This window comes from Passer domesticus, chromosome Z, assembly GCF_036417665.1.
Source record: "Passer domesticus isolate bPasDom1 chromosome Z, bPasDom1.hap1, whole genome shotgun sequence".
In the NCBI taxonomy this organism is placed as follows: Eukaryota; Metazoa; Chordata; class Aves; order Passeriformes; family Passeridae; genus Passer; species Passer domesticus.
The window spans coordinates 51992639-52062207 of record NC_087512.1 but is presented as its reverse complement, the minus strand read 5'-3'; the positions used below and the strand labels follow the sequence as shown (position 1 = coordinate 52062207).

The 69569-nt window shown below is 48.9% G+C and overlaps 2 protein-coding genes and 3 long non-coding RNA genes across 6 annotated transcripts in view; 2 read left to right on the top strand and 3 right to left on the bottom strand.

Moving 5' to 3' along the window:
* Positions 1-1473, bottom strand: part of LOC135289901 (uncharacterized) — a 1747-nt gene extending 274 nt beyond the window's left edge. The window contains exons 1-2 of the long non-coding RNA XR_010352632.1: positions 1251-1473; positions 293-330 (exon numbers count right to left, since the gene is read on the bottom strand). This is a non-coding gene — a long non-coding RNA (uncharacterized LOC135289901). The remainder of the gene's footprint in view (positions 1-292; positions 331-1250) is intronic.
* Positions 1474-1540: 67 nt separating this feature from the next.
* LOC135289902 (uncharacterized) lies at positions 1541-3555 on the top strand. Of its 2 annotated transcripts, XR_010352634.1 has the most exons (3): positions 1546-1846; positions 2554-2751; positions 3343-3555. It is a non-coding gene; the product is annotated as an uncharacterized LOC135289902 (long non-coding RNA). The 2 variants fall into 2 exon arrangements; XR_010352633.1 differs by having other exon boundaries at positions 1541-1846; positions 2554-3555.
* A 1989-nt stretch (positions 3556-5544) lies between these two features.
* LOC135290870 (uncharacterized) lies at positions 5545-11556 on the bottom strand. Its single transcript, XR_010353694.1, has 5 exons — positions 11019-11556; positions 9669-9767; positions 9015-9211; positions 7071-7208; positions 5545-5707 (listed from the first exon to the last, which is right to left on the bottom strand). It is a non-coding gene; the product is annotated as an uncharacterized LOC135290870 (long non-coding RNA).
* A 9650-nt stretch (positions 11557-21206) lies between these two features.
* LOC135291234 (protein ALEX-like) lies at positions 21207-27357 on the bottom strand. The gene is made up of 6 exons (XM_064405265.1): positions 26367-27357; positions 25934-26121; positions 24246-24366; positions 22563-23177; positions 22089-22206; positions 21207-21736 (listed from the first exon to the last, which is right to left on the bottom strand). The coding sequence occupies exons 1-4, from the start codon at positions 27355-27357 to the stop codon at positions 23167-23169; spliced, it is 1311 nt and encodes a 436-aa protein (XP_064261335.1). The 3' UTR covers positions 21207-21736; positions 22089-22206; positions 22563-23166.
* A 19045-nt stretch (positions 27358-46402) lies between these two features.
* Positions 46403-52505, top strand: LOC135291233 (uncharacterized). The gene is made up of 6 exons (XM_064405264.1): positions 46403-47393; positions 47639-47826; positions 49385-49505; positions 50578-51191; positions 51548-51665; positions 52017-52505. The coding sequence occupies exons 1-4, from the start codon at positions 46403-46405 to the stop codon at positions 50586-50588; spliced, it is 1311 nt and encodes a 436-aa protein (XP_064261334.1). The 3' UTR covers positions 50589-51191; positions 51548-51665; positions 52017-52505.
* Positions 52506-69569: the final 17064 nt, after the last annotated feature.

Here is a 69569-nt window from a genome sequence, read left to right as displayed (position 1 = left end):
TAGTATTTGCTAATTCATCTGCATTTGAATTGCTCTGATATAAATATTCCAGTGTGTCTATTATTATGTTGCTGTATTTTGTGTGTGAAACGGGGATTTTACTTTTGAAATCTCTTAATTTGAAATGCAGCATTTTGCCTGTGATGGGTTTTTTTTGGTATTGGAATTGTGAAAATGGTTTTTTTTTGTCCTACTCAGCTGTCCCTCTACACTCTACTGCCACTGGCTAAGCTCAGCACTTGCTCTGCATTTGCTAAACACAAGGAACATGACGTGTTCCTTTCTCACTCACCTCATGATCAGCCCGTCTGTGTGAACGGATCAGATGACCTGTAGCGGGCAATGGAAAATGAACGAGATGCTTTGAGAAACCTGCCTGGTCTGGTGAATCCCACAGAACACATTCACCCAAAGAGAGAGTATTTTCCGTTTCACAGCATCCCCCTCAGAAACATATTTCATTCACACAGCCAGCAGGAGATCAGGACAATATGCTTGGTTGTGCCTACACTTTGGCATTTTTTGCCAGTAAATGAATACAAACATGATGAAGAGAATGCAAACTATTATTTGACACTTGGTGCTCCTCTTCTACCACGTACATAAAGCTGCTTTTTTTCCCCTCTCCCTCAGGTACTGTTTTTAAAAAATAAGTTGCATGCTCTAATTGTCATTAAGCTTCTGAAAACAGTTGCCCAAAATTCTTCCTCAAAATCCCCCTGAGCTGTAGCAGTTCTTTTGTTGAAACAGCACAGCAGCACCTCCAGGGTTCTGGAGCAGACACTCACTGCTTTGGAGTTTGCACTTCATTGCAAAGTGAATCAGTATTGTAGCACTCAGTAAACGGTCAAGTTAGACAGTCAAATCCCTTCATGACAAAATTTAGAAAGAAAGAAGCTTTCCCTGAATCCTGGGAACAATTGCAGAGTTTTTAGAAGGCCCTCCATGAAAGTCTTCCAGTTTAAATTTTCAAACCTATCTTGCTTGTCCCATCAAACTGAGGGAATGACAGACCCTGTTGCCACAGACTCTCCCGTGGAGGGAAGGGAATCCCTGCAGGTTTCCTTGCAATGCTGCCCCTGTGGCTACAGACACCCCCTTTTTAGCTGAACATCTTGACAAGAGCTTTACCAAACCAGCGGCATCCTAATGCTCTTTGTGTTTCTGAATCAACTCAGTCACTAAGAAAGAGCAGGAAGACATAAAAAAAGCCATTGGTTAGGTTACACCCAGGGAAAACCTCTACTTACGTGCCAGTTGACTCAGGTAATAGCCGGAATAATAAACGGTAATAGCAGCGATAACTGCAGCAGAAAGTTCCTTACTCATTGTAGCACCGCCATGCAAATTTGCAGGCTGTGCTCCAACACTAGAAAAAAACAAGGCATTTGTCAGTATAGAGCTGCCCACTGACAAATGTCTCAGCCATGAGGGTGCTCCTGCTCTGAGCAAGCCCTAGGGCTGCTCTGACACTGAGGCCTTCCGTGCACCAAGGCAACCTTCTCATGTCACCACTATGATGTGGCAACCATGCCCTGACATCACAAAGCAAACGCTCCATGTTGGTCTGTGAGTTTATGCAAAGCAATAACCAACCTTCTCTACAGCAAACACAAAATAGCCTGGGAAGTTCTTCTTGGTCACAAAGCAGCACAAATTGCCCTCCTGGGCCAAATCCTGTTGTTCAAGGGATCCAAGAGTAACTCCAAGAGTGCCCTAAGCACCTACAGCCTGTACCCCAACTGAGCACTCAGATGGGACCCAAGCAAAGGAAACCAGATCAAGAAAATAGCCCAAAGCATTGCACAGAACCAGGAGAGAAGCCAGTGTCGGCATAACAGCTGAAGTAATTCCTAACAAATCTCCCCACATATTTGCACATTTATTGGACATGCCCAGGGCTCCTGTGCATGTACATCTCTGCCTTTAGTCCCCTCTGGAAGCAGTCACACTGGCAGCATCTGCCCAGCAGCAGCAGCTGCTCCAAGCTGGGAACATGACTGCAGGTGCTGATTTCCAGAGGCTTCTGTGTGCCAGGAGAAGGCAAGGCAGGAGGGGCTGAACGGTGCTGGCGCTGCTGCTGCTCTGTGCCAGGGAGCCCCGGCTGAGCAGGGCATGGTGCCCTCTGCGCTGCGGGCTCTTCCTCCTGCCAGAGCTGGGCACACCTGGGAACAAGGCAGGACAACTTGTGGGAAACCAAGGGCTCTGTGGGGCTCCTCTGCTCTACACACACCTGAGCCACCTTGGCCCCCAAAAAGGTGAACCAGAGGAAAACAGCTGGAAAAGGTTTCATTTTGACCTTTCTTACCTGCTAACAGAAGTTGCCAAAATGAAACCAGTTGCCTGGTCCCTGCTGGCAGCTCAGGGTTAGAAAGGAGGCATGACTTTATTTTTGTACACATTGCATAGGGAATCACTTCTGTAACACATGCACACCCAGCAATCTCACTTGCTAGCTTGTATCAATGGAACTAAGACATATTCAATATTTTGCTGAAACTCACAGGCTAAACATTACCCCAAATTATCTGAGATATTTAAATTACTTTTCAGAATTTACTGACACCAGAGTAGGAGTGTCCTGTAAGCCCCTGGTGGTCGTTGCCACAGGTTCAGGAGGAGACCCATGCACCAAATAACCTAAGACACAACTGGGCCTGCAGAGCAAATAATACACACCAACCCCTGGATTACCAAAAATGCGCTGAACAGGTGAAGGAGCTGGAGCGTGGTGCTCGTTGGCAAGGGCAGGTAGGCAGTGCACTTCCAGGACATCCCCTGGATCAAAACGGTGTGCATCTCATCCTTCTCACCCCTCCACCCCAGAACCAGGCCTTGACCTCCTGCTCAGAGTGGGATTTTCCCAGTTACAGCATCAGCTCACTCACGGCTGGCGTGAGAGATGAGGCCACCATGGCTCACCATATTCCATGACTCCCTGCCAACAAGGGCTCCATTATGCATTGTTCCCCTTTCAAAGCTTGACTGCCCATCAATTGGTCAATATATTGTTTCTTTTTCAAGGGTGTCCTGGGTTGACTACATGATGCTTGTATCTCCAGTCATCTGTTCTGTGTATGCTGAATAATAAGTTTTGCACCTTTAAGACTTGTTCCAAGAGTGAAGGGGGTGAGAAGAAGCATGGAGTTTCTTTTCAGAAACTGCACTCACTCCTCCACATTCCTGCTCCTGGACTGTGCTCTCTGTGGATGGACAGATGGCATGACAGAGCTCTTCTTTGCTTTTAGTTATTTTCATCTAGCTGAGGCAAAGAGTTCCCTGGACTGTGGGCTTTTTAAAAATTTTTTTCCTTTTCTTTGGATCTGTTTGAACCTGCTCCAGACAGAACACCAGAAGAGCAGCGGCAGCTCACACATGCCACCCACTGGGCTGTGGCATTTCCAGCGACAGAGGGACTGATTAGAGACTGAGTGAGCTTAGCTACGGCCACGGAAGAGACTTTCTGAGTTTGTCTCTCTTTTGGAGCAGCAAGAGATTTTATTGATTAATATTGTTTAGGTTTTATTGTTTAATAAACAGTTTTTTACATGTTTCTCCAAGGAGGTATTTTTCCCAAACCAGCTGGGAGAGAGGCCAATTGAATCCGCTTTCTAGAGGAACCATTGGGGATTCTCTCTCAAATTTGCCCTGAACCGGGACAAAGGGTAAAGTTCCCATGTGTTAAACAATGTACTTTTCTGCATTGCCTTGTCAACCTGCTCAAACATGGATCAAATATGGCAGGGCTTTGGACACAGTTGTTTGAGAAATACTCCATTCCTCATAAAAATGTCCTTTAATAGTCAAGAGCATCCTAAAAATACTTTCTTCCCTTGAATGCGTTCCAGCTACCTTAGAAGGACCATTCTCTTCATTCTCAAGGTTACCATAGCCACTTGCACACAATAAGCACTGCAGTGGGGGAATACAGGATTCAGCACTCCCTCTTAAAGCTAAAGAAATTCACAAGATTAATCCTCATTTGTTACACTTTAACATTTTCCCCGCCTCTCCTTTCTATTCTGGGAATCAAACACAAGCATTTCATCAATAAGTCCTGCAAGTGCTCTTGCTGAGTGAAGCCACATCACATCTTTCCTTCCAACACTAATAAAGAAAACACAAATTTCCAACTGAAACCCTTCTATTCCTTTCCAAATCAGTTCACTATCAAGTACAACCCTCAGGCACATCCCCGATTCCCTCTCTCCCAGCACTCAGAGCGGAATTGCAAAGCGCTTGCTGTGCTCCAGAGAGCACAAAGCAGGCTGGCCTGGTGGCCATGGATATTTCTGCAGAACACTCTGCATTTCACACCTTTGCTGTGGCTCAGCAGAACTCCAGGCCTGCAGGCGCTTCCTGGCAGAGCTGTGGGAGGCTCTGGCTCCTGCGGATGTGAGCTGCCAAGCTGTCAGTGCCTCAGGCTGGCCTGGGTTGTCCTGGCAGAAGTGCCGTGCCTGAAGGACACTGCCCTGTGCTCCAGCCTGCCCAGCAGCCCGGCTCCCTGCGCGGTGCCCAGAGTGCTGCACACACTGCTGCCCTTTGCCAGGAGTCACAGGGCAGCCGGCAGAAGAGCAGGAATCCTCAGCCAGGCCACCGGCCCTCGGCTGCCCCTGGCCTTTCTCTGCTCCTGGGCAGACTCCAGACGGCCAATGCCTTCAGTCTGGGCTGTGCCCAGCACGGCTACGCTTCCCCTCGGGAGCAGCCAGCTGCCACCTGGGCTCTGAGAGCGGAGGATTCGCCCGCTGCCAGGAAGAGGCACCCAGGGCCCGGCTGCTGCCTCTTGCAGCTCCCAGGGCCTCCTTCCAGCCTGCCTCTGCCCAGGCTCAGGCTGCTCCGGGCTCTGCCAGGCCTCTGCTGGGGCTGCACCCCGGGCAAGGCCGGGCCCGCTCTCACCTCACACTCGCTGGCAGCTCTGCACCAGAGGAGACCTTTCAGAGCCTCCTCTCTGATCCTTCTGCTTTCTCACTTGAGCAAGGCTCTCCTCCAGCCAGAGATTGCACTTGGGGATATAAATCCAAGTGGCAGGAACCCAAATGCTCTCCAGTCATAGCTCAGTGCCTGCATCTGCACAGGATGTTTGGGCTGCCCCATTCTTCCTTTAGTTTTTCCTGAAAATGTCATTGCCCTTTCTGCCTCAAAAAGATGTACCACAGCTGAACAAAAACAGACCAGTGGGCCATATTTCAAAGGCAGAGTGGTCTGGATAGGATGAATGAAGAAGAGCCTTCCTTACTGTCACACCGTGCCAAAGACACTGTAAGGGTGACTTTCCACCTCAAATAAACAACAAACAAATCAAAAGGAAATATTGAGCTTATTCACAGAGTGAAAAGGAAGGAAATTTCAAGGCAAGTTGTGGTTTCAGAAACTTTATTCAATTCCAATCCTACTCTACACTCCTATTAGACAATCTTACCCTAACCCTCACCCTAACCCTAGTCCTAACCCTAACCCTAGTCCTAACCCAAACCCTAACTGTAACCCTAGTCCTAACCTTAACCCTAGTCCTAACCTTAACCCCAACTCTAACTCTAACCCTAGTCTTAACCCTAACCCTAGTCCTAACCTACAATCCTACTCTAAACTGGTTGAGGAGTAAATGGTCCTGATGTGATTATAACTTTCTTGTCTCCTTCCTCTTCTTCACTGAAACAATCAGTGGCACGAGGCTGGACGCAGGCTCAGCAGATGTTACAAATGGATGCTGCCCAAAGGAAAAAAGAAAATCAACAAAAATCAATGAACCATGACTTTCCAAGCTCAGTGCTTCACAGGATTCCCCTGGCTCCTAGAAAGATCCAGAAAGATGGACCATCTGAGCCTCCATCTTTATGTGCAGGACCTTGCCATCACAGGCAAACCTGGCCCAGAATCCCACTCATCCATTTATTCTGGTTGCTTCATCTTGCTGTGATTTTTGCCCTGCCAGTGCTCTAGAAATGGTACTTTCTGTCCCTGGGGTTTCCTCCTTTCAGGAAACTCCACTGACTCACATAGGTCTCTACCTCTGAAAGACAGGCACTGTGCTGATTTCCACAGGGAGACAGAGCAGTGCCTGCCTTTCCATGCCCTGCCCCTCCTGTGCTGGATGGCACCTTCCTTCCCAGCAGGGACAGCCCAGTGGCACTGGGTGCTGCACTTCCCTCTCTGCCACACACCCTGGCAGTAACCCTGGGCCAGTTCCTGTCTGCTTGAGCGTGCCAGGCAGCAGATGGGGCTGGGACAAGTCCCTCTCAGCTCTCCCTGTTTGCGTGCCAGAAACCTGTAAGGGTGGGGTGGGGGCACAAACCAGGGCCCCTCAGAGGCTCACAGTGAGCCCCCACAGCCCCTCCTGCCCACAGCCAAATCTCTGACCACTCGGCCAGGCCTGGCTTCCTTGGGTTCCTGCACCACCTTTGCATGTCTCTGTACCCTGCATTGCTCTACTTCAATTCTTTTGCCATTAGATAAAAGGGAGCACACCACCAAATTACAAAACAGGGCAACAGAAACAGTCAGTGGACAGAGCACCTCTCTTCTGAGGACAGGCTGAGAGACCTGGAGTTATTCAGCCTGGAGAAGAATAGGCCCCAGGGAGACTTCATTGCTATGTTCCAGTATTTCAAAGGGGATTCTCAGGAAGTAGAGGACACCTTTTTTAACAGTTGCAATAGGACATGAGATAATATTTACAATATATAATGGGGATTGAGTCATATTAGGTCTAAGGAAGATCTTGTTTACTTGGAGCATGATGCAACCCTGGCACAGGTTGCCCTTAGAGCTGGCAGGTGCCCCATCCCTGGGCAGGGATGGGACAAACATTCCAGGGTAGGTGGGAAGGGGCTCTGAGCAACCTGATCTCTTTAAAGATGTCCCTGCTCATTGCAGGACACTTGCACCAGATGACCTTTCCAGGGCCCTGCCAGCCCAGCTCAGTCTAGGATTCCTCACCGTTTTCATTTGAAGAGCACCAAGAGTGGAGGTGAGGAGGAAGGGGGCTCATCTGATGCCTTGGACTTGCGTGAAGGAGGAGGAGCAGCCCATCCCTCGCACCCTGTTTCACCTGCAGCCCCTTTGCATTTTACCTGCAGGAGATCCTTGGCAGACCAGCGCCGTGCCTCATCTGTCTGCAGGCAGCAGCTCAGGAAGTCACGCAGGCAAGGAGAAAACAGGTTGGGCTGCTGCAGCTTTGGTATCCCTCATATGGCTATCAGGAGTTGAGGCTGGGGAAAAAGGAAACAGGAGGCTCCACCTGCTTCTTTCCTGCTGTAACTGCTCTCCCTGAGCCCGTTCTACAGTGGCAGATTCTGCCCTGGCAGAGACCCAGAGATGCCTTTCCTTTACCAACCAAAAGCCCAAACCCCGATGCAGCCACAGCTTTTCCAACATTCAGCAGATCTTGCCTTGGCAGCTGATTTCATTGAGTGACCTACCCAGTGGGAACTACATCACCAAAACCATGTTTTGTTTCTCTGAAGATTCACACCAGCCTGACAGGATATTTGGAAGGGGAAGTTTGCTCTCTCTATACTATCTCCAAGAATTATTACATGAAAATAATCTCTGCCGTGCTTGTTGGTCCCTTAAGCACAGCTGCCATAAAACAAAAATCAGCAAGCTGGGGTTTTTTTTCTCCTCTTGAAAAAAATGCAGATGCAGAATCCATCTAAAATAGACAGCAATAACAATGGAAAGAGGCCTTGGAGTCTCCATGAAAATGCCTGCCACAATAGTAACAGCTCTGTGCTGGTGGCACTGAAACAGATGGTGACCAAAGAGACTTTCTTCTTCAACCCAGAGGAAAATTTCCTTCACTTTTCCCACACCACCAGAGGTCACAAAGAGGGTTTTATCCAGTCTCTCTGCAGCTGAGCTCAGCCACTGGACATGGTGGGGAGCTGGAGTCCTCACTGCCATTAGAACTGTGCAGCCCAGGGACGGCCCTGCTCCTGTGCTGAAGAAACACAGCACCAGCGCCGACTGCCCACGGTGGATCCCAGCTCAGGCACCTGGCTGCAAGCTCAGCAACTTGTTAAAGTAACATGAAACAGCGTACAATTCCAACTGCAGTCAGAGCAAAACACATCCTAAACTTATCCAGGCCACCCACACACATGACTGAACAATGTACAGATGATTTGAAAGCCTGAAAGTTTTGAAGACCCACAACCCACACGACTTTGAAAATATGCTACTGTATGGAGGAAAATAGATGTGCTTTGGTTAATGAAGGGAAAAGCAAGCAGAACTGCTTGGGCATTGCTTTGGGGTTTTTTTCTCCTTTTTCTTTTTCTTTTTCTTTTTCTTTTTCTTTTTCTTTTTCTTTTTCTTTTTCTTTTTCTTTTTCTTTTTCTTTTTCTTTTCTTTTTCTTTTTCTTTTTCTTTTTCTTTTTCTTTTTCTTTTTCTTTTTCTTTTTCTTTTTCTTTTTCTTTTTCTTTTTCTTTTTCTTTTCTTTTTTCCTTTTTCCTTTTCTTTTCCTTTTCTTTTCCTTTTCTTTTCCTTTTCTTTTCCTTTTTTTTCTTTTCATTTTCTCTTTCTTTTCCTCTTCCTTTCCCTTTTTCTCCTTCTTTTCCTTTTTTTCTTTTCCATTTTCTCTTCATTTTCCTCTTCCTTTTAAATTTCCTTTTTCCTTTTTCTTTTTCCATAAAAATGAAACTAGGACGATTCAATCTCCATTTTGAAGGATACGTATCACATATCCAACCATTCCACTGAAAAATTTCTTTCCTTCACAGACAGAGTTCCACCATTGTTCGAAACACAAATGAGAAATGTCAGGCATGCCTGGAGGCCAAAATGGCAGGTTTCTGAACTGTTTAGGTATCCGAACTGCTTAGGTTTCTGAACTGCCACTTCCCTTCTGATGCAACCAAATCTACAGCAGGTGCTGATGTGCTGCAGGGACATTTTTAGAAGGGCACCTTGGTGGAAGTGGTGCCAGCAGATGGCAATGGGATTTTGTCCAATGGCACACAGAACAGGGGACAGGTGAGAAAGACAGCGGGATCAGTGAGTATTTGCTCCTTACCGTGCCAGGAGTTTCATTCCAGCAAGGAACTTCTCGTTCCACCATTTCAATGCCCACGATTCCAAAAGACCATATGTCCACTTTGGGGCCATATGGTTGACCTGTCACCACTTCAGGCGCCATCCACCCAGAAGTGCCGGCCATGGAGCTCCGTCTACTCTGCTCAGGGGGGAGCTGAGCAAAGAGGCCAAAGTCAGCTGTGGAGAAAACAACAAACCATCAAAGCCAGCTCCAGTTAGGAAAGCAAGCAAAAGAATTCCCCACTCGCAGTCTAAGAATGTGCTGTTGAATCTCCTGGAGAACTGTCCACCCTTGGTTTCCTTGGGGCTTTAGCCAAGGAAGTATGGAATTGGCCACTTCCAGAAAAACCCAGGTTTTTTAACACTGCTCACAGCACTGGCCTTTATTCCCTTGAAGCTTGAGATGGAAGTTTGAGCTCCAGACTCCCTCTGGAAGGGACACACAGAGACCAACACCACTCCTGACTTCTTGTGGTTCCTTGTCATACCTCTGTGCACATTGCAACCATGTCAGCAGCTCACAGCGGGTGTCCCTGCACTGCCACCAGCACCATTTCTGGGGAGCTGGCAGTCACTCCAAGCAGCCCCACACCCACATCCCTGGAATGCTGCACCTGACCAAGAATACACTGACCCAGCTTGACAGAGCCATTGGTTCTGAGAAGGATGTTGGGCTCTTCATATCTCGGTGGATCACATGGTTTGAGTGAAGAAAATCCAGTCCTCGCAGGCACTGAGAGAGGAAACAGAAACAGGAGGGCAAAAACTAGTGCTGTGATTTCATCACACAAGAAAGGAAACAGCTCTAAAAGATTCCCTTTCCCCAGGGGAATGGGGAGTAATGGCAGAACACAGTGCCACTGAGAGGAAGAGCTTGCTCCTGCAACACTTGCAGAGCAGGACCTTTCTGAGGAAAGGCATGTCAGCTTTTGAAAGAGCAACAGCACCTGCTGTTGTAGACTGTCCCCTGCAAACCAGCCAGGATGACTGCTGCTGCAGTGGATGTGCTTTCTCCATGCAGAGGTCAAAGGAGGCTTTTTGCCAAGAAAGAAAAAGTCCCTCTCTTTGGTAAGAAGTGGATCACTTTTGGGTGGGAGGCTGCATGACAAAGGTTTATTGCTGGCCTCAGCACAGGCTTGGAAGTATCACATCAGTCACCTTCCTGAAGCAAAGGAGCATTTTGGCTGCCCTACTACCCTTTTCAGCTGAGGACTGAGAGAAATGAGTCTTTTTCCTTTGCTGATCATTTAAAGTCCTGCCACCAGCACCTTTGCTTTTACAGGCAATGAATGCAGAGCACACAGGCTCGAGGCAAACGTTTAGAGAGGCAAATAGAAATACAAGAGGCAGAGCTAGAATACAACAGCAGGAGATAAGAGTAGAGGAACTGAATAGAGTGAGTGCAGGGATCCTGGCAGGCATTTCACTTGAGATGCTTCTACTTGCCCAAAGCATAGCAGCAACACAGAAACAAAGCTTGGCACATGAAACCTCTCCTGTTCTGAGCCCCTGTTTCCCAGACAATCCTGCCCAAGCCCTCAGCAGCACAGATGGGATTGCTGACCTCCCGACTGATGGCTGCCATCAGAGACTGCAGTTTGTCCCTGTCAGCCAAGAGTCATTGACTCTGAGCAAATGAAAAGAACAGATTTACAAGGGATACAGACAGTTTGTTTCAATCCTCCATCTGAGTCACCATGTTCCACTCTAAAAACACCTCAAGAAACAGGGAGAGCAGGAACAGGCCAGCAGGAATCAGTTTGGATGACTGCTGGCCAGAAGGCCAAAGGACAAGTCCCACTGTCCAGGGCAGCAGCTGAGATTCAGCACAGCAGGAAATGTCCTTCAGAGTGACTGTGATCCACACTAGAGCAGGATGGCACTCAGAGGCACAGCCCCATTCCCTACTGCTCTGCAGTGGAAAGGCAAGAAGGGCAGAAAGCACCAGTTTGGTGACTGCAGTAGCTGTCCATCCTTCACTCACTTGCTTTTGTAGAGCCTGAGGGAGGGGATTAGCGTTCTGTCTGACGATTTTCATTTCTTCCTCCAGCCTCTTCTCCCAAGCCTTGATCTTATCTTCAGTTTTCTGCAGCTCTGCCTGCAGGCATTCCTTGATATTCTGTAAACAAGGAGGGAGAGGACGTTTCCTGAGTGGAGTGGCTGCCACTCTTTCACTCACCTGTTTTTGTTAATCGCTGCTGTGCTGATGGAGATTGTCCTCTTGAATTCTTCTCATGTCTTCCTTCTTCTTCCGCTTCACTGCCATGATGGCACTCTGAGCTTCGGGCAGCTCTGCTTGTGGCTCTGCCTTGATGTTCTGTACACACAAATGTACAGACCCACTTCTGCTTCCTACCCGCATCTGCTTCCAATGTAACTCTTCTGTCCCAGCGCTGGTCTCTGCAGATTCCAAGGCTCTGTGCTTTCAGTGCCTGTGGGACTCCTGGCCTCCTCAGGCCCAAGAGCTCTGTTTTATGCCCCTCTTCCTGCCCTTCCCTCTGTCACCTGGCCAGTCAGGCTTACCTGGCCATTCTGCTGTGGCTCTTCCACCTGCTGCCTGAGCTGCTCTTCCTGCTCTCAGGCTGGGAACAGCTCTCCCTGAGCCTGGCATGGCAACTCTGAGAAAGCCGTCTGTGCCTGCTCATTCTCTACAAGGACCTGCACAGAAAGCAAGAGAAGATGGGTTTCAACTTGCCATACAACATTTGTGGGCCAAGACTCAAAGGCTGATGGGCTCACACATTCCCAAAGCTCTGTGCTGCTGCTCTCTTGGGTCATTCTCTGCCCGAGGGGAGGCACAGATTCCAAAGTGACCCTGGCACTACAATCAGAGACCATCTGGCACTGAAGCTCCAACAGCCTGTCAGGCAGCTGACAGGGAAGGTGTGGCATTTCTCAAGGCTCTGGTGAGGGCCTCCCTCTGCTTCTGCCATGTCCTCTTTGTCTTTCAGTAGTGACTGACACCCAGCCCTGTCCCACAGCTGCATCCTGGCTCTGCAGGTGGCTTCCTGGCTGAGCTCTCTCTTGTTAGAAATCCTGGTCATTCAGGAGATAAGGATGCCTGCAAAGATCCTCTGATGGAGGTCACAGAGCCTCTATGGCCACCTCAGTATATGGAAGAGGACCAAGGTGTTTCTTCTCCCTCTTTTGTCAGCTGAGAATTCTGACCAGCAGTAACAGAGACTCTCATAAGGTCCCAATAACGAATGCACTTACACACCCCTGGGGATGCCAGTGAAGGAAAGCATGTGTCATGTAATGCATGTATGAGCAGAGTCACCAAACACCACCTAACCATGGAATTGTTCCACCTCTCTAGGACAGGAAGAAATTTAAAGAATTAACTGGGGACTTCAGGGCAGAAGAGGCTGGAGGAGGAAAACAGCTCTGAGGGGAAAAAAACCACCATGTCTGAAGGGGGAAACATCTCTGTCTGCTCAGAATCAGTTGTCAGAAGATGTCTAATCCTCTCCTGAAAGGTATGCTTTAGGTGAGCTTTGCACCTCCAACACCTTTGGAGCAGGATGGGGAAGATTCACTTAAGTAAACATTAGATGGATAGATAGATAGATAGATAGATAGATAGATAGATAGATAGATGGATAGATTAGAAAGATAGGTTGATCTCACTACTATAATCTCTCTTTACTGTTGTCTCTGTTGCTACACACATCAAAATTTGGTAGGCAGTGCCATGGTCAGCAGCAATCCTGAGGTTGCTGTTTTGTTGCTTCAATAAACCACACTCTTGGGGAATCTGGAGCCTGTAGGTCCTTATGGAAAGTGATCTGACCAGGGCATTACACTGGGAACTTCACTCGTTGTGCATCTGTGCCGGAACAAGTTCTTCTCTTGGACTTGACTGCACTGATGGTGCTAAAGTGGCTGTAATGAGAAATAAAGCCCAGCCCCTCCCAGCTCTTCTGATCTCTGAGGACCATCATAACATCACTCTAGGACATTCCACCTCTTATCCCCATATTGTCAACTTACTACCAAACCTCATGCATTTTTTTCACGTAAAAACTTCCATCTGCTCCCCCCAAAAAATTACAAATTATCCCCATCATGCCCCCATCATGTACCCATACCAGACTACTGAATCCAGGCCCCAGACTACGGAGCTGCAGGATTCCCCACTTCCATTTTAATCACTCAAAATTCCATCTTTCACTTGCTCAGACCTTTGACACTTACACATTTCCTTCATTTCACATCTGTATGGTTTAATATACAGACAATGGCAGTAACATCCAGCAAACAGTGATATTTGCATGTGATTCTCACCACACAATCAGATCTCCCTGAGGTACACGTCATGTTGTTCCATCTCTCTGCATGATCCACCATGTGCAAGCTGATCCCTGAGCAAAGACAATCCCACAAATGGTTTGTCTGTACTCAAGGCAGAACTGATCCACACTGTCTTCCCTAACAAACCTCAGACCTCTGTACCACTGGGACTTTATCTCCCTCTTTTGTATTCAGGGACAGTTGAAGAGCTTTACATTCAGCAAGTTGGCTTGATCCACCCTCTCCTTTAGTGGCCTCTGCGACCTCTGGTGTAGGGCTCCATACGGCTGCTTTCCACTTCCGATTCATTCCTACGACGCAACAGGAACCGTCAGTGAAAAGAGCATAGCGTGTTTCCTCTGCTGGCAGTTGGTTGTATGGTGCAGCTTCTTAAGGCCGTGTCACTGGTTCTTCTTCTTCATCTGTGACACCAAAATTTTCACTTTTGGGCCAATTTGTAATTACTTCCAGAATCCCAGGGCGATTCAGTTTACCAATACGGGTGCACTGTGTGATAAGAACAATCCACTTGCTCCATGTAGCACTGGTGGCATGGTGGGTGGAGGGAACCTTGCCTTTGAACATCCACTCCAGCATGGGTAGTCGGGGTGCCAGGAGGAGTTGTGCTTCTGTACCAATAACCTCTGCTCTGAGGTGGCTTGGACTCTTTCATAGGCAGCCAAGATTTCTTTCTCTGTTGGAGTGTAGTTTGCTTCAGACCCTCTGAGTCTTCAGCTCCAAAATCCCAGTGGTCGACCCCGAGTCTCCCCAGGCACCTTCTGCCAAAGGCTCCAGAACAAGCCATGGTCCCCAGCTGCAGAGTGAAGCATGTTCTTCTCATCTTGTCCTGTCCTGGGCTGAGACTGGGCCAAGGGCTACCACATGAGCGATCTCCTGCTTAATCTGGGCAAAAGCTTGCTGCTGCTCAGGGCCCCAGTGGATATCGTTCTTCTTGCAGGTGACCAGGTAAAGAGGGCTCACAATCTGACTGTACTCAGGAATATGCATTCTCCAAAAGCCCATGGCACCTAGGAAAGCTTGTGTTTCCCTCTTCTTGGTTGGTGGAGACATAGCTGCAATCTTGTTGATGACATCCGTAGGAATCTGATACTGTTCATCTGACACTTTCCAGGATCCTAGAATCCTGGATTACTTCTGGGATGTGAATCTCACAAGCTGGTCCCTTAACTTTGCTCTTTTTGATGGCAAAACCCGCTCCCAGAAGGATTTGGATGATTTTCTCTCCTTTCTCAAACACTTCCATGTGTGTTCCCCTACACAATGATGTCATCAATATACTGTAGGTGTTCTGGAGCCTCACCCTTTTCTAGTGCAGTCTGGGTCAGTCCATGGCAGATGGTAGGACTGTGCTTCCATCCCTGGGGCAGTGGGTTCCAGGTGTACTGCACTCCCCTCCACATGAAAGCAAACTGAGGCCTGCATTCTGCTGCCAGAGGAATGGAGAAAAATGCATTGGCAATATCGATAGTGGTGTACCACTTCGCTGCCTTGGGCTCAAGCTCCTACTGGAGCTCTAACATGTCTGGCACGGCAGTGTTCAGTGGTGGAGTCACTTCATTCAATGCACGGCAGTCCACCGTCAGTCTCCGTCCTCCTTCAGATTTACACACAGGCCAAATGGGGCTGGTGAAGGGTGAGTGGGTTTTGCTGACTGCCCCTTGGCTCTCCAGCTCTCAGATCTTTTTTTAGATGGGGATCACAGCATCTCGAGTGGTTCTGTACTGTCTGCAATGCACTGTTGAAGTGGCACTTGGTACCTGTTGCTCTTGTCCCTCCAGAAGTCCTATTGAAGATGGATTCTTGGACAGTCCAGGCAAGGTGTTCAATTGCTGGATGCCCTCTGTCACTACAGCTGCTATCCTGAATGCCCACCTGAGTCCTTTTGGGTCTTTGAAATACCCACTTTGGAGGTAATCTGTGCCCAAAATACATGGGGCCTCTGGGCCAGTCACAATAGGCCAGTCACAATAGGGTGTTTCTTCCACTCATTTCCAGTCAGGCTCACATCAGCTTCCACCAAAGTAAAATCCTGTGATCCCCCAGTCACACCAGCGATGGAGACAGATTCTGTCCCCACATGTCTTGATGGGATTAATGTGCACTGCGCACCAGTATCAACTAAAGCTTTATACTCTTGTCGTTCCAGTGTGCCAGGCCAATGAATCCACACAGGCCAAAACCCACGTTTTTCCCTAGCTTCTACCTGGCAAGAGGCAGGGCCCCTCTAAGCCTGGTTATCCTTCTTTCCTTGGGCACATGTCTTGGAGATTCCTTTGGGCATATCATCATCATACCTGGCAGTTTGGCTATGGGCAGCTGCAGCTGCTTTCCTTGTGGTGGTACATTCTCTCTGAGTCTTGCCTTCCTTCAATTCATGCACCCGTTGTGCCAGAGCAGCAGCAGATTTTCCGTCCCATCTCCTCATGTTGTCTCTGCAATGGCGCAGGAAGAACCACAGCTCAGCTCCTGGGGTGGACCTTCTCTCCCCGTTGGGGGAACGTCTGCATTGGATTCCAGAACCTCTGATCTGCACTGCTGAGATTTGGAGAAGATCTTCCTTAATCTCCTCCCTGAGTTTCTTATGATTCTCCTCTATGCTGTCCTCCAATTTCTGCAGACGTGTTTGCACTGCTGCGATTCTGGCACGTGTTGGGCCATGTACAGCATCTGCATATGCTCAGAGCTTCTTTGCCATATTGAGCGCAGTCCCATCCCTGTCATCCTGCTTCATTATTGCTAAAGACAAAGCGTATTTGTGTGGCCCAAGTTGTACAAGCTTTTGCCACATCACAGATGTACATGGTACCAAGTCTGGATTCCTAGTTGTTACGTCATCTGAGAAAAAATCTCTGCCACTGCCATTTCTCTCAGGCATTGCATCCCTTGTTCTATAATCCTCCACTGGGTTTGCTGCACGTAGAGATCATCTGCACACAGGTATCTTTGTGCTACACTTTCCAGAACCCAGAGGTGCCCAGAGGTGTCTTGGTTTGGAAAGACACGTGTCTGCTAAGGAAGGCAGAAGCCCCACCATCACCCCTCACCCCTCGCCCCACCACTGCCAATTGCTATAAATTTTAAATTAAGGGGCCCTCAGGCAAAACATATGGGAGCAGGAAATAACAGTTCTTTAATAGAGAAGAAAATAAAAAGATAAAATAAACAGTGCAGTAAAGCAAAACAACACTGGCAGAGTCAGAACACAACCTGACACCCTGTTGGTCAGGGTGCTGGTAGCAGTCCAATTGGAAATGTGGTTGCTGTCCTCCTGGAGTGTCAGGTGTGGTTTTGCTGGAGCAGGGATCCTGTAGAAGGGTGTAGTCTTCCTCTGATGATCCAGTGGAAGAGGCAGCTGTTCCTCTGGGAAATCCAGTGGAGAAGCCCGGCTGGTGTTCCAGAATCTCCAGATTACATCTGGGTGGAATGGTTGGCTCTCCCTCTGGGCAGAGCATCTCACAATGGGATGCTCCAGTTCTTCTCAGCCACGCAGTGACATTCAACAGCCTGTTATCAGCAGGTATCTCCCTGGAGGGAGGAGTGGTTGTGGAAAAGAGGAGGAAAACTGCCCACTTAACAGAAGACAACTGCCCTACAGATGGCAAAGAGAATTCAATTTACTTGACAATCCAGGACAAGAGGTTGTGAGGGTTAGACCCCCTCATCATTCCTTGGTCAATGACAGGATCCTGTAACAGGGATCCCAAATGCCTTGCTTCAGTGCCATCCAGAATTGCAGCCTCGCCTGCAGCATCCCAAAGATGGACTAACCAGCTAATTATGGATTCATCAGATAGTCGGGTGTAATCCTTCCTTAGGCCACAAAGGTCCTTCAGGGAGAAGGACTCAACATTGGCTTCTGATCTTGCGCCTGTTGCTTTGACTCCTGATTTTATGTCAGGAAGCGCTGAGGGTCTTTCTCCTGCATCATCATCATCATCATCATCATCATCATCTACTGGTCGATCGGTCTTGTCTGTGCACTTTCTGCTTCTAGTGCTAGTAGCAACAGCCATTGGTTGAGGCTTATTGTCTGGTTTAGCTGCTGGCTTAGGCTGGCTCTCTGGTTTAACTGCTGGCTTCGAGCCTGGGGTGTTGGCTGCAGCCTGAGTGACTGGGATAGCTGCTGATTTATCTCCCTGCCCCCTTTCTTCTGTCTGCTGCCCTAGAGTATCTAGCAGTGTGCGACAAGCATACACCAGCCCAGCTCACTGCAGTGATCCTTTTCTCCTTAGGATCACCATGGTACTTCTCTTTCAGGTATTTCCCCACCTCAGCCGGGTTCTGAATTTGTTCATGGGGAAAGTCCCAGACTACAGGGTCAGAGAATTCCTTCAGGATTTGGCCCATATCCTCCCACTTCCCACACCACTCAGGACTTTCCATGCCTGGGTCTACTCCTGGGTCAGGGGTCTCATCAGCCCCTCTAGAAAGCTCAGCCCTCATTCTAAAGCTGTAGACTGTATAGAGGAAGCTTACCAGATTAAATACCAGAAAGATGGTCTCTCCAACATGCAGGGGAAAGTGAACATTCTCTAACAGGGATGTAACAGATTCAGAGGAGAAGAAGGAAAGCAAAGGCTGAAAAGCCTCATCCCCTGCTCGTCCTCTAACAAACTGGGTGCATAACCATAACTGTGAATCATACATACCTGGAACAGACTTTAGCACCTTTATAAACTTCCTACAAGTCATTACCCCAAGCCCAGCCCAACAGCTATTCTAGTCAGTGCCCCTCTACTGCAAAAAAACCCTAGGTATTAGGGACAATAGTGGAGCTATTTCCGGATAAGGGAATAAACTTAGGGACCATAGAGGTATTAAGACCTCAAAAAAACCTAGGGACCAGCAAGACATGCAAGCTTCCACCCCAGGAGACATTATGCATTCAAACTAACTGCTTTATCCCAGTAGAGAGTAATTGCAACCAAAATGCAATCAGAACAGGGTTTTTTCTACTCTCTCAAGCCACCCATTGGGTGCCAATCATTTCTCTTGGTTCAGGGAAAATTTGGGAGACAACTTCTAAAAGGGGCCCCTCCAGAAAGCAAACCCACAACCAGTTCAGGAAGGATTTCCTAGGAGAGAAGTGAAAAGAACCTGTTTATTTAACAGGCAAAAGCAGTCCCCAGCACACAAAATTAACAATACCAGATGATAAAACTCATTTGCTGCTCTGAAGAGATGACAAATTCAGAAAGTCTCTCTGGTGGGTGGTCGCTCTGTTTTCAGTCCCTCCGGCACTGGGAAAGGGTGCAGAGTGGGCCGTGGCAGGCTGCAAAGTGTGAGCTCTCGGTGGTTCCCTGGGTCCCGATCTGGAGCAGGTTCAAATGGTTCCAAGAAAAGGGAAAGAAAAACAGTCCAGGGAAAACTCGGACTGCCTCAGCTAGCTAAACTAACTAACTAACTAAAAAGCAAAAGGAGCACGGTGTTCTGCCCTGTCCATGCCCAGACATCAGCAGTGGAGTTCTGTGTTCCAGCAGACTGTGGGGGAGAGTGCAGCTGATAATGAAACTCTGTGCTCCTTCTTCCCCGCCGTCACTGTCCAAGCCAGTCTTGAATGCACAGAATATAACATCCAGCATAAACAGAAGAGACAACTCGGGACACAAGCATCATAAGGTCACCTCAAGACAATAGGGTAATTGGCTTATGATGTAAAATAACTCTCAGGTCATTGCTTTAAAGATTTGCTCTCTTCCCTTCCTTTAACCTTTCTGTTCCTGAGAGCCAATACGTATTTGTAAATGATAAAGAAGTTCCAAGGTATCAAATGATAAAGAAGTTCCAAGTATCAATCCAGTGGATTACTGATTTTAAACTAAAAATTAAAAGTGCACACATGCCTCGTTTCCTAGAAAAAGAAGAACAAAAGAGAAATCTCATTTTTTATTCATGGGCATTAGTCAGATTTAATGGAAATATTGCACAGAAAATAAAATCGAATTTGGTTAGATTTTAAACCAGCCCTGCAATTCTCATCCTTACTAGTTTTAGCAAAGTGTCTCCATATTATAGGTACCTTGGAAAATAATTTGAAATCAATTTCTATGGAACCGTGCTGTTGTAAAACAACTACAATTTCTTGAGTTTACCCTTTCTTCACACAGACGAGTGTTACAAACATATAAAATTACAAACATATATGTGTGCGTATCTATCTATATATGTATATAAATCTGCGAAAGGAGAGAATGCGTAGCTCTAAATGCTGAGCGCTCCCTTTTAAACACAGATGGTACTTAATGCAGAGAGAGTCCAAGAAATTAAACATCCAGTATTAGCAGTGGGCCAATTAGTTCTGAGGTCTTATAATTTTTTAATTTATGATCAGGTTGCTTCCTGCAGTGGGTGGAGCTCAAGAAGGCAAAGAGAGCCTGCAGGGCAGGTGGCTGTGCTGTGACTGCAGCAGCAGGAGGGGTCACCTCGGGGCTCAGGAGCGGCTCCGCTGTCCATCCGCGATGTGCCCGCTCCTCCTGCGTCCTGCGAGTCCTTCCCTGGCAGTGACAGCGGGAGCTGCTCCCTGCCGCCGGCCGGCTCCTCTGCCTGGAGTCCCTCCGAGCTGTGCAGTACAAGCTCCCTCTTGCCTGGAGCCAAATGCGTGCCTGCGCCTTGGGCTGGCTTTGCCAGCTCTCTTTTTCCAAGCGTGTGACTCCCAGGCTTCTGCCCCCGCCCAGGGATGTTTGTTATTTCCATCCCCAGCTAGTTTGACACGGTGAACCATTGTGGTTTTACCTAAGAGGTGAATCAGTAAGACTGTGGTGCTTTCTTGTGCACAATGTCCTGTTAGGACCAAGAAGAAGCTGCTCCTGCAGTTTGGCTTGTGGCTGTTCCTGCACCATTTGCTCCACACTGCATGACCAAACAAAGTCTATCCTTTGCTTTACTAAGTTTAGGCTACAGCTTAGTGCAAATACATGTTAAAAGAGAAGAAATGCCATAAATCCCCTTACATTTTTCCCCTCCCTAGCCAGGGTGCTGCCTGAGGGGTTTTGGAGATGGACCACATCTCTCAGACAAATACCCTCAGACGGATGTTTCACAGACAAGACAGGTCTCTTACCCACAGCTGGACACACCTGTGAGGAATTGGGTGCCACGGCCTGTCACACACTCATCAAAGTTTCAGGATCAGTGAAGAAATAGGGACAAACATTGATGTGGTCGCTCATCACGGAAATGAGAAGTGCCCCAAAGCCAATGTCAGTTGAAAAGGGAAATTCATTACAGACTGCTGCAACTGCACTGCTTAGACAGAGCGACCACTGCCTGATACAAGGTGGCTGCAGAATGGCACCACTCTGCTGCCCCTATCTCTAAACAGAGAAATATCCATTTCAGTTCCCACAATCGAGTATGTCACGGGTTACTGAGCGCTGCCTACAGCTCTCTGTGTGTGTATGTCTGTAAAGAACCAAACATGGACTGAATTATCTGCATATCCACAGAGCAGGAGCTCTGCTCCCAGTGGAGTCCCGGAGCTTTCTCAGCAGGCCTTGGCAGCCAGTGCTGAGCCAACGTGTGGCTCTGCTGCCATCCCAAATCTGCGCTTCCCTTGCCCAGCCTGAGTGCAGGTGGGGCATGTGCTGGGCGTGGCTGGGGACTTCCATGGCCCAAATCCTGCAGCATTTCCATCTGCTCATGGCTTGGGGTAGCACAAATCACAAAACCCCCATCGCAGCTGACAAATGGCATTTCTTGCAGATTGCCACACTGCTGATGGACAAACACACGATGTAGCTGCTGCTCTCTGTGAAGAGAGCTGCGGCTACAACTCACGAGAATCAATTTCCGCTGAAAAACAAAATTTATTTCAAATTGCTGCACCTGTGCTAACAATACAGAACTACACAAATCTCAATTTGGATTAAGAACAAGAATTTATTAGATTACTACCACCAGTCTATGTAAAAATATAAAAATACCAACTTCAGTTAACAAAACCTAATTTATTGCCAGCCTCTACAACTCACTAGATACAAAGATCAATTAGGACTTCAACAACTTAATTTATTACATATCACTACAAGTGTACAGCCCATATAGAAATACAAAAATATGCATTCCCTCCCCAAGGAACCTTGTACCAAGAACCTTATTGATAGAACTGTACAACTATATGACTCCATACATGTTTAAATAGTACTAAATACACACACACAGAAATATTTATATATATAAAAAATATATATTGTTATATATAAAAATACCTATATAACAATCTACATATGTAAACAGAAATGAAATATTACATAATATACACTATATATATGAACAGATATATGAACAGAAAGAAAAGGGACCCCAGCTGCCCCATCTTCAAAGCCTCTCCTACGGCCTCTTCCTCCCGGGCAGAGCAGCTCTCCTGCACAGGGACAGCAGATGGGACATCTGGGAAGCAAAGGGAACACTCAGTCAGTAGGGGCACGTTTCCCTTGGCAGCAGCTGCACTTCCATCAGGGAAGAGGAAATGTCAGAGCCTCCCCAGGAGGGTCAGAAAGAGAAAGCAGCCGAGCGGGCCGGGCTGTGGTGAGCGCAGCCGCGGCGGGACCGTCCCGCAGCCCCGGCAGCCCGGCAGAGCCGGCACAGCGCCCGGGCCCTGCCGGCACAGCTGCCTTGCCCAAGGACAGCCCCTGTGCCAGCCGGGGCAGCTGCGCTGAGCAGCCCCAGCACGGGCAGGGCCCACGGCCACAGCCCACGCCAGCCTCAGCCCCACCCTGCCTCCCCGGCCCTGGGGCCTCACCCGGGCTCTCTCCAGGCTGGCAGCAGCAGGGCCCTGCTCCCTGCTCCTGCTGCTGGCCCTTGGCTTCTCCCTGCTGGCTCCCGGCAGTCTCCGGCGGTCCTCGTGGTCTTCATTGCAGCTGTGGCAAAAGTGGAGGCTCTGGAATTGGTTCCAAGGCCTGGCAGAGCTGCAGTCCCGGAGCCCTCTGTGCTCCCTGCTGGCCCCTCCATCCCCTCAGCCCCGCCATGCTCTCGGCAAACCCCCAGCCCCCTTCAGCTTCTCCAGCCCCTCACAGTCCTCTCACCCCCCTCAGTCCCTTCTGAACCATCCCGTCCCCTTAGACCCGCCACCCCCTCAGCCTGTGCCACTTGCCTGTCACCTCAGTGCCACCATGGCCCTGGGCTGCCCCACAGCCCTCAGCCCCAGCAGCAGCTCAGGGTCACCGTCCCTTCAGCGCCACCGCCCCCTCAGCCCCCTCAGTCCCCTCAGTCTCACCGTCCTTCAGCAGCTCCTCAGGGGACAGTGCCTGGGGCCACCGGCAGCTCCAACCGCTCCAGGGACATCCGGGGCTGGAACTGCTGCTGCGCCCGGCCCGGCCGCCAGCTCGGACCCAGCCCAGGGAGAGGGGACACAGGGGACACAGGGGGAAAAGCAAGAGATGAAAAAGGCAGCCAAGGGAGGAAAGAGGTAAAAATGCAGCCTAAACCTACACCAACATCAATCTATTCACCTAAACATTCATATTCCTCTTACTATATAACTAGGCACATTTATAAATATAACTTTCTATATGTATTTTTTTTTACTCTACTCTCATATATAAATTTAACTCTGAAAAACTATAAATATAATTATATATATAGAAATATAATGATGTCACTTCTGTAATATATACTTTTCCAACTTTAACTATACAGATCTATAAATATATGCATATATAAACAGAACACTATAATGTATAAATGGAACTGTAAGCACTAATAAACAGAACCAAGGAAATCTATAAATATATCTACAAACTGAGGAATTCTACCTGCCTGGTCACAGGCTCTCCTCTGACTCCTCCTGCCATGCAGGGCCGCCCTCCTGGAGACGTTGGTCAGATGGCATCTGGAAGCAAAGGGAATGCTGAGTCAATATTGGCCTCTCTGCACCTTTCCCTTGGGCAGCAATTGTCTTTCTACCAGGGACTGGCAAAGATGGCCTGAAAGGCAGACTCTCACTTGGCAAGTTGAAGTCTGCTCTTTAAAGAGCCAGAATCCTTCCAAGTGCTCAAAAGCATCTTTCAAAACATTGAAGTATCTCAGTAAAGTCTCACTCGCAGTGCAAAGGGCACCCACGAGAGCTTGAAACACAGCCCCAGCTGCATCAAAGAAGCTCAGCCTTGCTCTTTCTCTGTGCTGACAGAGACCCGTCCCCACTGAAATGGCTGAAGCTCAGGGCTGCTGGAAGCTGAGTCATGAACCAGCTCCATTACCTGGCACCAACAAAGTGCCCTCTGCAGCGAGCAGCAGCTGCTCCAACTCGACCTCAGCTCTGGCAGGAAGAGCTGGGAGGGACAGAGCTCCCTACAAGGTCTGCAGGCTGCACCAGCTCGGCTAAGGAATGGATCCAAAGTGCTCCCTCTGTCCTCTTAGGTCTCGCTAATTCAAGCTTTTTCTTCTGTTACTGGATTTACTGTGATTTTTCAATCGGTTGGCCTCTGATGCTCTGCTCCTTGTTTTGCTTGTGGGTCAGGACTGATACCAGCAGACTGGTACTACATTTAGGCACTGATTTGGACTTCTACCATGAGTTTTTACTCCTTCTTTTTCCCCTGTTCCTTCAAGAGTCGCTCAGCCTGCCACCCCCCCATCACCCTGCAGCAAATTTATCCATGGACTTCAGCACAAAACTGGGACACCCAGCTTGGTGATGCAACACCTACAAGGTCAGGTTTATTCCCTGCTCTCTTGCCACAGCAGAGGACTCAAGTGTCAGAGCCTCTGGAGAAGCATGGAGGGCATGGAGGTCATGGAACTCAGGGAAGTTATGCCAGTGAAGGATTTGAACTAAAGGCACCAGGAAGCACCAGCCCTGCAGACAGGAGCTCAACTCTGCTCATCTCCCTTGCTGCCAGAGGCAGGCTCAGAGCAGCCATCTCACACCTCTCTAAACCAAAGTGGGCTGTGTCCTTACCAGGCTCCTCGGGCTCTGGGGAACTGTTCCTGCAGCTCTCGGTGCCAGATGAAATTTCCTCTGCTGCAGCTCTGTCCACAGGCTCCCCTCCTGAAGACTCAGGGGCGACACTAACATCATCCTGAGCAGAACCACAGAAAGAAAGGAACCCAAAGATCACTCACTATTTGGCTGCAATCACATCAGGGATACAAGAACTCTCATTCTCCACTCCCAAAGGACATGGAGCATGGGGGGGACACTGCCTACATGGTTCACATGACAAGCCTTTTAAACTCAGGATTTGGGTGACCAAGGTGAAACTGAAGCTCTTACAAAATGATCTTTGAGACAAAACATGAACACAGAAAACCAGAAGGCACCAAGTGAGGGGATGTGGGGGAGGTGCCCTCACGCTCTGACCCTGGCTTATCTCAGGAGCTGTGAGAAATCAGCCAGCAGAAAGCCAGGGGCTCTCCTGGCTGCCAGCACGGCTGTCAGCAAGGGCAGAGCTCGCTCCCAGCCCTGCCCTGTGCTGCAAACCCACACGCAAGGCACACATTTCTGCTGGGACTCTCACACCCCCACACACTGCTCACACAACCCATCACACCGTGGTGCTTTTCAGAGCCCTCTGCTGCTGCCCCATGTGGAGGATCCAGGCAAGCATTTATGCACCTAGGCTACTTCCAGGATCACATTCCTGACCAGTGGCAAAAATGTGTAAATCAGGAGGGCAGGAAAAAAACCAGCCCAAAAGACAGGAAAAGCCAGACAATCAAATACTGTTTCTATTCCACTGAGGAAGTCAATGTCCACAATGAAGCACCTGCAAATGCCCTTTGGGTAGACAGATATTCTCACTAGGACCAGTTCCAGAACATTCATCTCTTCTGCAATAGCCCGTCCATCAGAATCCTAAAGATTCTCAAGATGGTTCCGAACCTGCAATGTTTCCTTTTGTTATGGAATAAAATGCTTCTGAAAGCTGCTATGTGTGAGTTTACAGAAGACAAAAGACGTCCCACTTGAGAACATGATAGTGGGAAAACCAAAAAATCCCACTCCCCTCCTTGAGTCTGCCCTGCCTCGATCATAAATGTACTGCAGGCACTGGGTCAGCCCATGAACAGACAGAGAGACATTCTTTGGCCAACACGTAGAATAATCTGCACAAGGACAGAGAGCTGCAGCTCCAGCCCAGCCCCACACACGGCTCTGGGAGCGCCCACACGCCCGGCAGGGCTCACACAGCAGCAGCAGCAGCTGCAGCCCAGCCCTGCTTTGCCTTGGCCTTCCCACCCAAAAGAGGCACAGCCCACATCTGCTGCTGGAACAGGCACCTCTGGCATGTCCCTCCCTGCACGGGACACTTGGCCTTCAGTGGCAATTCTCCAAACACTCTTCTCTTCCTTCCCAGCAAACAAAAATCCTGCAAACCATCACCGCAAATGCCCCTGTAGGAAGGATTCTTCCCAGGAAAAGGAGCACTCAAACTTGGCCAACACAGGCTCACAACGCTCATCCTCACTAAGGGGGGGAGACTTTTTCATTTCCTCTTCTTTTACAAATCTTTCTTTACCAAGAACAATTAAATAACTAAGTAATAACAAAATAAGTTCAATTAGAGAAGCCTTTCCTTCTCAGCTATGTAACAATGATCAAAAGCTCACAGTCCAGCCCCTTTGCTACCCATCCAATGGAGTTACCTGAGCAGAGGCAGACCTTTCGGGCAGGGATCTCCTGATCTCCCGGATCATTTTCTCTATGGCAAGGCCGAGATCTGCTGGTGGCCATCCCTCTGCCCCAGGTGCGTTGTGTCCTGAGCTGGAGGCCGTCGATGCTGCACAAGCAGCACTGCCAGCTGGAGCGCTGGGTGCAGAAGTGCCCGGGGTGGCTGCAAGAATCCAAACACGTTGGTCAGGCTCCACAATGTGGCTCTGGGACACAGATCTCTACTGCTGCCTTGGATCAACCATCACAGGAAGCATGCAGGAAAAGCAGGCAGAGAATTTTTTGGCAGCCTTCGAGGTGCCGCTTCCTAATAGGCTTGACAATTTCTGACCGAGAAAGACAGAGCCTCGTGGAAAAATACTTAAGCGGTCACTTTTCCTGACCTTTTGGAAAAGCAAGGTTTCCTACCTCGTGGGTCGAAGGCCGGGGGCTGCTGCTCCCTGTGCAGCTGCTGGAAGCAGCAGGGCTGGAGCCGGAGCACCTCCCGGTCGAGAGGAGGCAGCTGCCCCCCGTACAGCTCCTGGAAGCGGCTGGGGGGTCCCTCCCGCCCGAGCGGCAGCAGCGGCTCCCCGTGGAGCCCGAGCAATTCGCAGGGCGGGATCCCCAGCACCTCCCGCTGGGCGGGCGGCGGCCGCTCCCCGTACAGCTCCTGGAAGCGGCTCGGCCCCTCCCGCCGGGCCGGCACCGGCCGGTCGCGGTGCAGCAGGTGGAAGCTGCAGGGCGGGCGCCGGGCGAGCAGCGGCCGCTCCCCGGGGCGCTGCTGGAGGCGGCCGGGCCGGGGGCTGCGCAGCTCCCGCCCGTCCGGCAGCGTCCGCTCCCGCTGCAGCAGCAGGAAGCCGCTGGGCGGGCGCCCGGGCGGCAGCGGCGGCCGCTCCCGGGGCAGCGGCTGGAAGCGGCCGCGCCCGTGCCGCCCGTCCGGCAGCGGCCGCGCCCCGGGGAGCTGCCGGGAGCCGCAGGGCGGGCGCCTGCGGCCCTCCCGGCCCGCCGCCGGCCGCCGCCTGTCGGCCGCGCTCCGGCGCCGGAGGCGGAGCAGAAGGTCGGGGCGGTCGCGGCGGAAGCAGGGGCTGCTGAAGTGCAGCCAGCCCCCGGCATCGCCCGGCGCAGCCGCGCCGAGCCAGCCCGGCACCCTGCGGAAGCCGTAGCGGTACAGCTGCCGGACGAAGCTGCTGAACTGCGTGGCCCTGAAGGGGCGCGGCACCGGCCCCGCCCCAGCGCCACCGCCCCCGGGGGCGGGGCCCGGGCCGAGCAGCTCCCGCTCGAAGAGGGAGCGGTGGACGAGCAGCCCCTGGGCGTGGCTGTCCCAGCGCACGGAGCGGACGCGGGGGCTGTTCACCAGGCGCCACAGCTTGGCGGGGAAGGCGCTGGCGCTGAGCCCGGCGGGCAGCGGCAGCTCCGCCATGGCTCCGATCGCCGCCTGTGGCCGCAACGCCCGCGGCGCAACGGCCGGAGGGGGGCGCTGCGCTCGCGCCCAGCGCGGCCCCGGCGCGGGCCGGACTTGGCGGGGACGAGCGCGGCGGAGCCGGGGCCGCGGGCACAGCGCGGGCGGGGCGGCTCCCGGCGCTGGCCGGGCTCCGCACGGCACGGCACGGACGGGCAGGGCAGGGCATGGCGCTGGAACATAAACTTGGAGGAATTTAGACATTTTAGAGGAGCTAAGATTTTACTTAGAGATAAGCTTGATTGGAGTTAAATAAAATAAATCCGGTAGGCCTTAATGAAGTTTAGAGTTAGTAGTCAACTAATAATTGATTGCTTTTCAACACAATGTTGGGTCAGCTGGGTTTATAATGAAGAATATAGAAACTGACAAATAGCTTTTAGTAACATAAGACAGTTTTGGGCCTCCTCTGTTCTGAAACCAATTGAAGACAGGGAATGGGAGTTCTGCCAAGGGTTCCTTTGCCATGTTTGCATTGAAAAGGTAGAAGGGTGGTCAGAACAAGGCAGAGTTAGTTTACTTCCTCATTTTGGGACCCCTCCACATGAAAGGGACCACTGGCCCATTTCAAGGAACAAACTACGCATGCTTAATAGCTTTTGAACTATCTAGCATATGAAGCAGCGAATGGGATGTACCAAAATTATGAATATGTATTGGTATTTTGGGTATTCAATACTTGTACAGATAAAACAGCTCTGTGATCACCTGTAAAGTGTGGTGTGTATTTGGGAGCTATCCCACACGCTGCCCAGCGTGGCAATAAACATACACTTTCTCATTTTAAACTGTTAGAGCGTCTGTGTCCGTCACAGTTGCATACCGGTACTAGATCAATATCCTTATTTTTCCAAGAAATCAGCACGACAGGCAGGGAAGGGCAGGGCAGGGCACTGGGAGCCCCCCAGAGCAAGACGCCGCTCCTGCCCAGGGCGGGCTCTGTCCCTACACTGCATCCCTGGGTCACCATCGGTGACAGAGAGGAAGGACATTGCTCTGGCTTGGCTGGGGAAAGGATGGAAAGGGGGCATTAGAAAACATCCATTTGGTCTCCTTTTCAGCAGACTGGCTCTTTTTATCTCACCGTGTCTGCCTGTCTTTGGCAGAGTTGGCACATTTCTCGTGATTTAGAGTCAGCTACAGCAGCAGGGATGGGCAGCAGGTTTGTCAGCATTGTCATCCAAGCTAAAGTGCTGGCCTATGGATGGATGCTGCTTTACCCAAGGAATTATAATGCCTGGGCAAGAAGACAATGTTGCCCCATCACCCTCCCTGGTTTGCCCCCTCCTACTTCGCTTCTTTTTGGTGGCAAGGCAATGAGGAAATGCTTGAGCTATGCTAAAAGCTGTAGCTGTGCTGAAAGAAGCATTTCCTTTGTAACAGGGGATGGGAATGAAGCGCTTTCTAGAAATCAGCACATTTAGCAGAACAAGCTGACTGCAAATGGTAACCACTTGGTGTTTGAGCAGACAATCTCGTAGACTGTGCAGAAATGAGAGGTGAGAAGTTCAAGCCCGAGGAAGCCTTCTGAGCCTTCATCCAAAACGACCAGCAGGAGAGTGATGACCACCTCGTGCAGAAACTGCAAGTGTGCCACGAGGGCTTTTAAATCATATAATTAGAAAATATGCTGCAAGATGAAGGTTAGGAAAGCTTAATGTGCCCATTAAGTAAGAAAAGTATAAAACTAGTACTGTGTGAAGAATGGGCGAGTGAGTTTGTGGTGGAGCTATCCCCCTCCCTGCTGGTGATGAACAAACCAATACCTGCCCTGTGGGCCCCACACTATGGAGCACTGTTTTAGTACCTACTTTTTGGGCACCAATTAATGGCCTAGAGTTGTGGGGGACTCATGCTGGTGTCTTCCCAGATGGTTTGCACTTTGCTTTCCTCCGGAATCGCCTCTTCTTCCCCCCATCTGGGGAGAGTTCCAATGCAAATGCCTCCTGCAGCCAGCTCTTGTCACTGTAGACTGACAAAGGAGACCTTGCAATGGAGAGAGACTCCCTAGAGCTGCTGTGGAGAGCTGAAGGGGGAAGCTTTGTCCCTCAGCCTTGAAGTCTTGTTGGGGAGCTGCCTGTGCTCTGGGGGACGCACACCAATGATGTTTATCCAAGCCCTGCAGGTTCATTCCTGAGCTTCCTGACTCGCCACAGATACTTTGGGGCTGTCACATTGGGACACAAATTTCAGTCTGGGAACGTCTTGAAATGCCCCATTGTTTTTTTTTCCCTCTTCTGCAGAAATAGTGCCATAACCTTTTGTTTCCAGAGAATCTTTTCCATGTCTTTAGGAAACTTCCCTCTGCTGGGCTCCCAGATCAGGCCATTTCCCAGGGCTTCTTCCCAAAATGCAGAGTAGCCCATGGGCTCCACTCTCCAGCTGGAACAGAAAAAAGCAGAGAGTTTGCTGTTGTGGGAGAGGACTTCTCTTTCCTGCCTGCTTTCCCTTTGGTGTGTGTTCATTTGATAAAGGCAGGTTTAAACTCTGGAGGAGTTGTGTTCCAAACTGCTCCCTCCTCGAGCCCTTATGTGCGTATCCTTGGACAAAAGGCCACTTGGTGGGAGCTCCCAGTGTCAGGTTAAGGAAGGAGGTTGACATTTCAGGGCTGTGACTGCTGAAAGCAGCTGGTTTCCAGAGGTGTCCAGAGCTGGGAGTGGCTCCTTTTCTCACCCACCTGCAGAAAAGGAAGTTGCCAAGTGGGAATTTCATTTGCAGAGATAGCCATCAGGGGTGTTTTCCAAGAGATGGGCTGGCAGAGAGGCAGGTCTGGTGCTAAACTGGCTGTGTTTGTTTTGATGGTGGGGAGGGTCAGAGATGCAGACACAGACACCAGCTGGAGGAATAGTGTCATTTACTGTAATGCAAAATGCAAGAAAGTCAGAAGAGGAGAAGCCAAGCAATGCACCCCAGCATTATTACAAAAGGTTGCCTCTAGTGATTAAGAAAGATAGATCAGCAGACACCCCAATGCTTTCCCCTTCATCCAGAGCCGCACATCAGCTGGGGGAAGCTGTCCCAGCCAAGCCCTGGAGAGCCACGGCCGGGAACTGGGAAATCCTGCGGAGCCTCCACCTTTGCCAGCCACGAGGCTTCCGACTGCGCTGTGAGAGCAGCCCGGCTTTGACAGTGCTGCACAGGCAACGTGACAGCTTCTGCTGGGGGACATCTGATTTCTTTCTCCTCTTGGTTTTCTCCCCGAGCCTGCCCAGGGCTCAAGGAGGAGCCAGGGCCAGGTGTGGCCTTGTCCATTTTCCTACTGCAGAAAGGTGCAGAGGTGTTTCCCCAGTGCATTGATCCTTTTGATAGCAAGACTTGGTTAAGGAGCAGATACACAGAACATTTGGTTGGAAAGGTCACCTAGAAGGCAGCTTTGGCTCAGGTTCTGTTGTTGAGGCTTCAGCCAGGGTCTGAAGTTTGGCCTTCAGTCCTTCAGTATTTTGTGGTGCAAATCAATGCTGTGCAGAGTTGGAAACAAACAAGTCTGTCTTTAGCACATTTGAGACAGGGAACAGGATTAGCCCTGCAAGGCCAGGCTAGGGCCAAGAGCAGAAGGCCAGCAGTCTGCATTTGCCCCCAGGGAGCCCTCCAGAGCAAGAAGCCACTCCTGGCCAGGGGCTGAGGTGCCCGAAGCTGCCTCCCCGCTGTGCAGCTCTGCAGAGCCCACGCAGCGCCGGGTCCTGGGCAGCTGGGACAGCCCGGCTGCCCTGGAGCACAAGGAGTGTCCCAGAGAGAAGCTGCTGCCCTTTGCTTTGCAACTGTTTCACAGAGTCCTGTCATTAATCCAGAGTCTGACATGTGTCACTATGATATTTTCTGAAAAATCCCTTTGCCAGGATTTTTTCTCCTGAGAAGCTGAGAAGCCTCAGAAAAGAAATGTAAACAATAATTATTGATTGCTTTGAATGTGGCCTGGAGGTTGTTTACCAACAGGTTCGTCTTTGATTGGTCCCATGCGAATTGTGTTGACTTAATGACCAATCCCAGTCCAACTGTGTCGGGACTCTGGTCTGTCACAGGTTTTTATTATTCATTCTTGTCTAGCCTTCTGATGTATTCTTTTCTCTATTCTTTTAGTATAGTTCTAGTATGTAATATAATATAATATAATATAATATAATATAATATAATATAATATAATATAATCAGCCTTCTAAGAATATGGAGTCAGATTCATCTCTTCTGTCATCACGGGACACTTGCAACCACAACAGACATGTTTTTCTTTCCTCTCACAAACTTAACACAGATTTTTGAGACAATTGACTGATGTAGCTTCTGCTGGTGGTGGTGCTTTTGTCTGCAGGTGAGGGCAGGTGATTTGAACCAAGGATGGAGACCACTGTTAACACCCCAGTTTGGCCAAGTAGAGGAAACCATTCACAATTGGGCTACTGATGCTGAGCAGTAGGATTTTTTCCTAGTTTTTGGAAAGCTATGACCTTAAGAAACCCAACAGATTTTCCTCCATGAGGATACCAGCAGTAGCATAATGCCAGTTTTCTCACCTCTTTTCTGTGTCTTTGGTGCTTTTAAGAGTTTCTCAGTGCCCAGCAGGAATGAAAGGACATGTGATAATGTGATTTGAGGGCTCTGTGTTGTTCCTTGCCACATGAGTGTTCATGAAAAGCTGGACATCCCACTTGTGGCTCTGTCGAGTTAAATTCATCCCAGTTCTGTGCAAACAGCAGCCCTGAGGTGCTGAGGAGAGCAAGGACAGTGGGTGGGTGTGCATGCACAAATCATGAACTGGTACAGGGGCTGGCACAGGGGCTGTCCTTGGGCAAGGCAGCTGTGCCGGCAGGGCCCGGGAGCTGTGCCGGCTCTGCCGGGCTGCCGGGGCTGCGGGACGGTCCCGCCGCGGCTGCGCTCACCACAGCCCGGCCCGCTCGGCTGCTTTCTCTTTCTGACCCTCCTGGGGAGGCTCTGACATTTCCTCTTCCCTGATGGAAGTGCAGCTGCTGCTAAGGGAAACGTGCCCCTACTGACTCAGTGTTCCCTTTGCTTCCCAGATGTCCCATCTGCTGTCCCTGTCCAGGAGAGCTGCTCTGCCCGGGGGGAAGAGGCCGCAGGAGAGGCTTTGAAGATGGGGCAGCTGGGGTCCCTCTGCTTGGAGTTCTCTTTAAAGATACGTGGACTTGCACGTGGACAGCGATTATTAGATAGACATGTACATATGTAGGCTGCTATTTGTAGGCTATATGTAGGCTGCATATTTCTATATGTCCCTTATATTTGTGGATGTATGCTATGTATATATACATATATGTTTCTTATTACCTAGATGTGTATATATGTATCTAAGTGTACTTGTAAGTTTTATATCTGGTTTTAGTTCTATTTCCTATGTCTACACTTTGGTTGCCATCTATGTCTATTGACGCAGTCATAGAGCTATGGCTCTTTATATAGGTGTATTGGTATTTGTATAGGTAGATATGTCTATTTTTATGGTGGTTTTTGTATATTGATCCATTTCTGTGTGTAATTATTTTTACCTATGTATCCAGATGTATAGCTGCACATTTGTATTGATGCATTTGTGTGAATATTTAGCTTGGCACAGTGATATTTGTATATTTATAAATAGGTTTGTGTTATATACCTGTTCATATATATAGTGTATATTATGTGTTATTTCATTTCTGTTGATATCTGTAGATTGTTAGATATGTATTTTATATATATATTTCTCTGTGTGTGTTTAGTTCTATTTAAACATGTATGGAGTCATATAGTTGTACAGTTCTATCAATAAGGTTCTTGGTACAAGGTTCCTTGGGGAGGGAATGCATGTTTTTGTATTTCTATATGGGCTGTACACTTGTAGTAATATGTGATAAATTAGGTTGCTAAAGTCCTAATTGATCTTTGTATCTAGTGAGTTGTAGAGGCTGGCAATAAATTAGGTTTTCTTAACTGAAGTTGGTATTTTTATATTTTTACATAGACTGGTTGTAGTAATCTAATAAATTCTTGTTCTTAATCCAAATTGAGATTTGTGTAGTTCTGTATTGTCAGCACGGGTGCAGCAATTTGAAATAAATTATGTTTTTCAACGGAAATTGATTCTCGTGAGTTGTAGCCGCAGCTCTCTTCACAGAGAGCAGCAGCTACATCGTGTGTTTGTCCATCAGCAGTGTGGCTGTGGCAATCTGCAAGAAATGCCATTTGTCAGCTGCGATGGGGGTTTTGTGATTTGTGCTACCCCAAGCCATGAGCAGATGGAAATGCTGCAGGATTTGGGCCATGGAAATCTCCGGCCACGCCCAGCACATGCCCCACCTGCACTCAGGCTGGGCACAGGAAGCGCAGATTTGGGATGGCAGCAGAGCCACACGTTGGCTCAGCACTGGCTGCCAAGGCCTGCTGAGAAAGCTCCGGGACTCCACTGGGAGCAGAGCTCCTGCTCTGTGGATATGCAGATAATTCAGTCCATGTTTGGTTCTTTACAGACATACACACACAGAGAGCTGTAGGCAGCGCTCAGTAACCCGTGACATACTCGATTGTGGGAACTGAAATGGATATTCTCTGTTTAGAGATAGGGGCAGCAGAGTGGTGCCATTCTGCAGCCACCTTGTATCAGGCAGTGGTCGCTCTGTCTAAGCAGTGCAGTTGCAGCAGTCTGTAATGAATTTCCCTTTTCAACTGACATTGGCTTTGGGGCACTTCTCATTTCCGTGATGAGCGACCACATCAATGTTAGTCCCTATTTCTTCACTGATCCTGAAGCTTTGACGAGTGTGTGACAGGCCGTGGCACCCAATTCCTCACAGGTGTGTCCAGCTGTGGGTAAGAGACCTGTCTTGTCTGTGAAACATCCATCTGAGGGTATTTGTCTGAGAGTTGTGGTCCATCTCCAGAACCCCCTCAGGCAGCACCCTGGCTAGGGAGGGGAAAAATGTAAGGGGATTTATGGCATTTCTTCTCTTTTAACATGTATTTGCACTAAGCTGTAGCCTAAACTTAGTAAAGCAAAGGATAGACTTTGTTTGGTCATGCCGTGTGGAGCAAATGGTGCAGGAACAGCCACAAGCCAAACTGCAGGAGCAGCTTCTTCTTGGTCCTAACAGGACATTGTATACAAGAAAGCACCACAACCTTACTGATTCACCTCTTAGGTAAAACCACAATTGTTCACCGTGTCAAACTAGCTGGGGATGGAAATAACAAACATCCCTGGGCTGGGGCAGAAGCCTGGGAGTCACACGCTTGGAAAAAGAGAGCTGGCAAAGCCAGCCCAAGGCACAGGCACACATTTGGCTCCAGGCAAGAGGGATCTTGTACTGCACAGCTCGGAGGGACTCCAGGCAGAGGAGCCGGCCGGCGGCAGGGAGCAGCTCCCGCTGTCACTGCCAGGGAAGGACTCGCAGGACGCAGGAGGAGCGGGCACATCGCGGATGGACAGCGGAGCCCCTCCTGAGCCCCGAGGTGATCCCTCCTGCTGCTGCAGTCACAGCACAGCCACCTGCCCTGCAGGCTCTCTTTGCCTTCCTAAGCCTCAAGCTGTGTCGGTGTTTTTCCTTTTCATGAACGGGCCGGGGCTGCTCGGGTACAAGACTTGAGCGTTATTGGCGGGATCAGCCTCGTTACATGGTTGAGACAATAGGCAGAGGGCAAAGCTCACGTACAGCCAGCAGCAGCCAAAGATTTCTTTCTTACAGAGCATCTTAAAAACTTTTTAGCCAATAGCATATTGCTAAAGCTTACAGACAGTTGTTTTAACTGATTACTAAAAGTACACGTACACCTGCTTCACACAGTGCTTGCGTGTCTTCTTTTTATTAACAATACACAATGTTCCATTAGTAAGCTTAAAACTTTCTAGTATTTTGCTAAGCATATTTTCCTGCCATCTAAAAGTCTATCTTAGCCAAGCCTAAGACTCAAGCTCTTGTTTAATATCCTCACTTGCTCTACTATTGTAACATTTTCTACTTTCAGACTTTGCAGCTGCAGATAGCTCTAAGTGTCTTGGCTCTTTCTGTTTCTAAGGCCTGCTTTCCCAGCTTTCTAGAGATCTTCTTAGCTTTACTAATTCCTCCACAACCCACTGCAGGAAGCGAACCTGATTACAAATGATAGCAATTATACCAGATCAAAACTTGTTGGCCCACTGCTAATACTGGATGTTTAATTTTTTAGACTGTCTCTGCATTAAGTACCATCTGTGTTTCCAAAGGTGGTGCTCCAAATTTAGAACCGTGCATTCTCTCCTTCAGCTGATACACACACACACACACACACACACACACATATATACACACATATATGTTTGTAATTTTCTGTTTGTAACATCTGTGTGAAGAAAGGGTAAACTTAAGAAAGTGTACTTGTTTCACAGCAGCACAGTCCCATAGAAATTTATTTGAAATTCTTTTCTGAGTACCTATAGTATAAAGACACTTTGCTAAAACTAGTAAGGATGAGAGTTGCAGGGCTGGTTTAAAATCGAATCCAAATTCGATTTCATTTTGTGCAATATTTCCATTAAATCTGAATAATGCCCAAGACTAAAATACTAGAGTTCTATTTTTTTTTTTTTTTTCCATAGGAAACATGGCATAGGTATATTTTTGATTTTTAATTTAAATAGAGTATTCCACTGGACTAATTGATACCTTGGAACTTCTTTATCATTTATAACTATCCACGACTCTCATGAACAGAAAGATTAAAGGAAGGGAGGAGAGCAAATCTTTTAAAGCTATGACCTGAGAGTTATTTTACATCAATCTGGAGTTACTTTACGTCACTTGGTTAAATACACCATTACCTAAAAATCATGTATATATGTACTTGGTAAGAAGTATCAACTGAATAAACGCTCTACATAAACAAGTTCTCATCTAATTATTTTTTGCTAGCCTCATGTTCTCTTCTTATTTAGTAAAATCAGGAAGAGAAACACTGCTGTTCTTTGAAAAATTAATCTGTTAAAATATTGACAACCCTGATGTTTGATGTAGGAGTCTACAAGCAATAATTTTAATTGTCACCAAAGAAGAACAAAAGGGACACATCATCTGTGGTAAACACCAGACATTGTTGCCAGTAGGGTTGAACAAACTATCTGTATGATGTTGTACAGCAGTTAACGTGAAGATCTCATCAATGATGGAGATAAGAGACACTGACCCTTGAGGATTCAAAGAAGCATTTGATAACAATAAGAAGAGCTTATCTTGCCCATCTTAGTTATACTTAAAATGTATTTTATAGGAATTTGATTTATACTGATTGAAAACTCATCACTTCTTGTATGTTGCTGAATAACTAATGCTGATTATTTTAGTCTCAGCCCACAGACTTCAAAGATAAACACATTGCTAGAGCTTGAGTATGGAACCAGTATCACTTGATTTTGTCACTGAAGTATCAGGAAGTGTTGTAAATGACACAGACTGCCATGGCGAGGAATTCCCAGGATCCGGTCAGCACTGCAAGTAAACATAGGTCTGATTTGCAGTCTGGCAGCAAATTTGCTGAGAGCAAACCAAACCTCTGAAATTGCCATGGCTATAAAGGAGAAAATGTGCCAGTAGAAAAAAGCTGGATAACAGATTCGGTAAGAAATCATAAAATGACAATTAAGCAACACTATTGCAGAATTGTAAACACAAGTGGCCAGTATCATCATATCCTGTTTAGAACGGCAGCAAAAGTCATAGTTAATCATTGCATAGTTAATTATTCTCCTCATTCATCTGGGGGTTGCTGAGGCAGCAGCAGCAATGCTGTTCCATATCAAAGACTTGTTATTGTTCAGACCACATTCTAAAATCTCTTGATTATCCACGTGCAGCATGATTTATTCTTTCAGCTAATATTTGTGCTCTTGGTAATAGGATAGTGCAGCCATGGATCGGAAGAGACATTTTAGATCACTGATTTTATGGTTTCCATCTAGGAAAAGTAATACTAAAAAAGCTTTAACATTCTTCACATTCCATTCTTTCAAGCCATCTAAACCAAGAATCACTTTTGCCTAAGGTTTTGTCTTTGCTCTTCTGGGTTGCCCCAAGATTTGCACATGAAGGCTTGCCAAGCCTCTGATAACCAGGTATCTAGAATTTACTCTTGTGGTCTCAGCACAGCCATCTAATACTGTTTTAAATGCAACATGTCCATAAAGAGCCTACAGATACCACCCAAGACCTGCAGAGCACACATGTCCTTTTGGACAGGCAAATAAAAAATGGCATCTCCCCTTAAAAATGCTCTCTAACACTCTTAGGCAGCTCCATAAAGTTTCTGTAGTGGGACTGCATGTTCTTTGCAGTCCTTATTTCCCCCACTAAAAAGGAGGTGTATTATTGTTGATATTTAATAATTTTGGGCTGTACTTTAGTTTCCATGTGCCTGTGCCTCCATAGGAGCTGGGTGTCCAAACTGCCTGTAGAGCTGGTGGAGATCTCATCCTCGGTTCAGGTGCCTTCAAGTGGGCATCTTGTTCAATTTAATCTACCCTGTGGGATATGTTGTGCCTCATTTGCTGCTCCAGAAGGAAAAAGGTCTCCCACACCACACTCTCACCCATGCACACCTCTACAGACATGGGGTTCAGGGCAGGGGTCTCAGGTACAGGAGATGAGCTGCTGAGGCTGAAGGTACGCTCATCTTCTTTAAACAGATAAATATTGATTAGATATAGATATAGATATAGATATAGATATAGATATAGATATAGATATAGATATAGATATAGATATAGATATAGATATAGATAGATATAGATATCTAGATATAGATAGATAGATGATATAAATATATAAAGATATAGATAGATATATGAAAATCTAGCTCAGCTCGGAGGCATGAGGGGCTGCAGATGTTGGCAGCTGCAGATGTGCTCAGCTGGCACTTCTGCTCTTGACTCCCAGGATAAACCCAAGAGGCTTTGTTGAGGAGGTCTCCATTGGTGGAAACACAGCTTCATGAAGGGCACTGACTTTGGGAGTCTGACTTCTGAAACAAATTAATCCCTTTGCTGAATCACTGTGATATTTGGCAGGTATGAATGGTTATAGCGACACTCACTTAAGGAGAGGGTCACACATGGATGTGATGTAGCAATAAAAACAAAACAACCACACAAGTGGAATGCACTTTCTGACTCTTTCCTGTGAACTGTCAGCACTTTTGTCTCTACTCATGTGACTGCTAGAAGAATAGAAAGGAGAACAGCAAGTTCAATCTGAAGAGTGATGTGAAATACCAAAATAAGATTTCCAGAGAGCAGAGGAATGATTGTGATTTATAAGCATGTATCTCATTTTTACTGGAGAAAACAGAGACTGATTACAAAGGATATCCAGATCACTTTAATGTTCTCTCTGTCATCTTTTCACAAAGCATGCAATTTCCAACCCACTGCAGTCAGTGAGAATCCTTTCACAGACCTGAACAGGACAAACGTTTTTATCATAATAGAAGGCACTTATGCATGGATATTTAGAGATGATAGCCAGATGTGATAGCCAGTCTTGTCTTTCTTACATTTGTTCTGGTTTTCCTACCATTCCTTTTGGTCAGCAAGTTACTAGCAGACTTCAGAGATTGCTTGACATAGTTTGACACTATTTGATTCTGCCTGTATTTAACAGCACTCTGTGGACAATGTTAACTGTACTTCGTGCTTTTCCCTACTTTATTTGTACAGCCTTATTTAAAAATAAATGTGAAAAAATTACATGAAAATTTGTACAACTTGGAATAAAAGTTACAGAGTCGTAGCCATTCAGTGTATCAAAAGGGTTAATGTTTGTAATATGTGTTTCTGTGTTTTTATTCTCAACTTACTCTAAGTTTCCTTTTGATCCCTAGATTGCTTCCTTGTCTTCTCGGAAGTGCAACTTTCTCAGGCAGGTCTAGGGAATTCCTCAATGTAAACACTCTTTTTCTGTTTGGAAAACGGACATTTTTCCTTACCTGCACATCACAGATCAAGTCAGGAGAGGATGTTTTTCCAGTATCCTCTAACTGCTTTATTAAACACCGCTCAGAGTATTTAAGGATTACCATCTAACACGTGAAATGCAAGTTGGTCCTTCCAGGCTTTACTCATTATGCAGCTCTTGAGGCTTAGATGGATTATCCACCAGTTCCTGAGGAAAGCAGCTCTTGACCACGCCAATTTCCAGACCAAACAGCACCATGGAAAATTATGTTCTCCTGTGTGTTTGGTATGTCTGCTTCCCCTGGAAGACACAAAATAAAAACGGATCTTTCAAGAGTTAAGTTTTAATAGAAGTGAAGAGCTGTTCATGTTGGTTATTGCTAATTTTGTCCATCCATTCAGGATGGTAAGAGGAAGGACTTGGAGCTACTGAGAGCATTCAGCTGTTTATTGCAATTTGCAGAATGAGCCGTCAGATGGGAGAGCAAATGTTTACGTACGCAGACAGGTACAACAGGCCGTTGCTACATTTTGTAACTTCATAACTCAGCTTACAACTATTTTCTGTTATATATATTTTTAGGCTGTGTTTAGTGGAACCTGCAAAAAACCCATGGATTATTAAATGTGGTAATATTACTTGTAAAGTGTTTCCCTATAGAGAAAAGACAGCTGTCCTAGTTTGGGGGAGGTTTGTCTCCACAAAAATTATAATGCAAGAATTCAGTTGGGATATAGGTAGGTTGTCATAACGCAATTGTTTTGACTTCGTACTCTAATTTCTTATTTTTTGAATCCTTGAAAAATATTGATTGATCGATCAATCTATTGACTGGTTGCAGAAACCTTTGAAACGCTTACCAGGCTGGCTTTCACAAGCACACTGCTCTGCAATGTGTGCACAACCACGGCTGCTGAGGCTGCTGTGAATGTGCAGGAGTTTTTCCCAGGTGTTGGGCTCCTCCTGTCCGGCACAGCCCTGAGCACAGAGGAATTTGGGAAGGGATGTTGTGATGCCTGTTTGCAGAAGTCTCCAGCCCGGATTAACCCTGCTCTGACGGACAGGTCCCTGCAACGTGCTGGTGCCCGCAGGCGGCAGGAGAGACCCGGGCCCCTTTGGCATCGTTCCCAAAAAGGCCGCAGGACAACGGGAAGGTCGCTGTGCCCCGGGCGGCCTCTGCCGCGGGCTCTGAATTTGGGCATTGCAGGATCTCTCCAGCAGGTCCCCCGCCCTTCTCCGCAGCCGGCACGGAGCTTTGCTGAGAAGGCGGCGCTGCCCGGGGCTGAGCCGAGCCCTGCCCGGCCGCTGCCCCTGCAGCCCCGAGGCCGCCCGGCTGCCGCAGCAGGAGCCGCTCCCCGCGGGCCGGGCCTGCTCCGGCCCTGCAGCAGCTCTCAGGAGCGCCGAGCGCAGCACACGGCATCGAGCCCGAGCTGCTGAGCTTCCATCCCTGCTCCTGACGCTCCGGGGCAGGCTGGGATCCGCGGGCCGGAATGAGCGCAGCAGCTGGGACGCCGCTTTTATCCGCGCTTGGGGCAAACGGGACCGTAGGAAAAGTGTCACTGGCAGCTGTCATTTGTTTGGCCGTTTGGACCGTGAGGAACGCATTTGTTTCTAAGCGCAACCTCATTTGGCTGCGCCATTTCTGGGAGATACAAAAAGTATTTTACATGAACCTAAGAAAATGGTTTGGGTGTTATCTGATGTGGACATGATGCTACATGTATGCAGTCCTTATTTTACATACCAGGGGCCTGCCTCAAAGAACCTATTTTTTGACTTTGCATATATTGTTTCCATAATTTTGTATCTTTCAGAGGAAGCAGCACAGTTCATCTCAACTAAGTCCTTCCTTACACTTAAGAGAAAAAACAGGTTGTGTGAGAGCTCTGCTAGCTGGGAATGTGTGAAGGGAAGCATTTTAGGACGCTGCTATGGAAAGTGCAGGCTGTTTAAGCACACGTTAGGGAAAAGAGCTAGTATATATGCTCATTTATGAAGATAAGTACCAAAATCTGAATTTTTCCTGTATTATACTCAGCCCCCAATACGTTTTGTAATTGTACTTTTCTCTGTATCCTTTCATGCAGGCGTCACTGGCAGTGACATGTTCTGTGCTCAGTGCTGCTTTGGCTGGTTGGTTCGGGGAGATGCCTTTAGTTTTATGGCACACAGGGGTCTAAGGAGGGTGTGCGGGTGTCCCTGTGCTCTGGCACCAGCTGAGGTGCAGGAGCACTTCCAGGGCTGCCTCCAGGTGTGATGAGCTGGAGTTAAAGCTGTGCCTTCTGCTGAGCAGCTGATACGACCTCTGACCATGAACAGCTGGGCCTGATATAATAAATAGAGGTCTCTTCCTTTCTTACTAAGACCCAGAGTCTGATAAAATGGGTTCTTCATCCTTCTGAGACCAGTGAATACCAGGGTTCATTTCCACAAATTCCCTGCTTTATCTGCTTTATACCTGCCAGCTACATGAGCCGTAATATCCTGCTGCTCAGCTTCCTCCAGAGACATGGTTGCTGCTTTGTGTGAGGAGCTGCGAATCTTGACTCCATGTTTCAGAAGGTTGATTTACTATGTTATGATAGATATTACATTAAAATGATATACTAAAACTATACGAAAAGAATAGAGAGAAAAGGATTCATCAGAAGGCTAGAACGGACAGCAATGGAATGAATAACAAAAGCTCACGACTCTCAGAGAGTACAAGCCAGCTGCACCTGTGACTGGCCATTAATTAGAAACAACCAACATGCACCAATCACAGATGCACCTGTTGGTAAACAATGTCCAGACCACATTCCACAGACATCAGATAGTTAATTGTTTACATTTCTTTTCTGAGGCTTCTCAGCTAGAATAGGAGAAAAATCCTAGCAAAGGATTTTTCATAAAATATCATGGCTACAGAGAGAAGCTCTCATTTCTTTGGAGAAGGGCTCTTCACTAACAGTTTGACTCACAAGTGGCTCACTGATGTCTCTCTAACTCCCAAGTCGTTTCACACCTACAGTTGCCTTTCGGGGATATACCCTGATGCTCCTTTGATTTCTGTGGGATCCTCTTTGCCTACCACTTTCAGGAATGAGTTAGAAGAGGCACATAAAGGTTCAAGGTAAGGACTTGTGTTTTCTACTTCATCCTGGGTCATTTAATTTGAAAAGTTTTCGACTTGGATTTTCAACAGTGAATTGCCATTGGCCCAGACTTCAAGATCTCTCAGCACACTCCTGTTTTCAACATGAAAGTTTTTACACTCCAAAATAGTATCTTTCACTGAATTTTAATAAAAAATTGAATGGCCGAAGAAGCCTCCACTTAATGGTTTTGGCTTCATGAAAATTCCATGTTGATCCAGAATAAAGTGGATTTATTTGGATACCCCTAAAAACTCCATGCCTTCCTTCTCCCCTTCCTTTGCTCAATGCAAGGAATATCACATTTCTTATGTCACGATATTTGCTGCCAATGTGTTTGTTTGAAGATCATGCATTTAGTAATGTTATGTCAAAATCATCTGCTCTGGAATCCCTGCCCAACTTCAAAACCCACACACTCCATTTTTAAGTCCAGCTGCACCAGACCTAGACAGCTCTTTCACCTGCTTTCTCGGTTCTAATTGACCAGTCCTTTCTCTCTTTGATCACCGATTTGGTCCAACAAGACTAAAATGCAATCATCCTTTGAAACATGGTGCCCTAGTCGGCATATTTCATGTTTTCCCATTTATTAGGTATCAAGACTTAATTCTGACATGGTATCAATACAGACCTTCAGCTTTAAGAGGCAGAGGACATGAATTCCATTCAAATTGGCTCATTAATATTTATTTCATCTTCAGAGTGACTCATTAACTGTTTGGAGTTTGGATAAGCAATTAATGTATCAGTGACTCTGACAGACGAGGAAGAGATGGTTGTGAGCAAGCAAATAATGGCTTGCTTAGCCATGGAGCATTCTCTGCAGTTTTAAAGGGAATTTCATTACATTTTGTGAGCTTTAAATTTTGCAAGCGTTAATGTGAGAATCTACAGAGGATCCAGCTTAATGATACATGTAGTTGTGGATTTTTTAAATTTGTTCACAGGTATGTTTGTGTAAATAACCACATGTAAAGGAATGTTTTTAAGGCTTTACAGGAATATGTAAATCTGATGTATATTCCTGCTCTAAGTTCTACATGCTGTGGAAAGAACACAAATGCCTACACAGCATGATTTCCTTCTACACAACTCTTTTTCCCTACTCATTTCCAACTTGTTCCCTGCTCTTCTTGGGTCAGTCATGGTCTCGATACCTGTGCATTATTTGCTGCCATTCTACAGAACCCAGTGGAGATGCGTGGGCTGCGCAACCATGGGTGGATTTCTCTATTTCCACACCTACATATTGTCATGGATTTAATGCTGCTTCTGCTCCTCAAGTCTCTCTATGTCCATTTATCTACTGCTATTGCTCAGGGCGCAGCGTACCTGGATCTTTTCAGCTGCAACAGAATTGTCTTAGCAAACATCAGTGTGAATGCTGGTGCACATACACTGTAGTAGGGGTTTAAGAGAGCTGCATCACACAAAACAAGAACGGTGTGCATTTTTAGGAGAATCTGAAGAAGAGGGGATGTAGTTCTTGCACACTGGACAGCAGCTCAAAGCGCCTATTGTTACAGAGCACTCTGTAGATCGTCCTGTGCTCCTTTGTGCTCGGCCTGAGGTGCCACGTGCTGGTCTCTGGGCTTGTACGTAGCCGAGGAGATTCCCATGGAGGGCACTCTACAGCTTCATGAATGCACAAGAACTTTGGGACACAGTTCAGCCTCACACACTTGCAAAACCCCCAAACTAAAGTAAAACACCACAACAAACTAAAAAGCCCCAAGCAAAACAAAAACCCATGGAAATGTGTTTACAAGTTATAATCAATTGTCTCGTGAAACCTCTGTTCTGTAAGCTAAACCACTGCCAATGTTCAAACAGAAGAACAAAGGGAGGTTTTAGCAGGCCTGATGAAGTTTTGGTATGGATGGAGCCTACTGTCCCCCCATGAGAGCCTGCTGGCCCTGCCTTTCTGTGTGGATGGACGGCACACCCCGGCCGTGCGGAGCAGCCTCCTGTGCACCTGCAGTGGGCTCAGCAGCAGCTCAAGCCACCCTCCCCCTGCACTGCCCAAGGGCTGCTCTGGCAGCGTCCTCAGCTCTCTCTCGGCCCCTTTCCCTCCGTGCTGCCCTGGCAGCTGAAAGCCCAGCTGGCCGAGGGGGTGCCTGAGCTGCCAGCCTCAGCTGGGTTCTGCTGCTTGAAGACTGGAGCTGCCACGCTGGGGAACCCACAGCTGAGAGCTTCACTGGAGTGCAACAAACAGAGGGCCTGACAGGAGGGAAGGGGCCCTGAGGTCAGGCAAGAGATGAAGGAAAAAGGGAACGGAAAAGAGAGAAGAGAAAATTCACAGGGCTTGATACTTAAATCTACCCTGCAAACTTTGCACACAAGTATTGTCCTGGATTCCCAAAAGATCAATGGTGTCTGAGTTTATTATTAAACAAAAGAGATGAAAAAGAATATTGATTAGTTGTTCATTGGCTGTTCTGGGCACTGACCATGTTGGGATCTGAAGGAAAACGGAGTCTGTGACCATGATCCTAAAAAAAGATACATATGCATATAAAAATGTGGGAATCAGAAACACCACATAAAAAACAAAAGATCAAACAAATTCTGGCATTTCCTCATGTTGAAAGTAATGAATCTGTGCTACAAGTTTGCTAAAGTTCCTGTAGGTACGTGAATATGCAATGCAAGCATGAAAAACGTCAGAATGGCATTTTCAAAAACACTACACCTTCACCGTGTGCTAACCGTTTTCCAAACAGTTGGAGACAACAAAAATATCAAAATATCCAAAAATTCTGGAAGCTCTCAGATCCTTTCATCTCAGTCTAATCCTGAAAGAAAATCTAAGTTATGTGTCTCCTGAAAAATAGGCATATTTACATTCTAGTAAATGAGACTTTTTTCCTTTTTTTTCTTTTTTTCTTTTTTTTTTTTGCCTAACACTGGAAAGAAAGCAAGCTCTTTCTTGTGGCATAGAATGGTAGCAGAAAGAGGAGTTTAATAGACTGTATTAAGAGCTTCATTTTTCTTACTTTTTGCTGGAATTGCCTAACTCGAAACAGCCAGAATTGCACTAATATGCTGAATGTCCTCAAAGAGAGTAAGAAGGACAGGAAAGTACAGGTCAGTCAGCCTTGCCTCCATCCCCTGGAAAGGTGAAGGAGTAACTAATCCTGGAAACTGTTCCATACAAATGGAGAAGTTGATTGGGAGTAATGGTTAACCTACCTGATGCCCATGCTAGGACAGGCAGATTGATGGATATGGGTGGAGCAATGGATGATGCCCACCGCAGCTTTACCCAAGCCTTTGAGACACTCAAAGCCTACAGCATCCTTAAACACAAACTGCCAAAATGCCCAGACAGGAAGGCTGAAAAACGGATGAGGACTGTCATCAGTGGCACAAAGCAGAGCTGGAGGCAAGTCGCGTCTGCTCTGACGCCCAGGGGCTGCTCCTGGGGCAGATACTCTTTGATGTCTTCATTCACGGCCGGCCTGGAGGAGCAGTTTACCCTCAGCAAGCCTGCAAACAAAACAGAGCCGGCAGGAGCAGGGGATAGCCCAAATGCTTGTGACATTCAGAGGGACCTCGGCAGGCTGAAGAATTGGCCTGAGGGGAATCTGATGGAGTTCATGGAAGAGAAACGAGAAGTCTCGGACCTGAGCAGGGATAACCGCAGGCATCAAGAGCTGCAGGAGGCTGACTGCCTGGGAAGCAGTTTCTTTGTCTTCCTTGCCTTGCTGGATGGGGGCGTGCTGCAAAGCAAAGGCAGGAGGACGATGGCAGCCAGAGGCAGAGGGGTTTGCAGCTGGCCGTGCCGTGCGGAGCCCGGCCAGCGCCGGGAGCCGCCCCGCCCGCGCTGTGCCCGCGGCCCCGGCTCCGCCGCGCTCGTCCCCGCCAAGTCCGGCCCGCGCCGGGGCCGCGCTGGGCGCGAGCGCAGCGCCCCCCTCCGGCCGCGCGCCGCGGGCGTTGCGGCCACAGGCGGCGATCGGAGCCATGGCGGAGCTGCCGCTGCCCGCCGGGCTCAGCGCCAGCGCCTTCCCCGCCAAGCTGTGGCGCCTGGTGAACAGCCCCCGCGTCCGCTCCGTGCGCTGGGACAGCCGCGCCCAGGGGCTGCTCGTCCACCGCTCGCTCTTCGAGCAGGAGCTGCTCAGCCCGGGCGACGCCCACGGGGGCGGTGGCGCTGGGGCGGGGCCGGTGCCGCGCCCCTTCAGGGCCACGCAGTTCAGCAGCTTCGTCCGGCAGCTGTACCGCTACGGCTTCCGCAGGGTGCCAGGCTGGCTCGGCGCGGCTGCGCCGGGCGATGCCGGGGGCTGGCTGCACTTCAGCAGCCCCTGCTTCCGCCGCGACCGCCCCGACCTTCTGCTCCGCCTCCGGCGCCGGAGCGCGGCCGACAGGCGGCGGCCGGCGGCGGGCCGGGAGGGCCGCAGGCGCCCGCCCTGCGGCTCCCGGCAGCTCCCCGGGGCGCGGCCGCTGCCGGACGGGCGGCACGGGCGCGGCCGCTTCCAGCCGCTGCCCCGGGAGCGGCCGCCGCTGCCGCCCGGGCGCCCGCCCAGCGGCTTCCTGCTGCTGCAGCGGGAGCGGACGCTGCCGGACGGGCGGGAGCTGCGCAGCCCCCGGCCCGGCCGCCTCCAGCAGCGCCCCGGGGAGCGGCCGCTGCTCGCCCGGCGCCCGCCCTGCAGCTTCCACCTGCTGCACCGCGACCGGCCGGTGCCGGCCCGGCGGGAGGGGCCGAGCCGCTTCCAGGAGCTGTACGGGGAGCGGCCGCCGCCCGCCCAGCGGGAGGTGCTGGGGATCCCGCCCTGCGAATTGCTCGGGCTCCACGGGGAGCCGCTGCTGCCGCTCGGGCGGGAGGGACCCCCCAGCCGCTTCCAGGAGCTGTACGGGGGGCAGCTGCCTCCTCTCGACCGGGAGGTGCTCCGGCTCCAGCCCTGCTGCTTCCAGCGGCTGCACAGGGAGCAGCAGCCCCCGGCCTTCGACCCACGAGGTAGGAAACCTTGCTTTTCCAAAAGGTCAGGAAAAGTGACCGCTTAAGTATTTTTCCACGAGGCTCTGTCTTTCTCGGTCAGAAATTGTCAAGCCTATTAGGAAGCGGCACCTCGAAGGCTGCCAAAAAATTCTCTGCCTGCTTTTCCTGCATGCTTCCTGTGATGGTTGATCCGAGGCAGCAGTAGAGATCTGTGTCCCAGAGCCACATTGTGGAGCCTGACCAACGTGTTTGGATTCTTGCAGCCACCCCGGGCACTTCTGCACCCAGCGCTCCAGCTGGCAGTGCTGCTTGTGCAGCATCGACGGCCTCCAGCTCAGGACACAACGCACCTGGGGCAGAGGGATGGCCACCAGCAGATCTCGGCCTTGCTGTACTGCAAATGATCCGGGAGATCAGGAGATCCCTGCCCGAAAGGTCTGCCTCTGCTCAGGTAACTCCATTGGATGGGTAGCAAAGGGGCTGGACTGTGAGCTTTTGATCATTGTTACATAGCTGAGAAGGAAAGGCTTCTCTAATTGAACTTATTTTGTTATTACTTAGTTATTTAATTGTTCTTGGTAAAGAAAGATTTGTAAAAGAAGAGGAAATGAAAAAGTCTCCCCCCCTTAGTGAGGATGAGCGTTGTGAGCCTGTGTTGGCCAAGTTTGAGTGCTCCTTTTCCTGGGAAGAATCCTTCCTACCGGGGCATTTGCGGTGATGATTTGCAGGATTTTTGTTTGCTGGGAAGGAAGAGAAGAGAGTTTGGAGAATTGCCACTGAAGGCCAAGTGTCCCGTGCAGGGAGGGACATGCCTGTTCCAGCAGCAGATGTGGGCTGTGCCTCTTTTGGGTGGGAAGGCCAAGGCAAAGCAGGGCTGGGCTGCAGCTGCTGCTGCTGCTGTGTGAGCCCTGCCGGGCGTGTGGGCGCTCCCAGAGCCGTGTGTGGGGCTGGGCTGGAGCTGCAGCTCTCTGTCCTTGTGCAGATTATTCTACGTGTTGGCCAAAGAATGTCTCTCTGTCTGTTCATGGGCTGACCCAGTGCCTGCAGTACATTTATGATCGAGGCAGGGCAGACTCAAGGAGGGGAGTGGGATTTTTTGGATTTCCCACTATCATGTTCTCAAGTGGGACGTCTTTTGTCTTCTGTAAACTCACACATAGCAGCTTTCAGAAGCATTTTATTCCATAACAAAAGGAAACATTGCAGGTTCGGAACCACCTTTAGAATCTTTAGGATTCTGATGGACGGGCTATTGCAGAAGAGATGAATGTTCTGGAACTGGTCCTAGTGAGAATATCTGTCTACCCAAAGGGCATTTGCAGGTGCTTCATTGTGGACATTGACTTCCTCAGTGGAATAGAAACAGTATTTGATTGTCTGGCTTTTCCTGTCTTTTGGGCTGGTTTTTTTCCTGCCCTCCTGATTTACAGATTTTTGCCACTGGTCAGGAATGTGATCCTGGAAGTAGCCTAGGTGCATAAATGCTTGCCTGGATCCTCCACATGGGGCAGCAGCAGAGGGCTCCGAAAAGCACCACGGTGTGATGGGTTGTGTGAGCAGTGTGTGGGGGTGTGAGAGTCCCAGCAGAAATGTGTGCCTTGCGTGTGGGTTTGCAGCACAGGGCAGGGCTGGGAGCGAGCTCTGCCCTTGCTGACAGCCGTGCTGGCAGCCAGGAGAGCCCCTGGCTTTCTGCTGGCTGATTTCTCACAGCTCCTGAGATAAGCCAGGGTCAGAGCGTGAGGGCACCTCCCCCACATCCCCTCACTTGGTGCCTTCTGGTTTTCTGTGTTCATGTTTTGTCTCAAAGATCATTTTGTAAGAGCTTCAGTTTCACCTTGGTCACCCAAATCCTGAGTTTAAAAGGCTTGTCATGTGAACCATGTAGGCAGTGTCCCCCCCGTGCTCCATGTCCTTTGGGAGTGGAGAATGAGAGTTCTTGTATCCCTGATGTGATTGCAGCCAAATAGTGAGTGATCTTTGGGTTCCTTTCTTTCTGTGGTTCTGCTCAGGATGATGTTAGTGTCGCCCCTGAGTCTTCAGGAGGGGAGCCTGTGGACAGAGCTGCAGCAGAGGAAATTTCATCTGGCACCGAGAGCTGCAGGAACAGTTCCCCAGAGCCCGAGGAGCCTGGTAAGGACACAGCCCACTTTGGTTTAGAGAGGTGTGAGATGGCTGCTCTGAGCCTGCCTCTGGCAGCAAGGGAGATGAGCAGAGTTGAGCTCCTGTCTGCAGGGCTGGTGCTTCCTGGTGCCTTTAGTTCAAATCCTTCACTGGCATAACTTCCCTGAGTTCCATGACCTCCATGCCCTCCATGCTTCTCCAGAGGCTCTGACACTTGAGTCCTCTGCTGTGGCAAGAGAGCAGGGAATAAACCTGACCTTGTAGGTGTTGCATCACCAAGCTGGGTGTCCCAGTTTTGTGCTGAAGTCCATGGATAAATTTGCTGCAGGGTGATGGGGGGGTGGCAGGCTGAGCGACTCTTGAAGGAACAGGGGAAAAAGAAGGAGTAAAAACTCATGGTAGAAGTCCAAATCAGTGCCTAAATGTAGTACCAGTCTGCTGGTATCAGTCCTGACCCACAAGCAAAACAAGGAGCAGAGCATCAGAGGCCAACCGATTGAAAAATCGCAGTAAATCCAGTAACAGAAGAAAAAGCTTGAATTAGCGAGACCTAAGAGGACAGAGGGAGCACTTTGGATCCATTCCTTAGCCAAGCTGGTGCAGCCTGCAGGCCTTGTAGGGAGCTCTGTCCCTCCCAGCTCTTCCTGCCAGAGCTGAGGTCGAGTTGGAGCAGCTGCTGCTCGCTGCAGAGGGCACTTTGTCGGTGCCAGGTAATGGAGCTGGTTCATGACTCAGCTTCCAGCAGCCCTGAGCTTCAGCCATTTCAGTGGGGACGGGTCTCTGTCAGCACAGAGAAAGAGCAAGGCTGGGTTTCTTTGTGGCAGCTGGGGCTGTCTGTGTTTCAAGCTCTCGTGGGTGCCCTTTGCACTGCGAGTGAGACTTTACTGAGATACTTCAATGTTTTGAAACATGCTTTTGAGCACTTGGAAGGATTCTGGCTCTTTGAAGAGCAGGCTTCAACTTGCCAAGTGAGAGTCTGCCTTTCAGGCCATCTTTGCCAGTCCCTGGTAGAAAGACAACTGCTGCCCAAGGGAAAGGTGCAGAGAGGCCAATATTGACTCAGCATTCCCTTTGCTTCCAGATGCCATCTGACCAACGTCTCCAGGAGGGCTGCCCTGCATGGCAGGAGGAGTCAGAGGAGAGCCTGTGAACAGGCAGGTAGAATTCCTCAGTTTGAAGATATATTTATAGATTTCCTTGGTTCTGTTTATTAGTGCTTACAGTTCCATTTATACATTATAGTGTTCTGTTTATATGTGCATATATTTATAGATCTGTATAGTTAAATGTGGATAAGTATATATTACAGAAGTGATATCATTATATTTCTATATATATAATTATATTTATAGTTTTTCAGAGTTAAATTTATATATGAGAGTAGAGTAAAAAAAATACATATAGAAAGTTATATTTATAAATGTGCCTAGTTATATAGTAAGAGGAATATGAATGTTTAGGTGAATAGATTGATGTTGGTGTAGGTTTAGGCTGCATTTTTACCTCTTTCCTCCCTTGGCTGCCTTTTTCATCTCTTGCTTTTCCCCCTGTGTCCCCTGTGTCCCCTCTCCCTGGGCTGGGTCCGAGCTGGCGGCCGGGCCGGGCGCAGCAGCAGTTCCAGCCCCGGATGTCCCTGGAGCGCTGGGAGCTGCCGGTGGCCCCAGGCACTGTCCCCTGAGGAACTGCTGAAGGACGGTGAGACTGAGGGGACTGAGGGGGCTGAGGGGGCGGTGGCGCTGAAGGGACGGTGACCCTGAGCTGCTGCTGGGGCTGAGGGCTGTGGGGCAGCCCAGGGCCATGGTGGCACTGAGGTGACAGGCAAGTGGCACAGGCTGAGGGGGTGGCGGGTCTAAGGGGACGGGATGGGTCAGAAGGGACTGAGGGGGGTGAGAGGACTGTGAGGGGCTGGAGAAGCTGAAGGGGGCTGGGGGTTTGGCGAGAGCATGGCGGGGCTGAGGGGATGGAGGAGCCAGCAGGGAGCACAGAGGGCTCCGGGACTGCAGCTCTGCCAGGCCTTGGAACCAATTCCAGAGCCTCCACTTTTGCCACAGCTGCAATGAAGACCACGAGGACCGCCGGAGACTGCCGGGAGCCAGCAGGGAGAAGCCGAGGGCCAGCAGCAGGAGCAGGGAGCGGGGCCCTGCTGCTGCCAGCCTGGAGAGAGCCCGGGTGAGGCCCCAGGGCCGGGGAGGCAGGGTGGGGCTGAGGCTGGCGTGGGCTGTGGCCGTGGGCCCTGCCCGTGCTGGGGCTGCTCAGCGCAGCTGCCCCGGCTGGCACAGGGCTGTCCTTGGGCAAGGCAGCTGTGCCGGCAGGGCCCGGGATCTGTGCCGGCTCTGCCGGGCTGCCGGGGCTGCGGGACGGTCCCGCCGCGGCTGCGCTCACCACAGCCCGGCCCGCTCGGCTGCTTTCTCTTTCTGACCCTCCTGGGGAGGCTCTGACATTTCCTCTTCCCTGATGGAAGTGCAGCTGCTGCCAAGGGAAACGTGCCCCTACTGACTGAGTGTTCCCTTTGCTTCCCAGATGTCCCATCTGCTGTCCCTGTGCAGGAGAGCTGCTCTGCCCGGGAGGAAGAGGCCGCAGGAGAGGCTTTGAAGATGGGGCAGCTGGGGTCCCTTTTCTTTCTGTTCCTATATCTGTTCATATATATAGTGTATATTATGTAATATTTCATTTCTGTTTACATATGTAGATTGTTATATAGGTATTTATATATATAACAATATATATTTTTTATATATATAAATATTTCTGTGTGTGTGTATTTAGTACTATTTAAACATGTATGGAGTCATATAGTTGTACAGTTCTATCAATAAGGTTCTTGGTACAAGGTTCCTTGGGGAGGGAATGCATATTTTTGTATTTCTATATGGGCTGTACACTTGTAGTGATATGTAATAAATTAAGTTGTTGAAGTCCTAATTGATCTTTGTATCTAGTGAGTTGTAGAGGCTGGCAATAAATTAGGTTTTGTTAACTGAAGTTGGTATTTTTATATTTTTACATAGACTGGTTGTAGTAATCTAATAAATTCTTGTTCTTAATCCAAATTGAGATTTGTGTAGTTCTGTATTGTTAGCACAGGTGCAGCAATTTGAAATAAATTTTGTTTTTCAGCGGAAATTGATTCTCGTGAGTTGTAGCCGCAGCTCTCTTCACAGAGAGCAGCAGCTACATCGTGTGTTTGTCCATCAGCAGTGTGGCAATCTGCAAGAAATGCCATTTGTCAGCTGCGATGGGGGTTTTGTGATTTGTGCTACCCCAAGCCATGAGCAGATGGAAATGCTGCAGGATTTGGGCCATGGAAGTCCCCAGCCACGCCCAGCACATGCCCCACCTGCACTCAGGCTGGGCACAGGAAGCGCAGATTTGGGATGGCAGCAGAGCCACACGTTGGCTCAGCACTGGCTGCCAAGGCCTGCTGAGAAAGCTCCGGGACTCCACTGGGAGCAGAGCTCCTGCTCTGTGGATATGCAGATAATTCAGTCCATGTTTGGTTCTTTACAGACATACACACACAGAGAGCTGTAGGCAGCGCTCAGTAACCCGTGACATACTCGATTGTGGGAACTGAAATGGATATTTCTCTGTTTATAGATAGGGGCAGCAGAGTGGTGCCATTCTGCAGCCACCTTGTATCAGGCAGTGGTCGCTCTGTCTAAGCAGTGCAGTTGCAGCAGTCTGTAATGAATTTCCCTTTTCAACTGACATTGGCTTTGGGGCACTTCTCATTTCCGTGATGAGCGACCACATCAATGTTTGTCCCTATTTCTTCACTGATCCTGAAACTTTGATGAGTGTGTGACAGGCCGTGGCACCCAATTCCTCACAGGTGTGTCCAGCTGTGGGTAAGAGACCTGTCTTGTCTGTGAAACATCCGTCTGAGGGTATTTGTCAGAGAGATGTGGTCCATCTCCAGAACCCCCTCAGGCAGCACCCTGGCTAGGGAGGGGAAAAATGTAAGGGGATTTATGGCATTTCTTCTCTTTTAACATGTATTTGCACTAAGCTGTAGCCTAAACTTAGTAAAGCAAAGGATAGACTTTGTTTGGTCATGCCGTGTGGAGCAAATGGTGCAGGAACAGCCACAAGCCAAACTGCAGGAGCAGCTTCTTCTTGGTCCTAACAGGACATTGTGTACAAGAAAGCACCACAGTCTTACTGATTCACCTCTTAGGTAAAACCACAATGGTTCACCGTGTCAAACTAGCTGGGGATGGAAATAACAAACATCCCTGGGCTGGGGCAGAAGCCTGGGAGTCACACGCTTGGAAAAAGAGAGCTGGCAAAGCCAGCCCAAGGCGCAGGCACGCATTTGGCTCCAGGCAAGAGGGAGCTTGTACTGCACAGCTCGGAGGGACTCCAGGCAGAGGAGCCGGCCGGCGGCAGGGAGCAGCTCCCGCTGTCACTGCCAGGGAAGGACTCGCAGGACGCAGGAGGAGCGGGCACATCGCGGATGGACAACGGAGCCCCTCCTGAGCCCCGAGGTGACCCCTCCTGCTGCTGCAGTCACAGCACAGCCACCTGCCCTGCAGGCTCTCTTTGCCTTCTTGAGCTCCACCCACTGCAGGAAGCAACCTGATCATAAATTAAAAAATTATAAGACCTCAGAACTAATTGGCCCACTGCTAATACTGGATGTTTAATTTCTTGGACTCTCTCTGCATTAAGTACCATCTGTGTTTAAAAGGGAGCGCTCAGCATTTAGAGCTACGCATTCTCTCCTTTCGCAGATTTATATACATATATAGATAGATACGCACACATGTATGTTTGTAATTTTATATGTTTGTAACACTCGTCTGTGTGAAGAAAGGGTAAACTCAAGAAATTGTAGTTGTTTTACAACAGCACGGTTCCATAGAAATTGATTTCAAATTATTTTCTAAGGTACCTATAATATGGAGACACTTTGCTAAAACTAGTAAGGATGAGAATTGCAGGGCTGGTTTAAAATCTAACCAAATTCGATTTTATTTTCTGTGCAATATTTCCATTAAATCTGACTAATGCCCATGAATAAAAAATGAGATTTCTCTTTTGTTCTTCTTTTTCTAGGAAATGAGGCATGTGTACACTTTTAATTTTTAGTTTAAAATCAGTAATCCACTGGATTGATACTTGGAACTTCTTTATCATTTGATACCTTGGAACTTCTTTATCATTTACAAATACGTATTGGCTCTCAGGAACAGAAAGGTTAAAGGAAGGGAAGAGAGCAAATCTTTAAAGCAATGACCTGAGAGTTATTTTACATCATAAGCCAATTACCCCATTGTCTTGAGGTGACCTTATGATGCTTGTGTCCCGAGTTGTCTCTTCTGTTTATGCTGGATGTTATATTCTGTGCATTCAAGACTGGCTTGGACAGTGACGGCGGGGAAGAAGGAGCACAGAGTTTCGTTATCAGCTGCACTCTCCCCCACAGTCTGCTGGAACACAGAACTCCACTGCTGATGTCTGGGCGTGGACAGGGCAGAACACCGTGCTCCTTTTGCTTTTTAGTTAGTTAGTTAGTTTAGCTAGCTGAGGCAGTCCGAGTGTTCCCTGGACTGTTTTTCTTTCCCTTTTCTTGGAACCATTTGAACCTGCTCCAGATCGGGACCCAGGGAACCACCGAGAGCTCACACTTTGCAGCCTGCCACGGCCCACTCTGCACCCTTTCCCAGTGCCGGAGGGACTGAAAACAGAGCGACCACCCACCAGAGAGACTTTCTGAATTTGTCATCTCTTCAGAGCAGCAAATGAGTTTTATCATCTGGTATTGTTAATTTTGTGTGCTGGGGACTGCTTTTGCCTGTTAAATAAACAGGTTCTTTTCACTTCTCTCCTAGGAAATCCTTCCTGAACTGGTTGTGGGTTTGCTTTCTGGAGGGGCCCCTTTTAGAAGTTGTCTCCCAAATTTTCCCTGAACCAAGAGAAATGATTGGCACCCAATGGGTGGCTTGAGAGAGTAGAAAAATCCCTGTTCTGATTGCATTTTGGTTGCAATTACTCTCTACTGGGATAAAGCAGTTAGTTTGAATGCATAATGTCTCCTGGGGTGGAAGCTTGCATGTCTTGCTGGTCCCTAGGTTTTTTTGAGGTCTTAATACCTCTATGGTCCCTAAGTTTATTCCCTTATCCGGAAATAGCTCCACTATTGTCCCTAATACCTAGGGTTTTTTTGCAGTAGAGGGGCACTGACTAGAATAGCTGTTGGGCTGGGCTTGGGGTAATGACTTGTAGGAAGTTTATAAAGGTGCTAAAGTCTGTTCCAGGTATGTATGATTCACAGTTATGGTTATGCACCCAGTTTGTTAGAGGACGAGCAGGGGATGAGGCTTTTCAGCCTTTGCTTTCCTTCTTCTCCTCTGAATCTGTTACATCCCTGTTAGAGAATGTTCACTTTCCCCTGCATGTTGGAGAGACCATCTTTCTGGTATTTAATCTGGTAAGCTTCCTCTATACAGTCTACAGCTTTAGAATGAGGGCTGAGCTTTCTAGAGGGGCTGATGAGACCCCTGACCCAGGAGTAGACCCAGGCATGGAAAGTCCTGAGTGGTGTGGGAAGTGGGAGGATATGGGCCAAATCCTGAAGGAATTCTCTGACCCTGTAGTCTGGGACTTTCCCCATGAACAAATTCAGAACCCGGCTGAGGTGGGGAAATACCTGAAAGAGAAGTACCATGGTGATCCTAAGGAGAAAAGGATCATTGCAGTGAGCTGGGCTGGTGTATGCTTGTCGCACACTGCTAGATACTCTAGGGCAGCAGACAGAAGAAAGGGGGCAGGGAGATAAATCAGCAGCTATCCCAGTCACTCAGGCTGCAGCCAACACCCCAGGCTCGAAGCCAGCAGTTAAACCAGAGAGCCAGCCTAAGCCAGCAGCTAAACCAGACAATAAGCCTCAACCAATGGCTGTTGCTACTAGCACTAGAAGCAGAAGGTGCACAGACAAGACCGATCGACCAGTAGATGATGATGATGATGATGATGATGCAGGAGAAAGACCCTCAGCGCTTCCTGACATAAAATCAGGAGTCAAAGCAACAGGCGCAAGATCAGAAGCCAATGTTGAGTCCTTCTCCCTGAAGGACCTTTGTGGCCTAAGGAAGGATTACACCCGACTATCTGATGAATCCATAATTACCTGGTTAGTCCATCTTTGGGATGCTGCAGGCGAGGCTGCAATTCTGGATGGCACTGAAGCGAGGCATTTGGGATCCCTGTTACAGGATCCTGTCATTGACCAAGGAATGATGAGGGGGTCTAACCCTCACAACCTCTTGTCCTGGATTGTCAAGTAAATTGAATTCCTTTGCCATCTGTAGGGCAGTTGTCTTCTGTTAAGTGGGCAGTTTTCCTCATCTTTTCCACAACCACTCCTCCCTCCAGGGAGATACCTGCTGATAACAGGCTGTTGAATGTCACTGCGTGGCTGAGAAGAACTGGAGCATCCCATTGTGAGATGCTCTGCCCAGAGGGAGAGCCAACCATTCTACCCAGATGTAATCTGGAGATTCTGGAACACCAGCCGGGCTTCTCCACTGGATTTCCCAGAGGAACAGCTGCCTCTTCCACTGGATCATCAGAGGAAGACTACACCCTTCTACAGGATCCCTGCTCCAGCAAAACCACACCTGACACTCCAGGAGGACAGCAACCACATTTCCAATTGGACTGCTACCAGCACCCTGACCAACAGGGTGTCAGGTTGTGTTCTGACTCTGCCAGTGTTGTTTTGCTTTACTGCACTGTTTATTTTATCTTTTTATTTTCTTCTCTATTAAAGAACTGTTATTTCCTGCTCCCATATGTTTTGCCTGAGGGCCCCTTAATTTAAAATTTATAGCAATTGGCAGTGGTGGGGCGAGGGGTGAGGGGTGATGGTGGGGCTTCTGCCTTCCTTAGCAGACACGTGTCTTTCCAAACCAAGACACCTCTGGGCACCTCTGGGTTCTGGAAAGTGTAGCACAAAGATACCTGTGTGCAGATGATCTCTACGTGCAGCAAACCCAGTGGAGGATTATAGAACAAGGGATGCGATGCCTGAGAGAAATGGCAGTGGCAGAGATTGTCTTCTCAGATGACGTAACAACTAGGAATCCAGACTTGGTACCATGTACATCTGTGATGTGGCAAAAGCTTGTACAACTTGGGCCACACAAATACGCTTTGTCTTTAGCAATAATGAAGCAGGATGACAGGGATGGGACTGCGCTCAATATGGCAAAGAAGCTCTGAGCATATGCAGATGCTGCACATGGCCCAACATATGCCAGAATCGCAGCAGTGCAAACACGTCTGCAGAAATTGGAGGGCAGCATAGAGGAGAATCATAAGAAACTCAGGGAGGAGATTAAGGAAGATCTTCTCCAAATCTCAGCAGTGCAGATCAGAGGTTCTGGAATCCAGTGCAGACGTTCCCCCAACGGGGAGAGAAGGTCCACCCCAGGAGCTGAGCTGTGGTTCTTCCTGCGCCATTGCAGAGACAACATGAGGAGATGGGACGGAAAATCTGCTGCTGCTCTGGCACAACGGGTGCATGAATTGAAGGAAGGCAAGACTCAGAGAGAATGTACCGCCACAAGGAAAGCAGCTGCAGCTGCCCATAGCCAAACTGCCAGGTATGATGATGATATGCCCGAAGGAATCTCCAAGACATGTGCCCAAGGAAAGAAGGATAACCAGGCTTAGAGGGGCCCTGCCTCTTGCCAGGTAGAAGCTAGGGAAAAATGTGGGTTTTGGACTGTGTGGATTCATTGGCCTGGCACACTGGAACGACAAGAGTATAAAGCTTTAGTTGATACTGGTGCGCAGTGCACATTAATCCCATCAAGACATGTGGGGACAGAATCTGTCTCCATTGCTGGTGTGACTGGGGGATCACAGGATTTTACTTTGGTGGAAGCTGATGTGAGCCTGACTGGAAATGAGTGGAAGAAACACCCTATTGTGACTGGCCTATTGTGACTGGCCCAGAGGCCCCATGTATTTTGGGCACAGATTACCTCCAAAGTGGGTATTTCAAAGACCCAAAAGGACTCAGGTGGGCATTCAGGATAGCAGCTGTAGTGACAGAGGGCATCCAGCAATTGAACACCTTGCCTGGACTGTCCAAGAATCCATCTTCAATAGGACTTCTGGAGGGACAAGAGCAACAGGTACCAAGTGCCACTTCAACAGTGCATTGCAGACAGTACAGAACCACTCGAGATGCTGTGATCCCCATCTAAAAAAAGATCTGAGAGCTGGAGAGCCAAGGGGCAGTCAGCAAAACCCACTCACCCTTCACCAGCCCCATTTGGCCTGTGTGTAAATCTGAAGGAGGACGGAGACTGACGGTGGACTGCCGTGCATTGAATGAAGTGACTCCACCACTGAACACTGCCGTGCCAGACATGTTAGAGCTCCAGTAGGAGCTTGAGCCCAAGGCAGCGAAGTGGTACACCACTATCGATATTGCCAATGCATTTTTCTCCATTCCTCTGGCAGCAGAATGCAGGCCTCAGTTTGCTTTCATGTGGAGGGGAGTGCAGTACACCTGGAACCCACTGCCCCAGGGATGGAAGCACAGTCCTACCATCTGCCATGGACTGACCCAGACTGCACTAGAAAAGGGTGAGGCTCCAGAACACCTACAGTATATTGATGACATCATTGTGTAGGGGAACACACATGGAAGTGTTTGAGAAAGGAGAGAAAATCATCCAAATCCTTCTGGGAGCGGGTTTTGCCATCAAAAAGAGCAAAGTTAAGGGACCAGCTTGTGAGATTCAGATCCTAGAAGTAATCCAGGATTCTAGGATCCTGGCAAGTGTCAGATGAACAGTATCAGATTCCTACGGATGTCATCAACAAGATTGCAGCTATGTCTCCACCAACCAAGAAGAGGGAAACACAAGCTTTCCTAGGTGCCATGGGCTTTTGGAGAATGCATATTCCTGAGTACAGTCAGATTGTGAGCCCTCTTTACCTGGTCACCTGCAAGAAGAACGATATCCACTGGGGCCCTGAGCAGCAGCAAGCTTTTGCCCAGATTAAGCAGGAGATCGCTCATGTGGTAGCCCTTGGCCCAGTCTCAGCCCAGGACAGGACAAGATGAGAAGAACATGCTTCACTCTGCAGCTGGGGACCATGGCTTGTTCTGGAGCCTTTGGCAGAAGGTGCCTGGGGAGACTCGGGGTCGACCACTGGGATTTTGGAGCTGAAGACTCAGAGGGTCTGAAGCAAACTACACTCCAACAGAGAAAGAAATCTTGGCTGCCTATGAAAGAGTCCAAGCCACCTCAGAGCAGAGGTTATTGGTACAGAAGCACAACTCCTCCTGGCACCCCGACTACCCATGCTGGAGTGGATGTTCAAAGGCAAGGTTCCCTCCACCCACCATGCCACCAGTGCTACATGGAGCAAGTGGATTGTTCTTATCACACAGTGCACCCATATTGGTAAACTGAATCGCCCTGGGATTCTGGAAGTAATTACAAATTGGCCCAAAAGTGAAAATTTTGGTGTCACAGATGAAGAAGAAGAACCAGTGACACGGCCTTAAGAAGCTGCACCATACAACCAACTGCCAGCAGAGGAAACACGCTATGCTCTTTTCACTGACGGTTCCTGTTGCGTCGTAGGAATGAATCGGAAGTGGAAAGCAGCCGTATGGAGCCCCACAGGACAGGTCGCAGAGGCCACTAAAGGAGAGGGCAGATCAAGCCAACTTGCTGAATGTAAAGCTCTTCAACTGTCCCTGAATACAAAAGAGGGAGAAAAAGTCCCAGTGGTACAGAGGTCTGAGGTTTGTTAGGGAAGACAGTGTGGATCAGTTCTGCCTTGAGTACAGACAAACCATTTGTGGGATTGTCTTTGCTCAGGGATCAGCTTGCACATGGTGGATCATGCAGAGAGATGGAACAACATGACGTGTACCTCAGGGAGATCTGATTGTGTGGTGAGAACCACATGCAAATATCACTGTTTGCTGGATGTTACTGCCATTGTGTGTATATTAAACCATACAGATGTGAAATGAAGGAAATGTGTAAGTGTCAAAGGTCTGAGCAAGTGAAAGATGGAATTTTGAGTGATTAAAATGGAAGTGGGGAATCCTGCAGCTCCGTAGTCTGGGGCCTGGATTCAGTAGTCTGGTATGGGTACATGATGGGGGCATGATGGGGATAATTTGTAATTTTTTGGGGGGAGCAGATGGAAGTTTTTACGTGAAAAAAATGCATGAGGTTTGGTAGTAAGTTGACAATATGGGGATAAGAGGTGGAATGTCCTAGAGTGATGTTATGATGGTCCTCAGAGATCAGAAGAGCTGGGAGGGGCTGGGCTTTACTTCTCATTACAGCCACTTTAGCACCATCAGTGCAGTCAAGTCCAAGAGAAGAACTTGTTCCGGCACAGATGCACAACGAGTGAAGTTCCCAGTGCAATGCTCTGGTCAGATCACTTTCCATAAGGACCTACAGGCTCCAGATTCCCCAAGAGTGTGGTTTATTGAAGCAACAAAACAGCAACCTCAGGATTGCTGCTGACCATGGCACTGCCTACCAAATTTTGATGTGTGTAGCAACAGAGACGACAGTAAAGAGAGATTATAGTAGTGAGATCAACCTATCTTTCTAATCTATCCATCTATCTATCTATCTATCTATCTATCTATCTATCTATCTATCCATCTAATGTTTACTTAAGTGAATCTTCCCCATCCTGCTCCAAAGGTGTTGGAGGTGCAAAGCTCACCTAAAGCATACCTTTCAGGAGAGGATTAGACATCTTCTGACAACTGATTCTGAGCAGACAGAGATGTTTCCCCCTCCAGACATGGTGGTTTTTTTTCCCCTCAGAGCTGTTTTCCTCCTCCAGCCTCTTCTGCCCTGAAGTCCCCAGTTAATTCTTTAAATTTCTTCCTGTCCTAGAGAGGTGGAACAATTCCATGGTTAGGTGGTGTTTGGTGACTCTGCTCATACATGCATTACATGACACATGCTTTCCTTCACTGGCATCCCCAGGGGTGTGTAAGTGCATTCGTTATTGGGACCTTATGAGAGTCTCTGTTACTGCTGGTCAGAATTCTCAGCTGACAAAAGAGGGAGAAGAAACACCTTGGTCCTCTTCCATATACTGAGGTGGCCATAGAGGCTCTGTGACCTCCATCAGAGGATCTTTGCAGGCATCCTTATCTCCTGAATGACCAGGATTTCTAACAAGAGAGAGCTCAGCCAGGAAGCCACCTGCAGAGCCAGGATGCAGCTGTGGGACAGGGCTGGGTGTCAGTCACTACTGAAAGACAAAGAGGACATGGCAGAAGCAGAGGGAGGCCCTCACCAGAGCCTTGAGAAATGCCACACCTTCCCTGTCAGCTGCCTGACAGGCTGTTGGAGCTTCAGTGCCAGATGGTCTCTGATTGTAGTGCCAGGGTCACTTTGGAATCTGTGCCTCCCCTCGGGCAGAGAATGACCCAAGAGAGCAGCAGCACAGAGCTTTGGGAATGTGTGAGCCCATCAGCCTTTGAGTCTTGGCCCACAAATGTTGTATGGCAAGTTGAAACCCATCTTCTCTTGCTTTCTGTGCAGGTCCTTGTAGAGAATGAGCAGGCACAGACGGCTTTCTCAGAGATGCCATGCCAGGCTCAGGGAGAGCTGTTCCCAGCCCGAGAGCAGGAAGAGCAGCTCAGGCAGCAGGTGGAAGAGCCACAGCAGAATGGCCAGGTAAGCCTGACTGGCCAGGTGACAGAGGGAAGGGCAGGAAGAGGAGCATAAAACAGAGCTCTTGGGCCTGAGGAGGCCAGGAGTCCCACAGGCACTGAAAGCACAGAGCCTTGGAATCTGCAGAGACCAGCGCTGGGACAGAAGAGTTACATTGGAAGCAGATGCAGGTAGGAAGCAGAAGTGGGTCTGTACATTTGTGTGTACAGAACATCAAGGCAGAGCCACAAGCAGAGCTGCCCGAAGCTCAGAGTGCCATCATGGCAGTGAAGCGGAAGAAGAAGGAAGACATGAGAAGAATTCAAGAGGACAATCTCCATCAGCACAGTGGCAATTAACAAAAACAGGTGAGTGAAAGAGTGGCAGCCACTCCACTCAGGAAACGTCCTCTCCCTCCTTGTTTACAGAATATCAAGGAATGCCTGCAGGCAGAGCTGCAGAAAACTGAAGATAAGATCAAGGCTTGGGAGAAGGGGCTGGAGGAAGAAATGAAAATCGTCAGAGAGAACGCTAATCCCCTCCCTCAGGCTCTACAAAAGCAAGTGAGTGAAGGATGGACAGCTACTGCAGTCACCAAACTGGTGCTTTCTGCCCTTCTTGCCTTTCCACTGCAGAGCAGCAGGGAATGGGGCCGTGCCTCTGAGTGCCATCCTGCTCTAGTGTGGATCACAGTCACTCTGAAGGACATTTCCTGCTGTGCTGAATCTCAGCTGCTGCCCTGGACAGTGGGACTTGTCCTTTGGCCTTCTGGCCAGCAGTCATCCAAACTGATTCCTGCTGGCCTGTTCCTGCTCTCCCTGTTTCTTGAGGTGTTTTTAGAGTGGAACATGGTGACTCAGATGGAGGATTGAAACAAACTGTCTGTATCCCTTGTAAATCTGTTCTTTTCCTTTGCTCAGTCAATGACTCTTGGCTGACAGGGACAAGCTGCAGTCTCTGATGGCAGCCATCAGTCGGGAGGTCAGCAATCCCATCTGTGCTGCTGAGGGCTTGGGCAGGATTGTCTGGGAAACAGGGGCTCAGAACAGGAGAGGTTTCATGTGCCAAGCTTTGTTTCTGTGTTGCTGCTATGCTTTGGGCAAGTAAAAGCATCTCAAGTGAAATGCCTGCCAGGATCCCTGCACTCACTCTATTCAGTTCCTCTACTCTTATCTCCTGCTGTTGTATTCTAGCTCTGCCTCTTGTATTTCTATTTGCCTCTCTAAACGTTTGCCTCGAGCCTGTGTGCTCTGCATTCGTTGCCTGTAAAAGCAAAGGTGCTGGTGGCAGGACTTTAAATGATCAGCAAAGGAAAAAGACTCATTTCTCTCAGTCCTCAGCTGAAAAGGGTAGTAGGGCAGCCAAAATGCTCTTTGCTTCAGGAAGGTGACTGATGTGATACTTCTAAGCCTGTGCTGAGGCCAGCAATAAACCTTTGTCATGCAGCCTCCCACCCAAAAGTGATCCACTTCTTACCAAAGAGAGGGACTTTTTCTTTCTTGGCAAAAAGCCTCCTTTGACCTCTGCATGGAGAAAGCACGTCCACTGCAGCAGCAGTCATCCTGGCTGGTTTGCAGGGGACAGTCTACAACAGCAGGTGCTGTTGTTCTTTCAAAAGCTGACATGCCTTTCCTCAGAAAGGTCCTGCTCTGCAAGTGTTGCAGGAGCAAGCTCTTCCTCTCAGTGGCACTGTGTTCTGCCATTACTCCCCATTCCCCTGGGGAAAGGGAATCTTTTAGAGCTGTTTCCTTTCTTGTGTGATGAAATCACAGCACTAGTTTTTGCCCTCCTGTTTCTGTTTCCTCTCTCAGTGCCTGCGAGGACTGGATTTTCTTCACTCAAACCATGTGATCCACCGAGATATGAAGAGCCCAACATCCTTCTCAGAACCAATGGCTCTGTCAAGCTGGGTCAGTGTATTCTTGGTCAGGTGCAGCATTCCAGGGATGTAGGTGTGGGGCTGCTTTGAGTGACTGCCAGCTCCCCAGAAATGGTGCTGGTGGCAGTGCAGGGACACCCGCTGTGAGCTGCTGACATGGTTGCAATGTGCACAGAGGTATGACAAGGAACCACAAGAAGTCAGGAGTGGTGTTGGTCTCTGTGTGTCCCTTCCAGAGGGAGTCTGGAGCTCAAACTTCCATCTCAAGCTTCAAGGGAATAAAGGCCAGTGCTGTGAGCAGTGTTAAAAAACCTGGGTTTTTCTGGAAGTGGCCAATTCCATACTTCCTTGGCTAGAGCCCCAAGGAAACCAAGGGTGGACAGTTCTCCAGGAGATTCAACAGCACATTCTTAGACTGCGAGTGGGGAATTCTTTTGCTTGCTTTCCTAACTGGAGCTGGCTTTGATGGTTTGTTGTTTTCTCCACAGCTGACTTTGGCCTCTTTGCTCAGCTCCCCCCTGAGCAGAGTAGACGGAGCTCCATGGCCGGCACTTCTGGGTGGATGGCGCCTGAAGTGGTGACAGGTCAACCATATGGCCCCAAAGTGGACATATGGTCTTTTGGAATCGTGGGCATTGAAATGGTGGAACGAGAAGTTCCTTGCTGGAATGAAACTCCTGGCACGGTAAGGAGCAAATACTCACTGATCCCGCTGTCTTTCTCACCTGTCCCCTGTTCTGTGTGCCATTGGACAAAATCCCATTGCCATCTGCTGGCACCACTTCCACCAAGGTGCCCTTCTAAAAATGTCCCTGCAGCACATCAGCACCTGCTGTAGATTTGGTTGCATCAGAAGGGAAGTGGCAGTTCAGAAACCTAAGCAGTTCGGATACCTAAACAGTTCAGAAACCTGCCATTTTGGCCTCCAGGCATGCCTGACATTTCTCATTTGTGTTTCGAACAATGGTGGAACTCTGTCTGTGAAGGAAAGAAATTTTTCAGTGGAATGGTTGGATATGTGATACGTATCCTTCAAAATGGAGATTGAATCGTCCTAGTTTCATTTTTATGGAAAAAGAAAAAGGAAAAAGGAAATTTAAAAGGAAGGGGAAAATGAAGAGAAAATGGAAAAGAAAAAAAGGAAAAGAAGGAGAAAAAGGGAAAGGAAGAGGAAAAGAAAGAGAAAATGAAAAGGAAAAAAAAGGAAAAGAAAAGGAAAAGAAAAGGAAAAAGAAAAAAGAAAAGAAAAAGAAAAAGAGAAAGAAAAAGGAAAAAGAAAAAGAAAAAGAAAAAGAAAAAGAAAAAGAAAAAGAAAAAGAAAAAGAAAAAGAAAAAGAAAAAGAAAAAGGAGAAAAAAACCCCAAAGCAATGCCCAAGCAGTTCTGCTTGCTTTTCCCTTCATTAACCAAAGCACATCTATTTTCCTCCATACAGTAGCATATTTTCAAAGTCGTGTGGGTTGTGGGTCTTCAAAACTTTCAGGCTTTCAAATCATCTGTACATTGTTCAGTCATGTGTGTGGGTGGCCTGGATAAGTTTAGGATGTGTTTTGCTCTGACTGCAGTTGGAATTGTATGCCAACCCTTGGCTGTTTCATGTTACTTTAACAAGTTGCTGAGCTTGCAGCCAGGTGCCTGGGCTGGGATCCACCGTGGGCAGTCGGCGCTGGTGCTGTGTTTCTTCAGCACAGGAGCAGGGCCGTCCCTGGGCTGCACAGTTCTAATGGCAGTGAGGACTCCAGCTCCCCACCATGTCCAGTGGCTGAGCTCAGCTGCAGAGAGACAGGATAAAACCCTCTTTGTGACCTCTGGTGGTGTGGGAAAAGTGAAGGAAATTTTCCTCTGGGTTGAAGAAGAAAGTCTCTTTGGTCAACCATCTGTTTCAGTGCCACCAGCACAGAGCTGTTACTATTGTGGCAGGCATTTTCATGGAGACTCCAAGGCCTCTTTCCATTGTTATTGCTGTCTATTTTAGATGGATTCTGCATCTGCATTTTTTTCAAGAGGAGAAAAAAAACCCCAGCTTGCTGATTTTTGTTTTATGGCAGCTGTGCTTAAGGGACCAACAAGCACGGCAGAGATTATTTTCATGTAATAATTCTTGGAGATAGTATAGAGAGAGCAAACTTCCCCTTCCAAATATCCTGTCAGGCTGGTGTGAATCTTCAGAGAAACAAAACATGGTTTTGGTGATGTAGTTCCCACTGGGTAGGTCACTCAATGAAATCAGCTGCCAAGGCAAGATCTGCTGAATGTTGGAAAAGCTGTGGCTGCATCGGGGTTTGGGTTTTTGGTTGGTAAAGGAAAGGCATCTCTGGGTCTCTGCCAGGGCAGAATCTGCCACTGTAGAATGGGCTCAGGGAGAGCGGTTACAGCAGGAAAGAAGCAGGTGGAGCCTCCTGTTTCCTTTTTCCCCAGCCTCAACTCCTGATAGCCATATGAGGGATACCAAAGCTGCAGTAGCCCAACCTGTTTTCTCCTTGCCTGCGTGACTTCCTGAGCTGCTGCCTGCAGACAGACGAGGCACGGCGCTGGTCTGCCAAGGATCTCCTGCAGGTAAAATGCAAAGGGGCTGCAGGTGAAACAGGGTGCGAGGGATGGGCTCCTCCTCCACGCAAGTCCAAGGCATCAGATGAGCCCCCTTCCTCCTCACCTCCACTCTTGGTGCTCTTCAAATGAAAACGGTGAAGAATCCTAGACTGAGCTGGGCTGGCAGGGCCCTGGAAAGGTCATCTGGTGCAAGTGTCCTGCAATGAGCAGGGACATCTTTAAAGAGATCAGGTTGCTTAGAGCCCTTTGCCACCTGACCTGGAATGTTTGTCCCATCCCTGCCCAGGGATGGGGCACCTGCCAGCTCTAAGGGCAACCTGTGCCAGGGTTGCATCATGCTCCAAGTAAACAAGATCTTCCTTAGACCTAATATGACTCAATCCCCATTATATATTGTAAATATTATCTCATGTCCTATTGCAACTGTTAAAAAAGGTGTCCTCTACTTCCTGAGAATCCCCTTTGAAATACTGGAACATAGCAATGAAGTCTCCCTGGGGCCTGTTCTTCTCCAGGCTGAATAACTCCAGGTCTCTCAGCCTGTCCTCAGAAGAGAGATGCTCTGTCCACTGACTGTTTCTGTTGCCCTGTTTTGTAATTTAGTGGTGTGCTCCCTTTTATCTAATGGCAAAAGAATTGAAGTAGAGCAATGCAGGGTACAGAGACATGCAAAGGTGGTGCAGGAACCCAAGGAAGCCAGGCCTGGCCGAGTGGTCAGAGATTTGGCTGTGGGCAGGAGGGGCTGTGGGGGCTCACTGTGAGCCTCTGAGGGGCCCTGGTTTGTGCCCCCACCCCACCCTTACAGGTTTCTGGCACGCAAACAGGGAGAGCTGAGAGGGACTTGTCCCAGCCCCATCTGCTGCCTGGCACGCTCAAGCAGACAGGAACTGCCCCAGGGTTACTGCCAGGTTGTGTGGCAGAGAGGGAAGTGCAGCACCCAGTGCCACTGGGCTGTCCCTGCTGGGAAGGAAGGTGCCATCCAGCACAGGAGGGGCAGGGCATGGAAAGGTAGACACTGCTCTGTGTCCCTGTGGAAATCAGCACAGTGCCTGTCTTTCAGAGGTAGAGACCTATGTGAGTCAGTGGAGTTTCCTGAAAGGAGGAAACCCCAGGGACAGAAAGTACCATTTCTAGAGCACTGGCAGGGCAAAAATCACAGCAAGATGAAGCAACCAGAATAAATGGATGAGTGGGATTCTGGGCCAGGTTTGCCTGTGATGGCAAGGTCCTGCACATAAAGATGGAGGCTCAGATGGTCCATCTTTCTGAATCTTTCTAGGAGCCAGGGGAATCCTGTGAAGCACTGAGCTTGGAAAGTCATGGTTCATTGATTTTTGTTGATTTTCTTTTTTCCTTTGGGCAGCATCCATTTGTAACATCTGCTGAGCCTGTGTCCAGCCTCGTGCCACTGATTGTTTCAGTGAAGAAGAGGAAGGAGACAAGAAAGTTATAATCACATCAGGACCATTTACTCCTCAACCAGTTTAGAGTAGGATTGTAGGTTAGGACTAGGGTTAGGGTTAAGACTAGGGTTAGGGTTAGGGTTGGGGTTAAGGTTAGGACTAGGGTTAGGGTTAGGACTAGGGTTAGGGTGAGGGTTAGGGTAAGATTGTCTAATAGGAGTGTAGAGTAGGATTGGAATTTAATAAAGTTTCTGAAACCATAACTTGCCTTGAAATTTCCTTCCTTTTCACTCTGTGAATAAGCTCAATATTTCCTTTTGATTTGTTTGTTGTTTATTTGAGGTGGAAAGTCACCCTTACAGTGTCTTTGGCACGGCGTGACAGTAAGGAAGGCTCTTCTTCATTCATCCTATCCAGACCGCTCTGCCTTTGGAATATGGCCCACTGGTCTGTTTTTGTTCAGCTGTGGTACATCTTTTTGAGGCAGAAAATGACATTTGCAGGAAAATCCAAAGGAAGAATAGGGCAGCTTCAATATCCTGTGTGGTTATAGGCTTTCAGTTGTGACTCAAGAACATTTGAGTTCCTGCCACTTGGATTATATCCCCAAGTGCAATCTCTGGCTGGAGGAGAGCCTTGCTCAAGTGAGAAAGCAGAAGGATCAGAGAGGAGGCTCTGAAAGGTCTCCTCTGGTGCAGAGCTGCCAGCGAGTGTGAGGTGAGAGCGGGCCCAGCCTTGCCCGGGGTGCAGCCCCAGCAGAGGCCTGGCAGAGCCCGGAGCAGCCTGAGCCTGGGCAGAGGCAGGCTGGAAGGAGGCCCTGGGAGCTGCAAGAGGCAGCAGCCGGGCCCTGGGTGCCTCTTCCTGGCAGCGGGCGAATCCTCCGCTCTCAGAGCCCAGGTGGCAGCTGGCTGCTCCCGAGGGGAAGCGTAGCCGTGCTGGGCACAGCCCAGACTGGAGGCACTGACAGCTTGGCAGCTCACATCCACAGGAGCCAGAGCCTCCCACAGCTCTGCCAGGAAGCGCCTGCAGGCCTGGAGTTCTGCCCTGAGCCACAGTAAAGGTGTGAAATGCAGAGTGTTCTGCAGAAATATTCAGGGCCACCAGGCCAGCCTGCTTTGTGCTCTCTGGAGCACAGCAAGGGCTGTGCAATGCCGCTCTGAGCTGCTGGGAGAGAGGGAATCGGGGATGTGCCTGAGGTGTGTCAAGGGGTTAGCTGAAAATGTGTGGCGTTGCTTGTTTTAAAAAGTATAAGTTGAAGTTGTTATGAAAATTAATTATTCTTTTTTAGTTTAAGTAATGGTTTGTTCCTTTTCTCCCCGTGTAAACCCCCTATGATGGTTTGTTCCAAAGTTGTTTTTCCCCTGTTTTTCCCGCCACTGGCCTGCCCATCAAAGTGAGGAGTCCCTTGTTCCTCCCCTTAAGCCCTTATGTGGTTACATCAATCCCCATGGTGCTGCCTCCTGCCCCTGTCTGTCATGCTAACTCCCCCTCCTTTTTTCGAGAGACTTCCATGTCACTCATCCCGAGTCTAGCTCCTGATCTGTCCTCAAGGCTGCCTCCCTCCCCCATGT

Excerpts from the sequence above, each read along its gene's own strand:
- LOC135291234 (XM_064405265.1), bottom strand. The coding sequence starts at position 27,357 with ATGGCGGAGCTGCCGCTGCCCGCCGGGCTCAGCGCCAGCGCCTTCCCC. Across the intron at positions 26,122-26,366 it reads CCCGGCCTTCGACCCACGAG|CCACCCCGGGCACTTCTGCA; the intron begins GTAGGAAACCTT and ends GGATTCTTGCAG. Across the intron at positions 24,367-25,933 it reads AAAGGTCTGCCTCTGCTCAG|GATGATGTTAGTGTCGCCCC; the intron begins GTAACTCCATTG and ends GGTTCTGCTCAG.
- LOC135291233 (XM_064405264.1), top strand. The coding sequence starts at position 46,403 with ATGGCGGAGCTGCCGCTGCCCGCCGGGCTCAGCGCCAGCGCCTTCCCC. Across the intron at positions 47,394-47,638 it reads CCCGGCCTTCGACCCACGAG|CCACCCCGGGCACTTCTGCA; the intron begins GTAGGAAACCTT and ends GGATTCTTGCAG. Across the intron at positions 47,827-49,384 it reads AAAGGTCTGCCTCTGCTCAG|GATGATGTTAGTGTCGCCCC; the intron begins GTAACTCCATTG and ends GGTTCTGCTCAG.